This window comes from Magallana gigas, chromosome 1, assembly GCF_963853765.1.
Source record: "Magallana gigas chromosome 1, xbMagGiga1.1, whole genome shotgun sequence".
In the NCBI taxonomy this organism is placed as follows: Eukaryota; Metazoa; Mollusca; class Bivalvia; order Ostreida; family Ostreidae; genus Magallana; species Magallana gigas.
Window position 1 is genome coordinate 60373853 of NC_088853.1, and position 72089 is coordinate 60445941.

A 72089-nucleotide genomic window follows, 5' to 3' on the forward strand; every position below is an offset into this window, starting at 1 on the left:
ATGCCGGGAAAATTATCTTTGGAGCAGAGGACCCTATGCAATGTTCACCATCAACTTGGAGTTCCAATCACTGAGACGGCCCAGGCTCTAGGAGTAACAAGGTAAGCATTTTTGCAGTTTAAACCTAATTTGATTCAATTCTTAATAAACGTTCAAGTTCTGAAGTTTGTTAATTAAATTCCTCATTTGAGGAGGACAGTCTACAGGACCATCCAGCGGTACTCAGATACCAATTCTCATTCTGACTTGCCAAGATGTGGAAGGCCAAGATTGACTACAGCAAGACAAGACAGAATTCTGATCCGGCACAGCCTTGCAAACAGGAAAGATACCATTCCTATCCTGAAAACCTCTTGGAACCAAATTGGGGTTGATGCATCTGACAGCACTATTCGCCGCAGACTGCTTGAAGCTGGCCTTTCTGCTCGGGTAGCAAAGAAAAAACCTCTTCTAACTGACGTACATCGCCAGAAGAGACTTGACTTTGCAAGAGCTCATGCGGACTGGACTTGGGTGGACTGGTCCTCTGTTTTGTGGACTGATGAATCTCGCTTCACTCTATTCGAATCTGATGGCAGGGTCTACGTGAGACGAAGGCTACATGAGGAGTACAAGAACTGTTGCATAGTGCCAACTGTGAAGTTTGGTGGTGGTGGGGTAACTGTCTGGGGCGCTATGTCGTACAGAGGGACAGGTCTTATGAAAAGGATTGAAGGAAACCTCAATTCTCAGGGCTACATTGACATCCTTGAGAACTACGCAGTACCGTCTGCACATCTTTTGGGCTATGGTGACAATTACTTTTATATGGATGACAATGCACCATGTCATAGATCCAAAGTAGTGAAGGATTGGATGGCAAATAACAACCTGCGATCACTGATCTGGCCGCCACAAAGTCCTGATTTGAATCCTATTGAGAACCTGTGGCGTGATCTGGGCATTGCAAAGAAACACATCAGGACTCCAAACTGCACTGAGCTTTTTCAAGTGTTGAGCACTGCTTGGGACAATATTCCAGTCCAAAGATGTCAAGATTTGATAAGAAGTATGCCACGAAGAATGCAGGCAGTGATAGCAGCCCGTGGTGGATACACGAAATACTGAGACTAATTTACAATTTGAAAGACTGAGTTAAAAATTTGTTAATTTCCATTCTTTGTTTCATATTTTGATGTTAGAGCATTTACAAATTGTATTACCTTAAAATGTATATAAAAATGAAATGATATATTAATGATTAGTTCTGTTTTTATTACTTTATATTGAAAAAACATAAAATTTCACATGTGTATACTTATTTATGGTGGGCAGTGTATATAAGAAGGTAAAAAACAGGTAACAAAAAAATTTTGAATTAAGAACTTCGAGTTCTGAGTGGGAGTAAAACTGTTTGAGAGGTAGCAATGTTGTTATAGGGTGGGGCATTGTTGACAATACGTGTTTAGTTCCTGTTGTGCTTGCCCCAATGGTCACTCTGTAAAACATTTATGAATGTTTTTGGTAAAATTTCCTTATTGAAAATGTCTATTGCTACAGAAAAGGAATAACCCCTTAAAACACCCATTGCAAAGTGTCTGAAATTTAGAGTTGACTTATTTGTATTGTGGAGAGCACTTTATAGTTCACAACAAGTTGGGACCCAACAATATGTAATTCGAATTTATTGGACTTTATAATAGAAAATCAATGTGTAGTGTTATGATAGACATATACACTGAAAAAAATGTTAATATTGACATTAGGTATTAATTTTTGTCCCCACTTTTTGATAAGCGCTCTCATGCCTACAAATTTGGACGGATTTTCATTAAATTTATACCAAATGTTCATACCACTAATACCTTGGTCAAGTTCGAAAATCAGCATTGGTCGGTACTTTTTGTTGGAGTTATGGGACTTTGACCGCAATAATGACTCCGTTTTATCCAAAAATTAGCGCTCTCATGCCTACAAATTTTGACGGATTTTCATTAAATTTATACCAAATGTTCATACCACTAATACCTTTGTCAAGTTCGAAAATCAGCATTGGTCGATACTAGTATACTGCTTGACCGGCGGGGGAATTTTATTCTTGTCAATAGTGAAAAAGCATACCAAATCGATATTCAATGTCAGTTTTAATAAATAAGTTTATTTATGCTACTAGAGAGCACTGCCACCTTGGGAAAATATTAGAAAACTTCTTATTGGGAATGGCCCCATATCAGCCCCCCCCCCCCCCCATCCACACACACACACACACAAAATACTGTTTACTTTCCAAGTATTACTTTTGAAAAATGTTCGAAGCCAACGGCTCACATAAAATTATTTTCGCGCTTTTGAAAGTTTAGAAGTTTAATACCATGCCTCCCTCCCAACAAATATGTGTGGTTTATATGCGAGTGGTTTTTGCGAGTATAATTATTTATAAAAATTCAGTGAGCTGCACACACACACACACACACACACACACACACACACACACATATATATATATATATATATATATATATATATATATATATATATATATACACACCAGAGTATGTGTGTGTTATTTGTTGCTTTAACTTGCATTGGTTTTCAATTTATTATAATATGTGATTGCATAAAAGTCTGCACTGAATTTGCTTTGCTGTGATTGTTATAAATAATAAATCATGTGTTCATGCACCCAAACCATGGTCTCCTAAGATTAATTCTATATTCTTTATGGTAGTTTTGATTTTGAATCAAACTTAGTTGTAACTATTTTTCCAATGTTCACAATAATAATTTTGACCTTCTATGCATTTTTGGCCGTCTAAAGATACACTGCTCAAACTTGTTTATTTGTTTAGTTTTTATTATAATATGCATGTATAGTATTACATTGAAAAGGAATGTACCAAATAAGGAAAGGTGTAATTTTCTTTTTGTTGATATACTGATGATCATCCAATTATTTTACAGAGCTGACCCTTTGCTCACACTGACAATATTGTCATCCAAAATTCGGAAAACTGCAGTCACTCAATTTAATGTGATTAGGCATAATGTGTGGCAGAGTACCATTCGAAAACTGAAAAAAGATTTTGTGCCATTCGACGATCTCCTAATTAGATTTTCCGATTGTTTTGGAAATGGAAGAGGGCATTGATCAAGGTGGCCGAAAAAGAGAATTATTAGATCTCTTGATGGATCAAACCCCAACTCCTCACTTTTTGAAGTATCTTTAAAATCTAAATTCTTGTCATGGAACAAAAAAGGTTACTGATATCAATCATACTATATTAACTCAGTATAGCATACAAATTTAAAACATTTCCAATTCAGGAGATCATAAATTTTGGTTACACCTGGTGATATTAATGTGAATAAAAGTACATAATAAGACCACGTAGAATTAATATTTAGATTCTCGTTATACATGAACCAAATATACCGGTACTACTGAGTACATAAATCAAGCAATTATTCATACTGATATTTAAAATAAATAGTATAGCTACAAAATATCGTATTTTAATAGCATTTGACAATGATGACTATTACTACGCTGGAATAGTAATTGGATTATCTCTGTTCATGGAGGACCAGCACCTGGATGCTTTGACCCATCATTTGTCAAGGCACTCCTTCAAGGGCCGGCGTCTGTAAAGGTGACCATTGAGGATATGCCAAATGAGCAACTAAGATCAAAATTAGAAAAGGTTAGAATTTGATTTAAACTGTTAAGTAACAACTCAAAAATTGCCTGATCAAAGAAATTCATCTATGAAAAATTAGGTATGCACATGTTGTCCTACACTTACTGTAGTGCCATGTAGAGCTATATTGTTTAAATCATTGAAACTTAAACTCTTTACTCCAAAACCTTTAAAATTAGCCAGATTTAATCAAAAGCAAGTTTTGAAAACAAGCCATATATTTCTTTTATTGAAATTAAAGAGACAGTATTGTGCATCTTATTAAAAATCCGATTTGAAATTTTTTCTGATCGGTATTTTAGTACGACTACTCATAAATGAATAAACGTTCAGAAAATCACAAGTGTCTTCATTAAATCAATTTAATTATTTCATAATAATTATACCCCCGCTCCGAAGGAGAAGGGTATACTTCCTTCCTCTTTACTTGAAATCAAACATCACAAACAGTGTAGAATACGTGTACTTCATTGTTAGACATGTTTTGTTTTCTCTTTGCTAGAAACCAAACATCACAAACAGTGTTTACCTCATGCTTCTCTTCTCTTTACTTAAAACCAAACATCATAAACAGAGTAGAATACTTAATTGTTAGGCATACTTCTTTTCTTCTTACTGGAAATGAAAACTGTACGTAAAATTACGCCTCTATCTGTCTGTCTGTCTGTCTGTCTCTCTCTCTCTCTCACATAACGATCATAATAAGAGAATGTCTGGATCGACGACACTCATTAATCAAGAAACCCCTTCTGTAAGATAGAAGAGGGGGGGGGGGGTGTTGTACAGTTAGACAAAGTAGTTTGCAATTTAGTGGTTATCTTTTGTCTTGAACAGGTGTAGAAACCTCTAGGATATGCCGTTTTCTACCTAAGGTTTGCAAATCACTATACACAGGAAATAATATCGACTTTAAATATACACAAGAAAAGAAATGTGTACATAAATAGTTTGCATTGTATTTTTCAAGGACTCTTTGTGTACACATTTAAGATAAAACAGTATTGGGGACATTTTGTGTACACATTTTAGATAATACAGCATTTGGGACATTTTGTGTTCACATTTCACATGGCACAATAGGGGACATGCATTACATGAAGATGAGAGATAGCACCCCGAGTTGACGTTGATCATCAAAGTTATCACACTCCTACGGAAATAATCAAATCCATTTCATATACACAATTTATTCCTACTGTATAAACCTGCCACAGCATACTTACCAATATTATCACCTTCTTATGTGCATTCTTCCCTGTCATCATCTTGTTCGCCCCACTCTGTGCTACATATGTCCATATTCGTTATACTGTGTGCTACAAGTCAAAAAATAAATTACATGTAGTTGAGTAATCAACTTCATCACTATGTTCTACAATACACTGCAAACCAATCCTAATCTAATTTCTATACACACCTAAATCAACAGGTGTCTGTTTGTCATCCCTCCTGCCTTCACCAGTGGCCATCTCCTTTGAGAAAAAGGAGGAGGAGGAGGAGAGAGAGGAAGACGAGGAGTCATTCTTGCCAGATCTTCCTTGTCCTCGTCGTTGTTTCACTGAAATTCAATCATCAAGTTTAAAATCATTACACCTTATAAGCATATTGTGTATCAATTATGATATCAAATGACAAAACCTGTATTTATTTGTATCAATCAACAACGGGCCTTTTTTTGTACATATTTTGCATGGTACAATTGGCAACATTTTGTGTACACATTTTACAAGGTACAATTGGGGACATTTTGTGTACACATTTAACAAGGTACAATTGGGGACATGCATTACATGAAGATGACAGATAGCACCCTGAGTTGTCGTTGAACATCAATTTTATCGCACTCCTACGGAAGTAATCAAATCCATTTTATATGTACACTGTATTCCTACTGTCTAAACCTGCCACAGCATACTTAAGAAGCAATCATTCAACAAGGAGCATTTTGTGTGTACACCTTTTACATGGTACATTTTGGACTCGTTGTGTACACATTTAAGATAAAACAGTATTGGGGACATTTTGTGTACACATTTTAGATAAAACAGCATTTGGGACATTTTGTGTTCACATTTTACAGGGTACAATTGGGGACATTTTGTGTACACATTTCACATGGCACAATTGGGGACATGCATTACATGAAGATGAGAGATAGCACCCTGAGTTGACGTTGATCATCAAAGTAATCACACTCCTACGGAAATAATCAAATCCATTTCATATACACAATGTATTCCTATATCTTATGTCAGAAACTGTCCCTTGCTACCTTAGCGCGCATCAATGTTATGCACCGCGTTCTTGATATAATAATTATTCTTAAATGGTTTAACTTGCAAAACGTATTAAATTGACATTGAAAATACTTTGTGAAGCCAATTTTCGCTTCGCAAAATAGCTCTGAAATTTATACTCGAATCTGATTGGATGCAGGATAGGATAGGATAGAACTTCACTTTTATATTTCTATCATGTATCGTGCAACCTATCCTATCCTATCCTTGTCAACTTTCAGGATAGCAGCATTGTATTTACTGCAAAAAAAGTTCAAAACTGAGTTAATATATCATTATATAATAATACTGGCAATTTTCTTGTTAGGTATTTTACATCTATCAATTGCCGTTCATACATATTGTAAATAATCTATTATTTCCAATATTGGTCAAGAATAATGACGTATATCTCCGCTATTTTAAGACCCATCAACTTGAAATTCGGCATGAGTGTATCTCAGACATTACTTTTCCGAAAAATACATATTGCTAGTGTTTTAAAAATTAATTGATTTATTAGGCTTTTGAAGCGAGCTGGTAGTTTTTTATTTGGGTCAGAGTTCAACCCCTTTCTTTATTTATGGTTACATTGAAATTAATGTTAAAACGGGCTTGGTCCCTGTGATTTCTACATTCTCCTTTGACAATTTCCCTACAAATGAACACAATTTAAAGTCTACAAGGGTTTATATACAACACAGGTCTAGTCGGTAAAGACGCCAGTCCGGATGCGATAGTCCTCTTCACTATGGGGAGATACATCTAACACAAGGTAACCATAAGTTTTTCTCGTGCAGTCATTGTATGCTTCAATCAAAGTTTGAGATTTCCCGGTAAAATCCCCGTTTGCATAAACACTGAATTTGCGAAACATCTCTTGGATTTTTTTAACAAAACCAAGTAATGGGTATTTAAATTGATGGTCCTTGAATGTTTCCCTTGAAAATACATGTTTTGATTTAAGTATAATACACTCAACTTTTTATGATGCGCCCCCTGTGCAAACAGTTTTTCCATATCATTGTTGTTCATTCATTCGTTCATTAAATCGTCAATAACAATCAATTTATGATCACCGCTAAGTTCCTTTATGTCAGAGTCGGATGGTAAGCCTTTTTGAAAAGTCACAAACGGAAATCGACTTTCCATGACCTGAAAATCGTTCTGATAGACACCTTAACAGTATAATACTCTTCTAGGAGTTACGGGCTCAAACATTTCGGCCATATTTTGGATGCGTTTCCTCACAAAGGTTGTTTTACCCGAACCCGTTGTGCCCGAAATTGAAATTGGTGTACAACCATTAAACGGAAACATGTTGAAGATTTGATAATGACTGATAAGAGCTTCGTGTGACTGTATTTAAACACATAAAACATGAACAAACTTATTATGACAATACATTTATTAGTCCCCTACCGGTTTTCACCGGAGGGGACTATAGCTTTCCTCTGCGTCCGTCTGTCTGTCCCACTTCAGTTTTCCACACTTTATTTCCTTATGCGTTTGAGGAATAATATGAAATTTGCTGAACAGCTTTAAAATGTCAAACTACAGATCAAGTTTACACTTTTGTAGCATCTGGTTGACATATTTTCGAGAAAATTAATTTTTTATATTCCAATTTTTTAATGTTCGGCTTCGATATTCAGCATATCAGTGCATTGTTTTCACAATTTCCACAAACCGGTAGGGGACGTGTATTGCTTATGCAATACTCTTGGAATGCTTGTTAACTTACAACAACTAAATGTATCCAACTTCAATAAATTTAACAATTCATATATTGTCAATGTCTAGGCTTGGCTTGCACTCCGGGCACTCGAGCAAACCCATCTGATTGCTGTGGTCTGGTCGCGCATAACATGGTACAACACTGTCCAACTCCACTGGTAGCTGGAAATTGATTTCCCGAAGGTTGTTCTTCAGTCGATTCCACTCCGGTATTCTGAGGGAAAGTGGTGGGTTACATTTTTTTCTTGGCAGAGTTCCGCGCAAACTCGAATTTTTCAATGTTCACACACTTGTATGGTGATGTGATTGACACATGTACATTTGCGCCGAGGTGCAGTTGGTAGTCTACCCGTTCGTCCCTTTTTACTTCTTCCAGTTTTTGGTCGATTTGTTCGTCGTTATCACATAAGATACGCCACCTGGATTAGGTCATGGCCTGTCCTTTCTCAGTTGGTTGATCGTCGGCGAACAGTCTAACATCGATGATGGTTTCCTCTTCGCTGTTTTTGGATTCTAACATTCTCAACGTGCGTTCGCATCCTAATTCGAATTTAAAAGTTTATGAAAAGTCTTGGGTCATCATGTTTATTAACAGTTTACGATATGCTATTCGTACCTCGTCAAGTGAAGAGATGGTTTGCTTTCTTGTGAAAGCAGACCTTATATATCGTTTCTTGTTTACATGGAAAACTAGAAAACTGACCAGTCAAGATGTAAAGAACTGCAATATAAAAAAGGTGGTAAAAAAAAAATGAAAATTATAAGTAACAACTGTATTTTTAAAATTTCAAGATAATTCCTGAATGTCCAAAAACTCTAAATAGTAACCTTGTATCTGCATAAGACAGGGATAGCCTCATGTCTTAGAAAAAACTAAATTAAATGTGTATTTAAAAAAGATTTAAACAGGTGTTATATAAAATGCAAGCCTTTAGTGAATGCAAATACATTGTATCACCCAGGGTTGACCCTCAACTTCAGACAAAGGTGTTCATTAATCTTCATATGACAGATAGAGATAAGCCTCTAAATTTTCTGCAGCAGGCAAGATAATTAATCCCAGGGGATTATTGTTCTGCTTTCTACTCCTTTTCTTCTAAATTTACAATAAGATTTTTTTTTTAGAAATGACAGAATGGGATTATTATCTAATTACCTGTTAAAATTAACAGCATAAAGGCAGAAAAAAATAAAATAAATAATTAAAAAAATAAAATAATTGAAAAAGGATATCTTAATATATATCTTGATTTTAGAATTCAATAAAATTATCATAAATCATTGTGTACGGTATTTTAACCAAAATAAAGTATGAATATTATATTTTAAATCCAAATTTCAAAGAATGTACACAATACTAAACATCATTCAAAACTGACCTTAACTTCAAAACAAAGCTCATTTGCAGACACAGGCAGTGCAGTAATTATTCTCAATGTGACAGATAAAGCTTAGGATTTTCTTCCTGTGGAAGGTTAATTAATCCCATAGGACAAATATTGCACAGCCTTCCAAGTATACAATGGTAACATTCTCAGCAGTTATATGTCTTTGCCCATTCATTCTTATGCATAGTTAAGGAATCTACCCCACCCCCAGCTCCAAACCAGAAGACATAGAGAACCAAACTTAGCATCAAAATATGTATTTCTGTCTACTTCTATTTCTACCATACCAAATTTGAACTTGATTGGGCAACCCTAAAAAAAGTTATTAGAAAAAAACTGAAAATTTGTGTACGGAAGAGTGACAGACGGACAGACATACAGACGAGATGTAATTATAGTACATAACATGCAGTACATTTCATCATTAAGGTCTTCCGTTTCCAACGGAAGACCTTGTACTGATTCTGATGGTTCTTCTTCATTATAATTTTTCTTCTTCTAGACGTTTTTAAATCCTCAATAACTTTTTTGTTTGTCATCTGATTTCATTCAAATTTTCACGGTATATTGTAAATTGAATTAGGTTTCTAGAGCACAAAAAAATTGAAATCGCAACTTCCGGTTTTGAGTTATTCCCCTATTTCTAAAATTTTAGGGGCGTTAGTTTCCAGACAAAGGCTCCGAAATGGTCTGTAGCAAATAATTTATAGTTAAAAATCTTTATTATTGACACTTTGAATATTGTCCTCTGATTTTTGGATTTTAGTTTCTTCCAATTATTCGACTCGAATTAATCAATCGAAATCTATGTTTTAAAAATAGCGAAATTTTTCTCATGTTTTAGCTTCGTAACTTTTAAGTTTGAAATATTTCCTAAATACATATAGAACAAAAGTTGTGCATAATGTTAAGGGCTTTCATTTGACACCAATAAAAAAGGGCTGGCGCCTTAAATTAAGGGCCAGTAGCCCTCAAAAGATTGTGCTTAATAACTCAAAAACGGTTAGGATTTCGATATTGCTGTCGCTGTAAAAGTTGTTTGTTGGGATCTCATAAAGGTCGTTACAATGTTATTTTGTAAGTGATTTGTGTAGTATGAGTGTAAAAAGCTTTACATGTTAACATGTACCTGCTTTCATTTGGCAAGTTAACGAAAGTCTTTGCGCGTAAAACTGGCAAAAAGTTACCACAGAAAGTATGATGGTTTATACAGGAGGCTTTAATTCATGAGAAAAAAATTAGAACGCATGCTTTTTTTTATAGAAGTTAAAGTCATTGTTGTTTAGTTCTTTTAGTGCACAATCCTTAAAGACGAGAATCGAAAAACAAAACATTCTTTTTCTTTTCTAGTAAAACACAAAATACTTATTGAAAAAAATTCTGTGCATTAAATTTTAGTTATCATACTGCATGCATTTAAAATCCACCTTGAATCAGAGATGCGTATTATTACGTAAGCTATCCCTCGCCCACGGCCGAGAAAATCGGTCACCATGGTCGCGGCTGGACTACCTAGCGGTCAGCGGTTATCGAATACACGAGAGTTGCGTCTCTCATATATGAGTTAATCTAGCTGCGAACTGAAGAATTATTTCAGTTTTGATTACACATAAAGGTTTATTCTTCAATTGGATTAAACGATAGGGTGTCAATTAAGAAATTGTTCAGTTGATTAATAAAAGCAATGCCATTCTCAATCTAATGCAATATCAGACATATATATCAATTGTGGGTTTTAAGTAAAAAAAAAAAAGAATTTCTATTTGATAGAATTTAGTCATTAAATTGCAAACTTTTCAAATCTTCCTAGGTTCTGAGCTGTGCGTGTGTATGCGTTTATGTAATCTACCCTCGCCCCCGGCCGAGGAAATCATCCACGGCAGCACTACCTAGCGGTAAATGGTTATCTAATACACAAGATTCGCACCCGCACACTTACATGAATATGAACGTGTTTGAGTTTATATAGTCGTTAATACACTGTACACTGTTTTTATTTAATGTTATAAAAGTTTGTTCATTTTGTATTTAGTTAAATTAAACATTGGAGAGTAAATTAAAAAGTCGTTCTGAAAATTAATAAAAGCGATATTACTCCAAATCGGAAATACTCGTGAGACATATTTGAATGGTTGGTTTGTAAGTCTTAAATGTTTTAAAAACTGTACAAATAATGTTTTCAATCAACAACAAAAAAACAACAACACAAATATCAAAACCTTTAAATAATGATCATCCCTCGCACATGGCCGAGGAGATCCCGCGCAAGTGACCTCTACATGTACCTTATCACGCGTGCATGTTTGGTATTTTGTACGAACGCAACTATTTTTATTATGTTTTAAACTATTATATTGGTTTCGATAAATTTATTTTACTCGTACAGTTGATTAAGCATTGATTTATACGACAGCGTACAAGGTAATTTAAAAAATCAAATCAAATTATGATCAAAGCGCCATGTTTGCGGTAGGTGCTGACACGATAATAGAATGCCCTGAATTAAGGCATTAGGTGATTATTTTAAGGAATATTCACATGAGTTTTGAAACAAGTTTTGTTTAGATTCTATCGGTCACATATTAATAACTTCTGTAGTGTTTCTACATGGTCGTTAGTTTCATTGTGAAAACGAACTTATTTCTGTGTTGCCCTCCCACCGTCCCGCTGCCAAGTGCTCTCTTTTTTTTAAATTCCAGATCTGTCGAAAATCATTTGATAGCGACTTCTTATGTGTAACATTTTCTCCTGAGCGTGTTTCTCTTTCCCACCCGTTTTTTAATTCGGTCAGTCTTTGTAAATTTCAACTTTCTTTATTGCGTAAATTCAATCGCCACGTGCTACCGAAAATCTTGTGTCACTTTGAACAGCGCAAACAGCTCAGAACATATATAGCCCCAGCTTATTTATGGCTGCAGATCATCAATTGTTATGTAATTAATCAACAGTTCGAAGGGTGCTTTCTTCAAAGTGGTCAATTTTCAAACAACAAGACTTTGATTTTCACATTAAAGGATCTGAGAACGTGGCTATAATAAATTAACATGTCGAACACGCTAAACTTCTATTATATATAGTTATGAAAAGAATAATATATATATTATAATTAAAAGTTTTAAGTCAAATGTAATGTTTTCTTGGGATAAGATGTTATGAAATACGACTACATAATGCTATGCAGGTGGTCGCCATAGAAATCATCAAAGTATTGCAAGTTAGGACAGATAAGTTTACTTGACTTACAGACCCCAATATAGCGACATATCTGCCTCCAAAAAAAAATATGCGCTTCTCAAAGTTACACTTCTGTGAGATGGACATGTGTTCTTGGGGGTTTTCTTTATTGCTAATTATATGAAAATTGATTTAAAAAAAAAAGTTTTATTGAAGTTGTGTGGTATGAGGATGTCATGCAACTTAATTTACTTACAAGGTTAGCTACAGCCAGTGGAATACTAATTTTAGGTCAACAATCACTGGCGGATTTAAAATTTTCAAAGTATGCATGACTGTAGATGATTTGATAAATTTTACATAGAAAAGTTAGCATTTTGTGTTTCACTTTATTTATAATTATGCCTGACTCAATATTACACCTCATTGATAAATTAGCTGTGCTATGCTGACTGTAATTTTGCTGCTCTATAAACATCTATAAACATCTAATCCTAATGCATGTTGACAGGTTCTGTTAACAAACCAATTAAACTGTGTTTAAAACAAGCAGTGTTGGTCATTTCATTATGGTGGCTGCAACAAATTCCCCAGGGCCCTGAACTTGGGGCTTCGACTAAGAATCGACTGGAAATCTCAGCAGTTTTGTTTCAAGTGTAGACTGCGCTGTCATTTCCATATTGCGACGCAAGCAGAAATTTCTGAATAACTATATTTTTGGAATTTTTTTCTAGGTAAATATACTATTTTAATATAAGAATATTGAAGATTTGATGCATCAGATATTTCTAACAGCTAATAGGGGGTCGGATACCGGAACGTCATTACAATGTTGTAACTTTGATAACCTAGTTAATTTTGGGAGTTCATAAATGCCCAAAATTTTTTGTTTTTAATCCAATACATGTATTACGCAGTATAGTTAAGGCGGTCAATAGACTGTTTCACGATAAATTCCACGCATGCGCTTAACTACTTCCGCAGTGCAACTGCTATGTAGGTCACTATTTCTACTACGAAAGAACAAAAATTCACACGCATGAAATAAAGTATTTTTAAGTGAAAGTGTGTTTGTTTTTTATTTTAAAGTAATCATTGTATCCAGATCTCACTTTTTATGAGAAAAAATACAAGGTATTACGCTATTTAAACTTAAAATTAAGAGTCGAACTTCGTGCACTACGGGCACTTCCGTGTTTATATACTTCGTCGAAGATGGCTACCCGGGAGAATTCAAATGACCAAAAGAGGAAAAGAAAGGGTGCACTGACTGATTTGCCCATTAAGTTCCAGGCTACAACACTTGATGGTATTATTCCAGATATACCTGGTCATGAAAACCTCCCCCCATTGCAGTTAGCGTCTTATTCTGCCATCCCTCCCAATTCCCTGCCCAAGATCTCCTTTCAATAAATCTATCATCACATGATTTTACGACGTACAGTTGATGGGAAAGAAGTTTTTTTTTCATAAGAGCATTTGCAAGCTTGCTCCACAAATTTTTATCATATTTTAATATGACATATGTCAGTTTAGACAAGTTAAACATATTGTTTATCTTTTACAAATATCTGATCCTTAAAGAGGATACAATAACAATTTGTAGAATAGATGCGTGTATTATATATATGATATATTGCCTATTTGATAATCATTTTATCAAATCATTTATTCTAGATTGATGATTCTGTTGAATACATCAGAGGATTTTGTCTTGCTTCAATGAAAAAGGCAAAATACAAAGTGTATATTTGCATCGAGGACAAACAGAATTTGTGTTTTGCCTACTGTGAATGCCCAATTGGGTAGGGGCTTTTTACCATTCAGCTGTTCTCTCAGAAAATATTTAAATTCCATAAAAATATTTCATTTAATGCTTTCAAACCCTTTCAAATCAAGCACCCTGTAAAATACAGGCAATGCTGGAGTCTGGAGCAAATTTACTGGTGGATCATTTGAACAATGTGTATTTAATTTGATGAATAATTATTGGTTCCAGTATAACATTAATATTAATATTAATGAGATGGAAAAATATATAATTATATATTAATCAATAATTTATATTATCATTACAGATTAGCCCAATCTTGCAGCCATATTGGTGGCCTCCTCTTCCATTTGCACCATCTCCATTTACATGAGGGTTTGAAATCAGACAGTGCTACGTCGAAACAATGTATGTGGAATGTGCCGAGACCAATCAAGATGGACCCTAAGCCCCTCAAGGAGTGGAATTTTGCCAAACCAAAACTGCAAGAGAGTGGCGAGATTGAGCACAGGACCACGGATGGAAGAAAGTTGGATTTTGATCCGCGTCATCCAACACAGAGAGAGTTCAATATCTGGCACTCTCTTGAGCAGCTTAAATTGCTCAAGAGCATATTTCCCAATACTGGTCAGTTAACATACTCCAACATGATCTTGGTTTAAAATTTAATTTTGACTACATAATTAAGAAAAATACATTTATAACAACAACAGATAATTTCAATTCCCTGACATCTTATATGATGGACAATTTAAAAAAAAACTTAAACTAAAACTCCTCTGAAAACATAACATAATTTAATAAATATTAAATTCTTTTGAAAGGCATGGGTCACTTGTGAAATATTCCGGATGAAAGCCCAGAGTTTGAATCTGAAGTGGAGGTAGAGTCAACAGAGGCTCCGAGGAAAAAGGCGATGAAAGCTCTGATCCTGTCTGATGAGAACTGTAAGAAATGTTTTGTATACATGTAAACATAGAGTCAAAAAATGTAAAAGTAAAACTGAGAAGGATTATTCAATTACTTTTTTGTACATAGTGCCCATGACAATATCAATCAATGAAAGCCTCAGCTCGTACATTGAGGAGAAAACAAGAGGACAGAGGGCATGCAGCCTGTGGAGAGACCTGCACAAGGGGAGAATAACTAGTTCCTTATTTGGCGCAGTTCTAAGCTCTGGAACAAATCCTGTCTCCTTAGTGAACCAGATTGTGAATGGTTCTAATCTTGACAGGTACATTTTCATAAAACTTACAGGTATAAAAATCTTTAAGAAATACTTTAAGTTTATAATTCTGCTAAATAAAATCTCATACTAGGTACCAGACACTACCTCCACCAGTCCAGTGGGGAGTAGACAAGGAAGAGGAGGCTCTCAAGGACTACCTGACACTGCAAAATGCTGTGACTGATTTAACAACGGAGGCATCTGGACTCACCATCTACCCAACCAATGCCTTTTTAGGAGCATCTAGTGATGGTTGGGTGCATGATAAATCCATGCCCGAGGGGAACCAAACAGGGGTTCTTGAGATCAAATGTCCATACTCGATCTCTGGAAATATTATTACTGATAAAGAGGTAAAACAAACTGTGCAAGAGTCAACAACTTTTTTATCATCTTCAAAGCACATTTATTGAACAACTTTGTGAACTCTTTCAGGTACATGAGCTAGCAGGACAAGCTGGGTTCTGCTTGGAAATTACCAATGAAGGGCCTAGACTAAATAGAAGTCATAAATATTATGCCCAAATCCAAGGGGAAATGGCAATAATGGGATGTTCGTGGGGAGATTTTGTTGTATGGACCGCTGCCAGCCAAAGCAACTGCTTTGTTGAAAGAATTAACTTTGATGTTGAATTTTGTTCTGCCATGTTGCCAAAATTAGTTGACTTTTTTGTTAGTCACATTTCACCCTTTTACACTAAACATTAAATTTCTATTATGCTTTTTATCAAATTCATAAATGACTTAGTTTTTATTATAATGTTTATCAACATAAGCATAGAAAGTGTTTGACTATACATACCTAACTTTCAATCAAAGGTACATCAAGGTTTGTTATCCAACAGCAAACAGAAAACATCTGGGATGATAATGGCACTAAAGAAAGAGAAAGAACACCATCAAATATATGAAAATTTTTGACGCGACCAATAGCTCTTTCCACATGAATTCTTAATTTAGCAATTTCTTGAGTATTTAAAACTTCTTGAGTTGTAAACTGATTAGAAGAAGAACGAAAAGGTGGAATATTAAGAGTGCATCCCTTTTTCTCTAACATGTCTTTGATGGTAAAACCCTTGTCTGCCATCACTCCATCGCCCTCTTCTATGAGGTCTAATAGACAGGTGCGCTCAATCATCTGTCGGTCTGAAACTCTTCCACCAAAGCCCTCTGAAACAAATGAAATCACACCAGAAGGAGTGATTCCAACAAGAAATTTTAAAGTAGTGTGATGCTTGTAATTTGAAAATGACTGATTCTGATTAACCAGACTGCTGGATCTTTGAATAAAGATTTCAGTACAATCAAGTATAACTCTTAAATTAGGGAAAGATTTAAAACATGACGGCATATTTCTCTGAATAACATCCCTTGATGGAAAGGGGTTCAGCTCCTTAAGTTCCTTGTAGAGTAGGCAAACCCAGGTGGTGAAGTACTGAGAGAATGCACCCACGGACACACCAAACCGCTCTGCCATGTCCTGGACATACAATCCGACCTAAAGTTATATTTTTTAAAGTTCTATGACATACAAGTCAGGGTCTATGGTTTCTGTAAATGAATATGATAGTACATGATAAATACAGATTCATTGCCAGTAATTATGTGTTACCTTCAGTCTCATCATGGTTGCTAAGAATTGGTCGATTGGATCAAGAGCCATGCACCGCCTAGATCTAGTCCTCTCATCAGGGGCTGATGGACTTCCACGCCAGTATACCATCTTCTCGCATTTAGGTGCCAGGTAGCTAAAATTGTTCATTAGGAACATACAATATTTATATGTACTTGTACATAAAAAGGCCATAAATCATGAAATTCCAAATTGAGAATTTCAACTCTTTTTCTTATTCTTTCCAATGACCAAAAAAATAAGAATTAAAGAAAACATACTTAAACAGCCACAAAAACACAGCAAAGCTTGTAAGTCCTGTATAGAACTTAGTCATGGCATCATCATCTTTGATCTTTGAAACAGACCATTTGTTGTCCTGCATCCGTCTGAGTTCCAACTTTAATCTCATGTTCTCCTGTAAAAGAGGATCTGGGTCACACTGTACACCTGTAATTATAGAATAAAATCCACTAATTAATATACAACAGTACTTCAAACTTTGAACAAACTTTTTCCTATGGTAGAAGTGAATGAGTTGTTCTCCAATATCAATACCTATGTCTCTAGTCAATCTGACTCCTGTCTCTACATCATCTTCAATCTCTGTCATGGGTGCTGCAAGATCAGAAATCATCTCTTCCTCCTTATCTGTAAATGTAAATTTCATACAAAGGATGTCTGTATTATAATTAACATCATATAATGTGTAGAAATTAACTAGCTCATCCACTCAATGTTTTGCATATCTGATTTTCAAAGTTATTATTAAAAAGCACACAACCATGATAGTCAATATAAATGGCTCTCACCTTTGCTGTAAGAATGGGCAAACACAGAAAAGCTCAAACTCCTATTCTCCTGCTCTCTAGCTCTATCTTAAGACTCTTCAAATTCCTATTGAATATAAGTGTTTGCAGTCAATAAATGAAGAAATTGTTAATTCTAGATTTGTAATTCTGTAAAAATCTATATTATTTAATTAATATGAATATAATTAATTTTGAATCAATCGTTTAAAGTGCAAGTTTACATACATGTAACAACAACAAAAAAGATTATTAATACATGTATTATTTTTTTTGTTAATTAATATTTTTTGTTTTTTGGTTTATTTAATAGTACCTATTTTTTTTTCAAACTTACCTTCTGCAGATTTCTTCTTGATACTCTCTCTTCTCTCTAATGATCAACTGTTTTTTCCTTGTAAGAGAAGATGGTCGGGGCATAATTGGCATCATCCGGGTCATCACTATGCCATCCAAACTCAAAATGCTCTGAACAAATGCAGGAAAACTCATTAGGTGCAAAGTTTTTTCTGTTGATTGCCCTAATCCAGGCACGACGCTTTCGAACATCTTTGGGAAATCTGTAAAGTTTAACAAAATAAAAACATTTTTACAAATTGCATACACCAGTAGTTAGGGCTATAATTTGTGCAAACAATGACTAGAAGAATCTGTTTTCTACATTTTCAAAACATGACAAACAATAAAATAACAAATAAAGCAATCTTTTTTCTCTTTTTCTCAATGCATACAATGAGAAACACCGTTTGTCAAACTATGAAATTAATTTTTCACGAAGTAAATTAAAGTGTTAGCATGTTGCCGTGATTTCATGGTTTATCTTCAATGAACAGTCTAAAGAGTATGATAGAATCTTTGGGAGTTATATGAAAACATAATTTCTCTGAAAATAGCTTAATAAAAAAAAACCATAGCCAAAGACATATAGCCTAGTAAGCCCCTGTTAAGACTGGAATTGCGTATACATCATGTACTTAGTAGGTTCGCTTCGTCGGTCATTTTTAAAAATATCAATGAAAAGATATCTTTCGAGTCATCCCGATTTGTGCACTGAACAACACAACAAGCACGCACCATAGCTTTATGTTTGTTATGATTAAAACGAAAGAAGAGCGGTTTCAGTAAAAAGAAAGTTGCCCTGCGGAAGTGTTTGTGCGCATGCGCGAAAAGCAGTCCCGCAGTTATCGTGAAGGGGCTTATAAAATGTTTGTGATGAAAATACGTATACTTTAGTTAAACTGGCATGTTCTATTTAAAATCAATAACAGTCACTCAAATCAATATATTTCTAAAATATATATATGACAGTACAATATTTTATGTTCATTTTTTGTTCATAGTGGTCACGTGATATGGCAGTCGCATGGTACAAGCAGATGTATTTGTGGTTTTGAGGTCATTAAAAAAATTCAAAATTGCAAGGGCATAATCATGTCAAAATTCACAACTAAATTATGAAATAACTTGATGTTATATCGTAGATTTTGAAAAATGGTGCGACCTTTATAAGATAAGAATATTTGTTAGTAGAAACCGTAATTTATAATGCATATGTTGAATAATTTTGAAGGTCACAGGGTTAATTTCATTAAAAAATAATTAATTTGTAAGATTTTACAAGGATCGTAGAAGTTTTTAAGTTACATAGCATATATCAAATTCACATGTTAAAGTTTGTCGGATTCAGGTAAGTTTATGCCCTTGCAATTAAGTGATTTATTTAGGTACTCAGATTTTAGATATATACGATAGTTTATGCAAAACCGAGGTGGCTTCTTTATACGATGCATACTTTTAACAAAATAAAAATAAGACTATATAGGTAGCATTCTACTAATAATAATTTTAAGCAAATTATTCATTTATACTTTTTCGTTAATGTATGACATCTATTTTTCTTCGCTATAAAACTGCACGATAGCCTTCAATGATTTAACTTAATGCGTCATTTTGAAGCATATGACGTCATATTTTGTAGTACAGCGAGAACGACATCTCGCTTATTTTTCAGTGTGTGCGATATAACGGACATCAAAATTGTAAGTAATAGCATTTGTTGTTTTTAATTAAAAGATTAGTATAAGTTAATTTTACTAATAAATAGATTAATAAGTACTTTCGAGGTTTGTAATATACTGTGTCATAATGCACATTTCCCGTACTTTTTGTCTGAGCGGAGTTTATTGACAGCCTTAACTGTGCTGCGTAGGTATAAGTAACAATATGTGTCAAATTGTTATATATATATGTAATAGGCTTTTGTGTAAAGTGTACATAACTGAAAAAATACCCCTATTTGGAGCCTGATTTTACCTTCAAAATACACGAAAACCCAGGAGCTTTCGGGGGCTTTGCCCCCTGGGCCCCCACCCACGGGGGGCCTCAAGTCGGCCCCCAGACCCCCTGCCTCAATAATTTTATCAACGCCCCCCCCCCTTACTACAAATCATGTATCCGCCCCTGACAATGATTACCCAATCTATTAAAATACAAGATAAATAGAGAAGGCAAATATTGCTTGTGACATGTACGTAGTTTTTTTTATATATCTTTATGATAAAGCAGAGAAAAGCAAAAAAAAAAAAAAATAAAAACAAAATAAAAACCCCACAAAAAACAAACATGGAACTTGTATCAAATTAACTTCATGTACATGTTACCAAAAAATCCGACCGAATATGCGCCTTTGTCACATTTAATTAAATTAACTGAAAATAAAAACCGCAACACCATTATTTTCCGCTTGTTTTTATTGAAGTTTCTCCTTTTTAAAAAAAAAATACGTAAACTTTCTCCGAGAGAATAACTGTTGATCCGATAAAGGAGAAAAAACTGACTTAAAAATAGGGATTTTGAATATTATTGCATCGTAGGGAGAAGTAATATTCATTTCTGTAAATAATGTTATTAAATTTTACGTTACATAGCGGTATCTGTATATCAGGAGTAAAATTTAGACGCTCACCTATTCATAAATTCCCCCGATGATCTTAGATAGCTGATTATTATTTTAAATGTTCAAGTCTACTCGTATTATCAAATAATATTAGCCCTGAATAAATTTTCATAGATGCCATCAATTTTGGCTATTTACCAAATTTTGACAGCACGAAACAAATTCAAACTTGCACATAGTCTTCAAAAAATTTAGAAAGATTTATTTACAGAAGTTACGTGTTTTTTTATGCACGTTTTTACTTACATTTCCTTACATGAATCATGAGTACGTGTAATATATAACAATCCATGCTACCCTGAAAAATTTAACTCGCCATTAAACTTATCATTGTTTAAACCCCTGTCACACTGGAGCTGCGTCCTCACAGCGATCCCGCTGCGTAATTGAATAATGTAAAACGCCATGGTAAACGAACTAGAGTCTTCTACAGCGCCGTAGCAACTCAACGGCATCTTCGTTCGCCGCGGTGGGATATCCTAGCCTAGAACATTTTAGAACGCCATGCGACGGCGCGTACTTTGAACATGCACAAAGTACGCGCCGTGGCTCTGCGTTCCGATAAACACGCCGTAGAAGTGGAGTAAGGTCGCCATGAGAGCGCCGTAAAGTCTCCAACAGCGCATGTGCACGCAGTCAGCGCGCAGAGCACGCTGAGGATGCGCGGTAAAAATTCCTAGCACGTCATGAGCGCTCGGCGGATACCCAGCTAGAGGGCAGTCAATCGCCAAGTAGAACTCTGTGGAAACGTAGTTGGGAGCTCTGTAAGAACGCCTTTCTGAATTTTCCTTGCGAACCTACGGCGATTCCATTAATTTTACAACGCCGTGAACACGCACTGGGAACGCAACTTTGTGTGACAGGGCCTTAAAGAGTTTTCAAAACAATTACACAAACTGTGTTTGACAAATAGTTTTCCTAAAACATTTTCTTCCTGTCTTTATACAGGTTTTCATTCACAGCACGTTTTTATAACAAAAGCAGAAGTGAAATTTTAGTCATTAGTCATTATAATCGTTTGACACCTAATCACATAAATTTTCATCTCGCAGCATCAACGGAAGACCTACTCGTTGCTTTGCCACGAGCTCTGCTCTAGTTTGGTTATATTATTTTTACGCGCAGTGATTTCGCACTGGCTGTGGCGCTGTAACGTCGCACCGTGCACAAACTCTCGCGCAAGTTCATAGTGCTTAGGAATACAAGGTATACTGATATTTGAGAGCATGTTGGTTTTAAGTGTTTTTGTGTCCTATATCGTTGAATGAATTTACAGTTAATGTACTTCAGTCGTTGGATAAAAGAAAGAAACAAATTGTCTCATATTAGAGTTTGAGTCTGACATCATCATAATTATTTCATGCAGTCTATGATTTTCCTAAAAGCAATGGTGGTTTCAACCAATTGATAAAAGAGGCGTCTATATTTCAATCCTGTCTGTTTCGGTCACTAAGGTTCGAATGAATTTGGATATTACAAATTTACAAATATAGTAAACTATATTTTGAAACAATGTTTTAATTGAAAAATTGTTCAATGCAGTTGAGTCTGAATTCCGTGAGTTAGAAACCATTTTGTTCTCACAAGGAGTGGTATTTCTTGTCAGGAAGGTCTGTTGAAAGAAGCATATTTTTCCACGAAGTTTACAATAGGGCAGAGTTTTACAGACACATTGTATTAAAAAAAAATATGTTAAAACCCCTTATTTATGGGATTTTTTCCTATTACTGTAAAAAAGAATATTCGCACTTAAACGAGACTGTCTTGCTATAAGGTAATTGTTCCCGATCTGTTTAAGCCGTTAAGTACAGGAAAAAGTTGTTATCAAATCACTTATGACATTACAAGTATTGGCTCTAGCACAAAAATGATACTCCATAGCCATTTTCTAGGACTTTGCTTTAATGCCAATGTATACATGTTTTTATATTACCTGTATATATTTTATATAGCAACAAGAGTAAAATGGTCCAAACAGGAAGAAAAAGAAGTCAAGGAATATCTCTCTGACTGTTACATATCCAAAACATTTCCTGGTATGAAAATGTGCCTACGACTTATTGAAAGCAACAGAAAGGCCGCAGGAATATTATGGAAAAGAAAATGGGAGACCATTCAGAATTTTTTTTAGAATGACCTCAAAAGACTGAAGTAATAAAGATTTGAACTTTTTATAGAGTTTCATGTATGTCTTAATTTACATTTTGTTGATAGTATTAGTAATACGCGAGTGGCTCATAGAAAAGAACATCATGCATATGCATTGTTATAAATATCACTGCACGAAAAAACGCCTTTTATTATATTTAATTTGTTATAAAATGTTTACAAAAGATGAACTTGAATCTTTGATTACCTTTTAATTTCTAAAAGATGATCTTTTAGCTTTAATTTGAGAAAAGTTAACGAAAGGTCAACATTTTTCAACTTTTATATTTAAAAAAGGTGATTATTACCTTCTGTTTTCGAAAGATGAAAAAATATGAACTTTAATTAGCCGACATATTTAAAAAGATAATTTTTCACCTTGTGAATTTTTAGAAAGAATAATATATTAATACATGTTAATTTTTTTTTTTTTTTTTTAATTATTCCTTACTTGAAAACTTATAATTATCAATTGCACGTAAAGTGTCACATTTGTTAACTTCATCCTTTCTTCTTTAAATTTATCAACTGTTTAATATATTGGCATATTTTCCCATGTATTTATTTAATTATCTACATGCATTATCATCAAATAAGTAAATTAATGGCTCTAGATCTTTTCAATATTTATTTTAAGAAATAATGATATATATAATAACATGTTATCATGTACACACATGATATACCATTGTTGAACAATTAAATTGTGACTTAAATTGAAATTAAATACACATACCAGTACTTAATCAATTTAATTGTATAATTTATACAAATACAAACTCATTTGAATCCTTTTGACAACAAATTAAAAGTCAAAAAGGAAAGTCAATTATGACAAGGTAAACACATTTATAATAAATGTATGTACATTGTGTTGTCAAAAAAATCATCATAAAAATGATAATATAAATGATTTCAATAATTATGATAAAACAAAGCAGGGATATAATATTCAGTTCACACAATATATCTCTCTCTTGGGCAAACTACAATAACATCTTTTCCCAAAATACTTTCAGTAGCATACACAAATTTACTTTTTATTCTCTGAACAGGAATATACATTGATGAACTTTGCTGTTCAAATTGATTTCTATACCATATTTCCACTGGTTTTCCAAATGAAAATCTCAATGAATTTGGTAGACGTTTAAACCAAACAACTTTTGCTAAATAGTGACTTTTTAATTCACCATCAATCATGACTTTGTGCTCAAAAAATCTGACAATTTGACCTGGATGGGGTGTGAGATCACTATAAGTATGTACAAGTTCACCATCATCTCCACACCAGAATGCTAAAATAAAGGAGGAACGGACACTACGGCCGTGCTTTGAGCCTAAAACAGATCCATTTATGTACAACTCTTTTCCTACTTTCACAGAAGTACACAATTTCAATTGCTTATCACCATACAAAAATGAATACATATTTTGAAGTTCATTCAACTCAACATCAGTTAATATTTCACCCTTATACTTTTTGGTAAAGATACCATTGTTATTACTCCAGTCAACTGATTGTAAATTTATTTGAATTGAGGCTTTTTCTACATTACTTGTATGCTGTGCTGATTTTAATTGCTGATGTAAGGTTCCACGCACACTGTCAGAATGAAATTTAGTCAGGTCATTAAATAGACACAAAAAATCATCATCAAAATCTGACTGTTTTTCCCTGGCCCAACTCTCTTTCAAGTATTTTTTCATAATCTGGGTTTCAATACTTTTTCTGTTTGTTGGATAAGAACCAAGTATTCCGTTTTCTCTCTCAAAACTGAACAACCAAAACGAGTAGATTGGACCAAAGTCAAACAAACAATCTAACAAATGACCATGCAAATGCATATTTGGTGTTACAAAATCAACTCCATAAAGTTGTTCAAACTTTTTACAAAAACTAACCAATAATCCATCAGCTACTTTTACATTTCCTAATGAAATGTATCTAGAACACAACCGTCTACATGCTAATACATATTTTCTCCAGCATTCTAAATGTTCATCGGGTATGACATCTTTTAAAGCATAAACTGAGAACAGTAGAGTCCAATTTTTCCACTGATCAGCATTAAATGATCCATAAGAGGATGAAAACTTTTTAGGTAATTTGCCAATATCAGATGGACAGAAAATTTTCTCTATCTTCTCTTGAATAACTAAAAAATCACTATCTTTTAAGATCATTTTAGTTTTCCATACACTTATCATATGTTTAGCAGTCCCAAGGAAAAGATTGTGCATTGGGTCAATCGGTGTCATCCTTATTGGGTCAAAATAGTCTAAATCTAGCAGACATGACACTCTTACTCCATGCTTCTTTTCTAGGTTTTCTTTTTCAGATTTTAAAGAACATTTAGAAATTTTCCCACAAACTTCCCTGTGATGAAAATTTGTTCTTGGAGGCCAAGTGCTTCTGTCAAAACCACCAAATATCTTTTCTCCTAACACACCTGGAAACTTTTTTTCACATTTGTTACAGCCTAAGTTAGCCATGTGACCATAAAACCCACATAATTTCCTGCTTGCAGGAACATCACATCCTACACAAAGGAGAGCCAATCTGAACTTTTTAGTTTGGTTTTTGGATTTCCTAGATTTAATATGAAAACCATTATGCCAAGCATCATTTAGTTCGTCCACTAAAGGTTGAAGAAATGTATTTGTTGGTGGTTCTTTCTTCATATCAGGTATTATACCAATTAACATAATGTTTTCCCTTTTAAATCTTTCTTCTCTTGGTAAATTTAAAACTGATAAGTAAATAGCTCCTACAGAGTAATTGGTATGCTTAAAGGGCTGAAACCAGTCTACATTCAGCATTAAACCATAATTTCCTTCCTCTGTAAAAAAATTGTATTTTCTACCATTGAAATCTTTCCAGATATTTCCATCATAAACATCATGAAGAATATTTTGTTGGGTTTGTCTAGATCTCCACCTTTCACATTTATCCTCAAAATCTTCACGATTTACAAAAGTTTCAAGTGATGACTTTAATGATTTGTAACAATATGTTTTGAATGGTACAAATTTTGAAGCACCTGTTTCTCCTACATCTTTAAGTAAAGGTTCTTTACATGTTTTACGCATGTATGCAAGTCTATGGTTTGGAAAGCACATATGATTACAGAGTTTTGATTGTTGTCTACCTTCAACACTTAAAAAACAATCATTCAAGTCATACAATGTAAAACACTTTCTACATACAACATACTTTGAAAATTGTGACTTGCTGTTGGCTAAAACTTTTGACATTGTGTATAAATTCTGTGGGAAAATTTTTACTATTGTTTGAAGTGCTGCTGAAAAATTACTTAAAAAATTAAATACAGTTGAAAATAGTTTTAATAATGCTTCAACAGCTAAGTCTGACACATTGTATACCGATTGCCACAGTACTAAAAATGTACATACAACTCGTGTCAAAACATTAATGGATTCTGACTCGGATACCACAGCTTTTTTCGACTCTTCAACATCTAGATCTGTATCCATTGAAATGTCAATTTCATCAGAATCAGAATCACTGGTTTCTAAAATTTCACTTCCATTCTCAAAGTCTATGTCAAAAAATGTTTCAGCATCTTCCTCACTAATATTACAAAAAGTTTTGTGTTCAATATATTTTTTTTTGGAGTCATAGTTTTTATACACAACTTCTTCCTCATCTGAGAAAAGGGGAGATTCTTGATGAGCATCATCATCATCTGTATTGCTATCAGAACTTGTACATACATTGGAAGAAGAAAGATTGATCTTATCATTGCCACAGTTTTCCATATGTCGCCGAAAATGTCGGTCGGAAAACTCTAATTTACATGCTGTACAAAACTTTCGTGGTCGCTTTGCTGCAGATGCCATATTGTAACACATATACAGGCAAGCAAGAAAACAAATTAATTTTGCACAAAAAATAAAGATGTCTTGTATTAAAAAATTCCCAAAAATATCAAAGACAAATCCATAACATTCACATACATATTTAAACTGATGTTCACAACACACGAATGGAAAAAGCTCCTGATCACCAAATTGCTGAAATTACTTGACTGTTTTTTCATCTCCATTAGCGACTACCCTTTGAAATCTGTAAACATTAAAAAAATTTTTTATATATTCTGTAACATGCTCTGTATGAAGTAAAGAGATATTGTGGCAAATTCATTTTTTATTTACTGAATATTATGAAAACATAATTATATATAGTTCTTGTAAATACTTATATTTAAAATGATAATTGCTAATGAAAGAGATATACGTTTATACATTGTATAGAGTCAACACCTAATGATCTTTACATTTTTAGTTGCGTTACTTGCTTCTTTATAAAATATAAAGCATATAAAGCAAGTTAATGCCTAGTTCTTTTCATAATTTGTTAAATTACAAAATGTCCTTGGGGTTCAAGAAGAAACACATTTAACTAAAAAAATATGAATAAAAATGTGTTTATATGGTGGGTCACCTCTCCATATCTGCCTGGCTATAGGATAATTTCAAATGAAAACACCTCTCCACGGCAAAGAGGCATGAGGATCTCCAATGTTTACTTAAATGAACTGAATTTTTTTAATAACACTGTTTAATGTAGATAATTAGAAATTTGAGGGTCACCTCTCCATATCTGCCTGGCTATAGGATAATTTCAAATGAAAACACCTCTCCACAGCAAAGAGGCATGAGGATCTCCAATGTTTACTTAAATGAACTGAATTTTTTTAATAACACTGTTTAATGTAGATAATTAGAAATTTGAGGGTCACCTCTCCATATCTGCCTGGCTATAGGATAATTTCAAATGAAAACACCTCTCCACGGCAAAGAGGCATGAGGATCTCCAATGTTTACTTAAATGAACTGAATTTTTTTAATAACACTGTTTAATGTAGATAATTAGAAATTTGAGGGCCACCTCTCCATATCTGCCTGGCTATAGGATAATTTCAAATGAAAACACCTCTCCAAGGCAAACAAGCATGAGGATCTCCAATTTTTAGCTTAGTAATTTTTTCTACCACTATACTAGAACCTGTACTCTTTGAATTGGGATATTTTTGTTGACGATTTGCTATTTTGAGGAAAATAATTCAACAAATACATGACTTACTGCATGTTAAAGAAAAACTCAGTTTTATACATGTACATATTACTGGTTTTCATTTGCACATCACATGTGTTATCATAAAATGATATCGTGATTGACATGCATCAGCCTTAATAACTTCACAGCATGGTTACAGTTTGGAACAGGGGTATAAATATGATGTAATATTCAGTAATAATCATTAAATTCAGTTAAAGTATTTTCATACCTGAAGAGGGTGTATTATTACATTTTCATAGAATTCTCTCTTTGTTCAATAGCTGCAACTCGTTTTTTCAACACTGAATATTCCATAAAACGCACATACAATGGATCTGAGGTGAATGTTATAAAATTTTGATTATCTTTTGGTTTCACTGATGATGATGATGATGATGATGATGATGATGATGATGGTGGTGTTGATGGTGATGATTGTTGTGTTGATGATGATGATGATGAAGACAACCAAGAAATTGATGTTTTGTCTGGACAGGATGAAGCATTGCAGAGGCAAATGTGGTTTTTTTCTATACTTGCTTTCTTATGCAGTTTCTTCTTTTGTCTGTTTTCTTTCCTTTTCCTTTTTCTAAATTTCCTTTTGCTTTCTAAACTATGTTTACCCATCTTTTCCTTTGAAATAAAAATGTTTTACAAAGAAATTAATATACATCAGTTGATATAATTATACTGTTTACATGTATAATATATATATACACATTGCTTTCCATTCACAATAATTCATAGGACTCTCATTTTTTTTTTATCTGCAAAACCCAAGTACAAAATTCTGCAGGATTAAGTGATATTTACCGGTACATGTACATCCACTAAGTATCATTCCTTATAAATGTATATTTCTTACAAAATTGATTGTAATTTATAGCTCCGTAGAAGGGAACTACCACCAAGTATGATTCCCTATATATTTTCTTACAAAATTGATTGCAATTTTTAGCTCTGTAGAAACTGACAGGACTGAAATCTACTGTACACAACCCATATCTGATTGGTCTAAAGCTTCTGCAACCATGGACTGCACGAAATAATCGGGATGATGTCAGACTCAATTTCCCTTAGAAGACAAATTGGCTGGGTTTTTTTTATCTTACTTACTGATGTACATTAACAATAATTTAGGTACTTACTTTTTACGAACAATTTCTTAATGTGCAATGCAAGTACTTGCATCTAGCACTGATGATAGCAGGCGTGGCCTCTTTGACTGGAGTATATGTATACCTTTATAAAACAAACAACAAAAGATACATGTAATTAGTTTATACATCAAATTCATGATAACAAAATCCTATGCTCAGAGAAATGCTTCATGATATTTATCTTTATCTTTGATTTAAAATTTTATCAATTAAATGCCTTGAAAAATAATTTGTGTGTACACACAAATGACACAATGTCAGGCTAGAAGCAAATTTTTACCTGTGACCTCCAATAATGACACAACCATTCAAAAGGCAATTTCATAATCAACTTATGTTATATCCTAAATGACTTATATATAATTTTTACTGTGACAAATAATGCATGACATGCAATTATGGATAGTGTGATGCTCTAACCTGACTGTCTTTAATTTTAGTTTGTTTTACCCCTTTAATCAATGTAATTCAAACATATTTCATATCTTTTTCACCTTTGAATCAAGCATTTACCAAAAAACAGTGAGCTTAAAAAGACATCCTAGACTACATACCAATAAATCCTCGGAAATTGTCCTGCACTATGTTGATGCTAGCTCTTGGGCTTCCAAGCACATGTACCAATCACGGGGTTCTGCAGGGGGTTCCTGTGACTAATTGGGATTCCCGCGCATCCCCTTTTGCCGCGCATCCCCTTTAGCGCGGAATTTTTCCCTCTCAAGAAAAGTTGTCGCTGTCACTAAACCTAGAAAAAATGAGCTCTCCTCTCGATTCGCAAAGTGATAGAATCTTTAGTGATGACGAAGGTGAAGTAGGTTCCTGCACTGGTTCCTCACCAAAACAGAGAAACGGGACTTGTAGTACTCCATGCCAAATTGGAAAGACCCCAAAACGACGCCGAATTCTGCCCACCATGTTGGATTCATCGGGAGCAGAGGAAAGTGATGCAGAAAATTCTCAGACACAGGTAGGGTTGTTCTTATCCTCATAAATTTTTGAACGAATGCAGATATAGCACACTTTTGTACCTTATCGCTTTATTTTGATTATCAAAAAAAGCAATTTAAAGATAATAAACTTATAAGATAGATGATCTTCGCATAGCTTCCCCGCGTACAATAGGCTCATATATTGTTTACATTGTAGAGAAGGAAGTAAACAATATTAACATTAGTTTCGTATTTATGTGGAAACGTTACAAATATACACATACAGTAGCAAAATTATGCTGATTACTACAATTTTTTTAATTTAGAGGACTTATTTGTACTTTCACCTTTTCTTTACCTTTTGTTTATACAAAAATTAACAATACGAAATGGCTTTATTACAAATACTAGAGAGGTTCCGAAAAATCTATTTCTACTTTCACTTTTAATGTTTTGATTACAGGGAAATGACAGTTCGAGAGCAAGTAGTACTTCTTCTACACCGACTGGTCACCAGGTGCAATCAAGTAAAAGGGTCAAAGTGAATCAAACACCAGTCTGTGAGCCAAATAAATGTAAGTAACACAATAACCGACGTTTATCAGTTGGACGTACACTTGATATATTTTTTATAATCGATTAATTAATGTAAGTTGTAAATGTAACGTTACATTTTTACATGATGATTATTAATTGTGTAATTGTATTGGCATTTTTTTAGAAACACTCAGACCATCGTACCTTTCAGTCTCTTTAAATTTTAAAACAAATCAAAGATTGTGCTGAACGTTTATTGACATAGTTTTACATCTTGTTGCCCCTTGAATGTCCCCCTATTGGTCAGTTAAATAATAGAAAAAACAGCATGAGAAGTGCAAAATTATCAGTTGTGTAACATGTTTGTGAGTTTTGATCTAATCTCAATCATTATTTAATTATATATAGCTACAACAAGTTTGTTAGAGAAAATCCTTCTCCAACAAGATGAAATATTAAAACGAATCAAGGCGTTAGAGAAAAAAGAACAGGAGAAGGAAGAAACACGGGAAGAAAAAGTATACGTACCACCTAGTATACGAGTAAGTACATGTGCAAATTTTTAAACGATAAAGCAATGATTTAATTTTAATTTTATTTTATTTTTTTAATTTTTCTATTCGATTATTATATTTATATATATACACACACACCCACACACATGGTGTATTTAGAAATCTAGGACGAATCGCTGGCAATAATATAATATTTATCACATTTGTTGTTGCAGAATGCAATTAGGGATGGCTACAGCGATGGACTCAAACGGGGATATACTTGGATGTTTGACAAAAAGAAGTAAGAATAGAAACTATATAGAAACACATCCATTAATATTTGTTAAATGGCTGCTTTTATAGGTTAAAATTATGAAGAAATTAAAGTGAGACATTAGAAATTCACAGCAATTATAAATAACTAACTTTTGATATATCACATAATAAGTTTTAAAACTTTTAAAAAGTCAAATGATTGTTTTTATATTTATTATAAAGTAACAATTTCAGACAGCAAGATGATGAAAACATCGAAATGACCAACCATATTTTGATGTTTGTTAAGGGCTGGAGCTCTGATATTGAAGAGAGGGTCATCCACTGTAAGTTTTACTGTCACTTTCATGCACATAGTTTACATGTTTGTGTAATTTCTTTAATGTATAATTGAATCAAGAGCTGATAAATTAGGATTTTTTCCCACTTTCTGGAGAAAAATGGTGACATAGGTTTTTCTTCTTCCAAACAAATATAGCATGCATCCTAATCGCAGTATCTACCTGATAGTTTTCACTCAGTCTGTTTGTTTTCATTTGCTACTCCTTTAAGAATTATCTGCTTTCTCAAATACAAAAAAATCATCACAATTGTAAAGTTCTCATTTAAATACACTCCACCCCAAGTAAGTGTACATGTCATCTGCAAACTCCATGCATCTGATAGGTGATTCATTACAAGGTTTGCATGTGCACACCTGATTTTTATTTTTTTTTTCTTAGGTGGCATAAAGAGATACTTTATTTCTAAACGGCAGGAGTCAGTCCTCAAATCAAAAAATAAATTGCAGGAGCAAAAGCAGAAGAGAGTTATTTATGAAAGAAAGAAGGAGGTAACATTAACATATTCATATTTACTTAAGGTGGTATGGGACACCTTTCTATTGTGACATACCTCCAATCGAAATAAACTATAAAATGAAGTACATGTATAATTTTATTTTAAAGTTTTCTTTACCAAATTTGTTATCCAACAGTGTAACGCAATGGGTTCAAGCATTAGCTACGTATCTGTAAGTCATGAGGTTTGAATTCCGCAATGACTTTTATACTTTTAATCAAATTTAACGTACCTTAATGTTTTCAAAATAATTTAAATCATTTTTTTTTTTGTCAGACACTGTAAATTTTAAAAATTCTAAAATGGTAAAAGCATTTTGATGATAATGTACTTTTATCCACATTAATATCAGCAGGTGTCTCATACCACCTCAATTATTCATTCTTGATCTGCATCACTGCAATGTACTGTATTTAATTAATTAAAACATTTAATTTCAATCCTCTACAGAAAGCAAAGAGGAGAAAAAATGCACTGGAACACCTTGCAAGTAGGGGGTGGGAAAATGAGATGAGAAGGGCCCAAGTAAGAAACATCTTAAAGGTGGAGTTTACTTCCAGTGATGAGGAGTGTGATGGTGGATTCATCTCCCATCCACTCTCGTGGCAGAGCGATAAACTTGCCAAGGTGAAATCCCACCTAGATAAAACTTTTCTGGAGATTTGCTCGGTAAAAAGTAGGAGGATGCTACAATCTAGGAGTGTTGGGGCAATTAATATTAAGCCAACTCCTACGTGTCCAGAGGTGTGTCCTTGGATGATAAAAAAAGATTAAGTTGTTTCATTTTTTTAAAGGTATATATTGTGGCATTTTTTATGATCAAAATCTTGTAAAAAAAGTTTCATTTTACTTCATTGAACCATCAAATGAATTTCAACGATATCAAATATTCATTTTATTATTTATCCTCGTGGAAATATTACAAATTCTTTGCATAACTCTGTCTTCAGCTAGTTCAATTATATGTATCACCCTTTGTCTGAATTTTATGTGGACTGTTACTTAAGCATTCAATGCTTATATATATATGTTTGTATGAAATATTTTTGTATCATTCTCTTTGTCAAGGATATTAATAATATGTTGAATGGCCATATAATATCTTATTTAGTTTGCTTCTTTGTTGAAAAATCTCGAATACTCAGATATCTCGAAGTTTTTAAACAGTCCCATCTAGTTCGAGATGACTGAAGTTTGACCGTATATACCTTTAAAGAATTGCATGCCATTGATGTTAAGACTTAATGAGATTTATGCACTCAGTAATTTGATACCAACTTGAAAATCATGCAATTAAATATTTTTTAAAATTATACATGTATGTGGAAATATACATGTGCATTAAATTGTATGAAATGAAAAACTCAATTTAAGATCACACATTATCTTTAACTGTTCTATTTACATGTATCTGGTATGTACAGATACATGAATGTATATAGATTTATTTTATTTGCTAATTTTTTTATAAAATACATTGTACATGCATGCATAAAAACATTTTCATTTTTTTTTTCAATGACAATTTTCCAAAAGTTGTAAGAAGACAATATGCATGTTCATTGAAAGAAAAATTAATTGTATAAGTTTACATATACATATGTATATAACTATATATATATATGTAGTGATGAATTCGAAGGATTTTTATTGACTCTAGTACATGTATCTGTATTATATATAACTGTATGTAGTGTTGAAGGTTTTTTTATTCACTCAAGTTGCTGTATTATTAATATTAGCAAACAGTTTCTACCAAATGGTATCGATAGTATATTTTTGTCAAAATTGAATATTCGATTTATGAAACTAGAGGGTCATTTTAGCTTCTTTTTTTGCCTCTTAACAAATTTCTGAATCATTTATTTAACCTAATTTGTAAAATTAATTTGTTGGGTTTTAGCTGTAAGCAATCATAGAAAAATTCAACTAGTATGTACTGTGATTAGAGAAGAACATGTACTGGTATATATAGATTTTGTAAGTTTCAAGATTGTTATAAAGACCACCTGTAATGTTGATCACCTCTTCAATGATTTCTTTTAACAAGTTTCATCAATATGCTTACATTGATTACCATATTTGTATTAAAATTATTCATGTTGTGTATTCTTGCCATTTGAAACCTAGATGTAAACATGCAATCTAATCTCTAGTCATTATAAATGTTATTATGATATAATTGGTTTTTTTTTTAAAGAATAAATTTGTTGTTTAATCAATTGATATTTTTTATTAATATATTCATTTTAAAATTGTATTTAGCATTACATTAATTGACTAATATAGTTTGTCATTATGAGAAAGGAATTTAAAACTTAATGTAAATTGTGAACCAAAACTGACTGAAGGTAATATTTTCACTGGTCGAAAGGCAGAAAAGGGTAGAAAATACTCCAAGTACAAGATTCACGATGACAAACTGCTGTCAAACATAAGATTATATAAAAGGATAAAAGATAAAATAAAAAGGTAACAAAAGACGACCTTTTTTTAAATAGAAAGGTAATCAATAGACATAAAAAGGTATAAAAGATGAATTAAAGATTGTTAAAGGTGATATTTTGTAATATATCACAAGGCAGATTGGGAGTATAGGCAATGCATATTAGATAACAAAAGGTTTTAAAAGTTGACAGAAGTAAATCTTTCAAAATAAGAAAGATGATAAAAGTCCAAACTGCATTAGTTGAAAAGGTGTTGAAAGATTGTTTTTCTTGAGTTAAAAGGTAATAAATGATAGCATTTCTATTTTTAAAAGATTTATAAAAGTGGGCCTTTTGGATATCTTTTTTATGCTCAAAAGTTGAACAAAATATTAACTTTTATACCTTTCCACAAAATATAAAAGATATTTAAAAGGTGTAAAAAGGTAAACAAAAGTTAGCCATTTGGTTATCTTTTGGATAAACAAAAGGCGATTTTTCGTGCAGTGTATATTGAAATTGTTGATCATGTTAAGATTTTCAAAGGGGTTCTGTAATAAAATATAAAAATATTTACCATTTAATGCTTTGTTATTCAATATGGTTAATAAATATATAATTATATATTATAACTTTGGTCCCAGGACAATTATTTGGACTTACAGGTTTAGAGTTTGATATAGGTTTATATCCCATATATAAACAATTGTTAAGGATCATTTTGAGAATTGTTAAGACTTTGGTCACAGGACAATTATTTGGACTTGCATGTTTAGAGTTTGATGTAGGTATATATCCCATATATAAACAATTGTTAAGGATCGTCTTGAGAACTGCAATACCCAACTTGTGATACGACTATAAATTCATCCTAAGGGACTAATGATTATAAAAATATGAATATTCAGGGGGAAAATGGATTTTATTTGTACAGTATCGACATGTTATAGTGCACATTGTCCAGATGGTTTGTAAAATGACTCAATTAAGCTGTTTTTATCATACCTATTGTTCCTCAGGTGAGCGATGTGGCCCATGGGCCTCTTGTTTATTTTAGTTTGTTTTTTTTAAATGCCTAATAATCATAATTACCATATAATAATCATATTAAAAAAGTTCTCTACTTTTTGCTTTATTTGGAATTTTATCACCAGGAGTATTTCATTGAGGCAGGTTCCAGACAAACATTTTTCTTTTGGTCCTAGCTTTGTAGTGGGATATATGTCTGTTTCATAAGAAATGATTTTATACGTTTTTCGTTTTGACAGGCTGATGGTAGATCACTGAGGATTCTCTTCCAAGGTGCAGGGGAAACGAGAAAGAAAGCAGCAGTGCCAAACAGCGACCAGAACAATTGGTGGGAAATAACGAAGAAAATAAATCGAGCTGTGGATCACAGTCAGTTCTCGTCTTGAGCAACGTACAAGAACTTCGGTCAGCATGTAAGAAGGCCAGACATGTGAAACTTTCAAGATCCAAAATGGATGTGTGGTGTACACCCTTTGTGAAAGAAGTTCAATGCTGCCAAAAACTTAGTAACATGGTTACATAGTCCTGCTTGGTGTGGTAAATCTCGAAGCATGGCTCTTTGCACAATGCCACATTGCATTGGCTACATTCGTACGATGTCTGCCGTCCTGGCCTTTTCTCCCTTCAGCTTGTCTGCACGCTTTGCTGCATACAATACAGAGTCTGCAGACAGTCTTGGTTGCAACTATTTTTCTTAAAAAGTGGCGACCACTAACCGTCTCCAGGGACGTGGAACTCTTTAAATAATATTTTTAAAGTTACTTTGTGACCAAAGCACATCTTTTGTAACTTAAATAAATGGCCAAGTATGTATGATAAAGGTATCATACAGTTACCAATAAAATTATTATTATTATATTGTTTGTGCATTTCAATGCATTAAACATTACCACCAGAGTTGCTGAGAAGCTCATGGATCAGTCTTCGACGAAACAGCCTGTGGTTTAGGGGAGTCTGATCTTCACAGTTGTCCATGTAAAGGACATATGCATTTGAAACTATGAGTGTCAAAATGTGAAAAAAGACTTTTTACCAGCATTTCAAAGTTTTGACAGTCAGCTTTGAAGCCGATACAACCATATCAAGCCTGTCCACTGCTCCAATGTTGCTGTTATACTGTGGTTTCATCAATATTCGTTGAATACCAATTTTCGTGGATTTCGTTGTTTAGTTGATCCACGAAATTAAATGTTCATCGAAGTGCAATTTCTATTAATATTTCGTATTGAAGGGTCATTGGCCACGAATTTACCTCTCCTTGAAACTGATTTTTAATTTTTCCACGAAAATTGATACCCTTGAATATTAATAAAACCACAGTATCTGTGAACCACAAGTGGCTTCACTTCCTCCTCATTTCTGTGATTTCTCTTTCCTGTGGTCACCAAGGTTGATTTTTCTACATTGCTTATTAGGTAAACAGGTTTAGCATCCTGGTATTTAGTAACACTAAGGGGGCCATTTGAAAGCACTTTCACCTCCCCTCTGTTCTCAAGATGGATCTGAAATTTATTTTATCCTTAAAAGGTTGCACGAACGTCAGTTAAAATATTCTTAGTTAAAACCGTAACTAGCTGTTAATTTTTTAATGGCAAGTTACATAACTAAGAGTTAATTTTGGGTTGCTCGAAATATGTTAAGTGTCTATTAGCTAACTAGGATTGAACAGAGCGAACTTAGTTAACTCATCGTTAAAGCCGTCTGCACGAGCGTTTACCCTACCGTCTGACAGTGACAATGGCGACTAAGCGAGACAGAAGCAGTAATTGGTCACTGTCATAAATCAGTATTTTGACTGAATATTTTGAGAAAAATGAAGATGTTTTGAAGGCAAAGCAAAGCAATTTAATTACTAATTCGCGGAAGATTGCAAAATGGGCAGAGGTGACCGAAATAATAAATGCAGTGGGTATTCAGCGGCGCACGGTTGACCGGGTAAAATTCAAGTGGGGTAACTTACAGCAAAGTGCCAAGAAAAGTTTCAGCGTTGCACGGAAACAGGCTAAACTCACTGGCGGAGGCCCTCCACCAAAGCCCCCAACCGCGGCTGAAGAGAAAATCATCGATATGATGAAAGATCGACCTAATTTCAGCGGCAATGTTGGGGGTTTCGAGTCCTCAATGCCCGTCACAACAGATATGACACAATGTGGGTTTTTGACCGATAACATAATACAAATCATTGAAATAAAACAATTATCAATTTTACTGGAAAATGTTACCGATGACTGAGATTGTATGGTTTGTTTACGTCTGACAAACACCTCACAATTGATGACGTCAATTATGGGTACACATTGAAATTACAGGGGATTCCCTGAATGCAGACATGCTTAAAACTTGTGATTAATACATATACCCTTACTTACCTTATATTACGTACTTGTACAAGGATGATACTTATATACTGTAACATGTTTCTTTCACCACAATGATATTCAAAGCTATCGTGTCCACATTCTCTTTTCTGTGCAAAAACACCTAACGTTATAACAAGCAATAACATAATCTATGCCTTGTTATTTAAAGTTTGGATTTCACAAATGTCAGTCCAACATATCCTTCATTAAATCACCTAAAAACTATAATACTTTCTATACATACATTACGTTTCTTTAACATACAAAGGTTGATACTCACATCACGCACCATTCAATAAAACCATCTGGGTTACCCCCCCCCCCCCCCCCCCCCCCCTCTACTTCATTTAAGAAAATGACGTCAATATTTGGTTGCAAAATAGGTTGTTTTTATATTTAATACATTATGCATTATTCTTTTTTCAGCCTTCATTTAAAGTAAAAACACACGTATCATCGTTTTTGAAAGACGTGTGTGTGTGGGGGGAACTAATCCAAAAAATCTTGAAAACCAAACAAAAAAAGGAAAAAAGATTACTTTACAAAATCCTGAAAACCCATATCCGTGGAAGGGGGGGGGGGGGGGGGAAGGTTACCTTTATCTTCAATTTTGCTGTGTATTTCTTTATTATCATTTCAATATTTTACATGGTCCCATAAAAATGGGGGGGGGGGGGGGGGACTCCATGTTAATTCAGTTTTTTTGTATGAAAATTTAAGAAAAATCTTTGCTGCGCAAAAATGTAGCGCCCCCCCCCCCCCCTCCCCGATGCTAGGTGCCTGCAAAATCTTTTATCAGTTTTTTTTCAATTTATTTATCAATTTTATCAATCGGTAACTGTGTTTGAAAATTAATCACTTACAGTCACGTACAATCAACTTAAAAAAGTGTAAAAAGTTAAATAAAGTGTTTTATATTTTGTATAATATTAAGGGTTATGTCTGATTATATTATGAACAGTTTTTTCCTTACTCTGAAAGTTGTAGCATTACTCTATTATTATAATTTTATAAACTTCTTTCTGTAGTAGTTTTAGAAGATGCTGAGTTAGATGCTTCCGGTACCTCTTCCTCTGTGGAATACGAAGAAAGTCCGCAGGCAACTGAAACCGAAGCTGTGGAAGCCGTTCCTGAAGTCGAAAATTTCGAGTGTGTTTCACGATTTTTTTATTTACTATTTTTCATTTCACATTATTGGAATTTTTTGTTGAAAAAATATATTGCTTGGCACAAAGAATCAAAACGTTCTTCATTAATTGATTGTAAAAGATGAATTGTGCAGATTTGACAAAATTAAACCCCTTATATAAAATACATACAAATGATTATAGTTGATGGAAAAAAATGATTTTTTAATGTTTTGATATATATTATGATATTTTCTTATGATATCGTACGTTTAAAAAAAATTGAAACATTTTTAGTGTTTGCTCCATCTGTTTCCTTTTTGTATTTAATAGCAATACCAATCAAATTGTAATACTTCCTTCTATGCACAATGCGGAAAAGGAATCAGAGTTGGGGACCAAGGCCTGCACTTTAAATGAACCCTCAGTATCGGATTCTCGACCCAAGAAACGAAAGAAAATTTCAATTGATGAATTGCAAAGAATGCAGTATGAGGTAACAAAATAAATCAAATTCTTGCATAAAATATTAAAGGAATCAACAATTTTATTGGTGGATTCAAAGAATATCAAAATAGTTTCCTACACAGATAAATACCGGCATGTTCTAAGCAGGTTTAATAATGATTTCATTTATTTAAGGTTTTATGTTGTCAAAAGACACACATCGAACTCAAGAATGTGAAGATTCAGAAGGACATTGAGCGGTCAGAACTTAAAACTAAAAACTTAAGGCTGCGGAATGCCAGGTATACCAATGAAATTGAGCTCTTAAAACAAAATCTTGCGCAAAATAAAAATGCCTTGCTTGCATTGCAAGCTTTATCTGATGAGTAAAAAAAATATGAATTAAAAAAAGTACACAGGTAATGTGTTAAAATGTAATTGTTTGTAGGTTTTTATTTTTATTTGTTACGTTAGAAATATGTTCTTGTTATGACGTTCCTGACTGCCCTGTCATCCTCCGGTCCTTGATAATTTTATTGCCCAGCGGCATTATCCTGTTGAGGATTACCATCCTCCATCTCTTCCTTTAAACTCAGTGCAATGTTGTGTAGAATTGCACAAGCGCCAATGATTCTACAGACTTTCGCGGGCTTCATTCTTATCTCATTATGCAACACATGAAATCTTCGTTTCCACCAACCAAACACCCTCTTGATCGTGTTGCGCGTGCGACAATGGGCCGAGTTATAGCCCTCCTGAGAGGCGTTCGATGGATGAAGATACGGTGTTAGCAGAAATCTTGAACAAGCATACCCGCTGTCACCTAGCAAATACCCATCGTCTACACCTCGATTATGATTTTCGAGGTATGCGCTGACTTCTGACGCCCGAAAAATGTGGCTGTCATGCGTACTACCAGGCCAGTGGGCATCAACATTATTGAATTTCCCTAAAGGAGAAAAAACACAATCTAATATCTTACAAAGTCATATCATAATATACTGACTTTTTCCATATAATATTGTTTCCTTAAAAACAGTTCAGAATTAAGCTTCAGTAATTATTGGAAATATATACTAGACTATAATCAAAATATTAAATTTTAAAGTGAATTACTATTCTACACACATCTTGTTGTCTTAAATTTTCGTTAAATAAGAATTTATTTATGACAAAATGAATATAAATTACATGCAGTGTACACTCAAATTAACACACCGTCATGAGAGCAGATTGCTTGCACATTTATGGAGTGCCATCCTTTCCTGTACACGTAAGTTGGTTTGTTGTCTGATGGTGCTTGTATTCTCACATGTGTACCATCGATACACCCAAAGACACCCGGGAACCCACCACGCAAATAGAAGTTCTCCTTTGATTTTTTAATTTCCTCTTGCGTAGGCCATTTTAAAAAATTGGTCTTTCTTGGTAAGCAGTGCATTTGTTACGTTTTTCACGGCTCGGCTCACCGTACTTTTATCATAGCCCATGGTGTCCCCTATCACTTCCATAAAACTCCCAGAAGCAAAGAAAGAAACGAAGTGCAAGCATCACCTGTAAGATGATCATGGTAATATTTCTTCACACAGAATAAAAATATGCTTTTGTAGAAAAAACTTTACAAACTCCAAAATTTAAGATCGATGTGTTAAGTTTCCGCACATTACATTGTTAGACTAGTCATAACAACAAATTTAATTTTTAAATAAATTTGTGGAAAGACACTACCAATTATATATCTGAAATTTTACCGCAGATCTTTTTATTATTGTCAGTCGAGAAATACGATTTTTAAAAATAATTTTTAGAGACGAATGGACTGCATAATCCGTGATATATTACGCATATTGGGGAAAATTAAACAAGAAAAAAGTGTGTTACAGCTCATTTTTTTTAAAATTTAAAATCAATTGAAAGGGGGGGGGGGGGGGGGGAGGCATGCCCTAAGTGTCTGTGATTTAAGAGGACTCGATGGTCGTGGCCAGTTAAAGAAGAACTCTATAAAAAATATAGGGAAATACACCACTTTAAAATGTGAATTATACGGATAATTTCTTTACACAACAATAGTCAAAATCTGTAAATTTAGGTAAATTTTGATAGTTCTTAATTTGTTGACCGCCCAGCCACCGTTACATTTCATTGTGTGTAGATTTTATTTATTTTTTTCGTTTCGTACTCAACTAAAGCTAGTAGAATGCAATACTATGGTTGATAAACAATCATAAGAAATCAGTTATTAAAAATATATAGAACACAACATGATTCATATGAGGTTTTCCGTCTGTAGTTCGAAAAGCCCAATTTTCATATAAGAAAAAAATTAGCGTACTTATTCAAGTACATCTAAGAAACTACTCGAACAGTTTGCCATGCGAACTTACATATCGTGGAGGAGTTTAACATGATTACTAATCGTTAATATCAATTCCCGTTCATACTTCATTATTTTGATTTTTAATGATCGGCATAACACATGTACATAAACATTACTTATCACGTTTTTATATCAATATTTTATACAACTTTTTTTCCAGGAGATTTCAGAATATTACAAAAAATTTATAGTAAAAATGCACAGGCGTTATATGTATTTTTCTAGTAGTAAAAATGAACACCCTCTATCTATCAGGTAAATGGTATAAATTTCTACCTTATATTTACATGGTTTTGAAATTTTGAGAAAACGTATAATATCAGGATCCCGTGAAAAAAATAAAGGGCAGAAAAAAGTAAAACAAAATAGCATACATACATGCAAATACATCCTATATATATATATATATATATATATATATATATATATATATATATATATATATATATATATATATATATATATATATATATGTTTAGAAGAAATGTACTATACACATATTGCATTACTTGTAGCTCTCTAAAACAATTTTTAAGACATACAGTTTGTACTTTTTTAATTCAATGAGAGAAAGAGAGAGAGGGGAGAGGGTATTTCGTAAACATGTAACATGTTATGAGAAAGAAATAGATATACCCGTATGACATACCTGCGTTTCAACGGCAATTGACTGGCTTCTTTTAGTAGCTCTTTGTAGGTCATCACGCAGCGGTTTGCGATAAATATAATTGATTCTCGTTTGAAACGAAACCTGGATCGGAGTTGATCGTCACTTAAATCGTTCATCTCTATTCTCTGCCTGTATACACTCTTTTCTTCCAGCAAACAAATTACCAAACAACAACAAGTTCGCCATTTTGATTTTAATGCTCAGTTAAATATTTAAAGTACCTATGTGACCTGCGTTAAATCTGTAAGTTAAATTAGATACATAACTAACCTTTAACAGCTTGTTCACTTTTTAGCAACCCGTTTAACTCGCCGTTAATTTTAACGTCACGTTAACGGCTAGTTAAATTTAACTGACGTTCGTGCAACCGAATCCTGCACTTTATGAATTATTGTAGATAGAGGTGAGGTCAGTATTCAGAATAGTAAATCATTATGATTGATATAATACAGTCAAACTTCGTTATCTCTAACTAGATAGGACTGTTTCAAAATTTCGAGATATCAATTTGAAAGTACTTCAAGATATTGAGAGTAGAATACTTAAAAAAATAAGTAGTTGGGACTTACAAATCACTTCGACAAATCCATTGTATTCGAGATATCAGTGCTTGAGATAAGTTTAACTGTAACTATGTTAATGTTTATGGAGTCTTGAAACTGAGCCGAGGAGGTTTTGATATTAGGTATCATAAGCTGCATATTGTACATCATAATTTTAAGTGATGAATTATATATATTTAAAAGAATAAACAGATATATTTTTTTTTAAGGTCATAAATTTCAATTGTAAATTGAAGATCAATTCAAGAGTCCTTGATACATTCTACTTTTCCTATGCATGACTGGAAAGTGATTACAATTCATGTATTTTAAAACTGCGTATCAATAAATAAAGGGTCCTCCCAACACCTGGGAGAAGTTCTGAATGCAAACTCATTCTTCTAAATTATTTAAGGTACTCCACTACACCAAGACTTCTACTTTTTAAGACACTACATACATCACAAGATGGCGATTTAAATGTTTTGTTAAACTGTTTGTATCAATCGATCCAGATGTATATCGGCATAGCTCAGTTGTAAAGTATCAGACTTGTGAACCGCAGGTCATGAGTTCAAATCCACCTTGGGCTTTTGTTTATGTTTCATAAATGAAATTTTTGAAAATACCATTTTTTTTTAATATCTAACATTGCACACATTTCACCTATTTGATATATACTTCTTATCCATCATGCTTTCTATCATAATCAAGTAACTTCCTGCTAATTTGAGAAACTATTTCAGGGTGTAGTGAGGCACCTTAAAGATATGGATTTTTAGCATGTCTTTAATTTCAAAAGACCAAAATATCTTTCAATTTAAAATTTTACCACTCTTCCTGAAAATAAAAGTCCCTTCAGTATTCAATCTCAGGACCTGCGGGTTGGTGGACAAAAGCTAAACCCGCAATAGAGACACCAAATTTTAGTGATATAAATGTTTCTCAATGGGTGTAAATGGCCATGTTGAGACAATTACTGTTATAAAAAGTAGAAGTCACAGTGTGTCGAGGATCCTTAAACTATATTTTCGGTTTATTTTTTAACCATATCAGATCAATAGAGCCTAAAAAAAATGTTTAAGAGGAAATGAGTCTATACAATATATGAAAGTAGAATGCTACAATGACTAGTTGAACATAGCTTGGGGACCTTTTTAATCTCTTGAGGTATCCCACGACGATTAGGACGAACTGTGCCAGTGGCACCAACTCCAAGACACCATAGATCCATGAATAGCTGTGGACTCGAATAATAGTTGTCGCAGTACAGAATGTGTCCACAAGCATAATGGTTCCGTTAAAGTGACATAACTAAGTCGTAAGTCGCACCTTTGTCACTGGGGGTACTGAAGTTTTCCATGTGTACAACTTAAATTTCAAACAATACCCATTTTCAGCATCACAAAGTATGTAAGCTGTAAGCCCATACTTGTCTGGCTTATCTGGACTGTACACCCGGAAGTGTAGATTTCCTCTCCAAGGAACCATAAATTTTAATGGGGCTGATACACTGTGTTAATCCTTGGAAGAATCAAGTGAGGAAAAATATATATATGATATCAGCATCTAATGTATACAGGGAAATATTTCGCCCTTTTTTTTTTGCCCTTTTCACCTTTGTTGTCAGCAAATTTAAAACTGGATGAATTCTGATGTCTCATAATATCAGAATATCTCTCTTTAAACACAACTGTGTATGGACGAACTCAATACGAGGGAAACTGTTTCCAAGTGTAGTAGGGCAAAAAATTACAAGGGGGAAAAATAACCCTGCATTCAGTATTTCAGCAACCGTATTGCTTTGATTTAACCATTTTTATCTACCAGTACGGCAAAAATATATAAATGTTTATGATTATCTATTTATTATACAAATAATAGTGGTAACAGAAATTTTGGACAAAATAAAGAACTGGTCTGGACAAATATAGAGACAGATAGACAAGGTCATTCTTAAAAATCCCAAATTTCATTTCTGGTTGGTATAATAAATAATGTTTTGTATCATCAGACTTTTTACATGCAAAACATTCTTTTACCTGTCCAAAACCTTTTGTTACAAGGGACCAAGTTTAAAGAGAGGATCATAGCCCTTATTTCCACGGGGCACAAATTCTGAATTGTCATTTAGATGCAAGAAAGTCATCAATGACAAAAACCTGTCCCTTGGCATGACGCTTGGAAAAAATGATATTGTAGTGAGCGGATCGGTTGTCCAGTACTCCTTGATGTCTAGCTGATGGACAAGTCCCATCAGCATGAGGAATGACATAAATTGCTTCATTTCTGAGGGATTTGTTTCATGCCATTCATGAAACATACTGCATGGTTACAATTGAGCAGATCTCAAGAACTGTTGTGCATAAGATTGGTCTGTTGTGCAAGAAATTCAAAATCATCGTCATTAAAAATAGTTCAAAATATTGTTGAGGTGACCCTTTGTTGTGAATTGTTTGTTTCAATCCAGGAGTTTTTGTATAGTCAAGGGATGGGGGTTCCCTGTCTCCTGCCACCCAATTGTCTGCATCTATAAAGTTTTCTATTGGCCTACTCACTGTAATGTCATCTACATCAAAACCCTCAAATTCAAAATCACTGTCCTCATCTGCTGCAAACTCATTCAAAAAGTCTTTGAATTTTCTAGTTAAAAATCGAAATTTCTAGTTAATTCAGTTAATTAAATTATCTTCTGCTCAGCACGTTCAGAAGATAAGTATTTACGTATGCATAGCAACATTATAGTAGCAACACTTTCAACATTTTTGCTGTGTTCATACTAAATTTAACAAATATTGTCATAAATAACAGCTTTTCAATTAAAATAGTACAAAAAATAATGAAAAAGATCTGAGAGTTCTAATTAAACCTTTATTTTAAAACATTGGTAACATGTAAATAAATTGAGTTTTCTCCCTGATGTCTCGCGCGATAATGTTTATGATTATCCTGAAGGCACATGTCCTACTTACAGTAAAATGAAACAATCACATGTACACACAGTATTCCAAAACAATAAATCACTTTGAAGTTATCTTTTTTAGCGAGGATATTGCGAATGAACACTGATAATCGATAGAGAAACCGGCAGCTTTCGTTTTCACCGGAAGAAATACGCAAGGTTAAGTTCAATGTAAGTAAGGTCCATGTTTTTGCTTTTCTTCTTTTAAACCCCCACCCCCCCCCCCCCCCCCCCCCGCAAACGAAGTTTGGGGGGGGGGTATATAGGAATCACCTTGTCCGTCTGTCTGTCCATCTGTCTGTGCAATCGTGTCCGGTCCATATCTTTCTTATGGAGAAACATTGGAAGTTTTCACTTCACCCAAAGATAGCTTATGACCTAAGGGTGTGTCATGACCTTGACCCAAGGTCATTTGGGCAAGGTCACTGGCCAAAAAAAATACAAAATTGGTGTCCGGTCCATATCTTTCTTATGGAGAGGTATTGGAAGTTCTTACTTCACACAAAGATTGCTTATGACCTAAGGGTGTGTCATTACCTTGACCCAAGGTCATTTAAGCAAGGTGAAGGTCACTGGCAGAAAAAATACAAAAGTTCGTGTCCAGTTCATATCTTTCTTATGGATTGTTCTTGGAAGTTCTTACTTCATACAAAGATTGCTTATGATCTATGGGTGGGTCATGACCTTGACCCAAGGTCATTCGGGCAAGGTCAAGGTCACTGGCAGAAAAAGTGCAAAAATGTGTGTCCGGTCCATATCTTTCTTATGGAGAAACATTGGAAGTTCTTAATTTACACAAAAATTGCTTATGACCTAAGGGTGTGTCATGACCTTGATCAAAGGTCATTTGGGCAAGGTCAAGGTTGTTGGGAAAAATAGTGCAAAATTTGTGTCCGGTCATTTTCTTTCTTATGGAGAAGCATTAAATGTTCTCACTTCACACAAATATTGCTTATGACGAAAGGGTGTGTCATGACCTTGACCAAAGGTTTTCTGGGGAAAGGTCAAAGTCACTGGCAGAAATAGTGCAAAATTTGTGTCCGGTCATTATCTTTCTTATGGAGAAGCATTGAATGTTCTCACTTCACACAAATATTGCTTATGACGAAAGGGTGTGTCATGACCTTGACCAAAGGTCATTTGGGGAAAGGTCAAAGTCACTGGCAGAAATAGTGCAAAATTTGTGTCCGGTCATTATCTTTCTTATGGAGAAGCATTGAATGTTCTTACTTCACACAAATATTGCTTACATTGTATGACCAACAGTTTTAAAAATAATAGAGCAGTTGTTATTTATAGAAAATGGACGGTGATAGATTCATCCAATATTGTCTATATGTGGAAAAATACACGCATTATGATTTTTATTTTAGCGGGGGATATCTCACAGTACCTCTAGTTTTTATTGTACATTAACTAAATTAATCTTATACATTTTTATCAAAAAAATATTTTCTCTTAATTATATATGTTATTGAATTTGTTTTCTTTGATACAAGTTAAGATTGACCGATTGTTTTCAAGATTAACAATGGCGCGGAATTTTCCTATTCCCAACTTTTAACGTATATCCTTTAAAAAATTAGGCTTATATCTTCATATTTAAACAAAAATCATTTATTATCTCTAATTTTATTCATTCACAAGCAAAACACTCAATCGTTGTTTTTTTTTATTTGAGGTTACAGAGACGAAGTTCTGATTATTTTTTTATCAAACCCAACATGTTGGGTTACCACACGAGAACGTCGACTATTCCAAACCCAATATGTTGGGTCGCCGCACACAAAGGGTTAAAAACTAAATGCCTGGTTATGATGTCCATAAGGCACTCTACCAAAATTGTGAAATTCATGACCTCTGGGTCAGGAGTTCAGGCTCTAGGGTTTGGCCAATATGGCCATATTGTAAAAATGTTTTAAATCTTAAAAAAATATTCTTCTCTACTCCCACACATGTGGGCAAAAACAAACTGAACACATGGTTATGATGTCAACTCACTCCTCTACCTAAATTGTGAAATTCATGGCCCCTAGGTCAGGGGTTCAGGACATGAAGTGGGAGGGGGGCAACATGGCAATATAGTGTTAATGCATATCATGTTCAAAAATTTTCTTCTCTTTTCTCCCGCATCTGTATGAAAAACAGACTTATAATTATGTTTACCAGGAAGTCCTCTTCTGAAATTGTAATTTTCATGTCCCCTGGAATATGGGTTTTGACTCTAGGGCAGGGCTAAAATAGATGTATAGGTGTCAATGCATATAATGTTTAAAATTATCTTCTTTACTCCCACTCACCTGAAAGGAAAACTGAATTCATGATTTTGTAGACCAGATCTTTAAGTTTTCGCCAAAATGATAGGTTTCATAGTTCTTTTTGAAAGAGCTGAGGCAAGGAGGTGGTCGTCATTACCAAGTTATAATTTTTCTACTCCAGAATGAAACCTTATTAATTAAATGCATATATGAGACTCCTCGACAAGTTTGTACATGGGTTATATGCTACTCAGGTGAGCGTTAAGGCCAACTGGTCTCTTGTTTGTCTATGCAACGCAGCTTTGTTCAGAGATAGCCTGTGGTTGCACAAAATCATTTATGAAAATGTTGGTTTAATACTGTAAACGTATTACATTTGACTGTGTATTCTATTCTAGCTTTTTTTGGGCGAAAAACGGCGTCCACTAAATCAAATACATCGCCAGATATAAAATATATAAGTAGATAAACAGGTACATTCAGACCTGTGCTAAATCAAATCCACGCTAACTTGTTGAAAAATCATATTCCTCCAAATATCGTACACGCTAAATATAATACATTTAGAGTATAAAAAAAATTAAATGTTTAAGTGAGATAAATATAATTTTGTTTCTTTGTATTGTAATCATTTTTAACAAACAAAAAGTATTTTAAATCATCTGCCTATAAGAACAAAGTTTTTCATTAATTACTAAAGTGTTACACAATTGTTGTTTTTTAAAATTTGATTTACTCTAAGTTTCAATAAATTAATATTTTTTTTCTGTCCAAAAATTTTGCTTTAGGATCCAGTTATAATGAGATGCACATTGTATTGTATTGTACACATTTTCGTCTATATATCTCGGCAGATTTTTGATGTAATGCAAACACTTTAGATCTTTTCTATTTAAATATTAACATGGGAAGCACAAAACAAATGATTCGCAACTGTTCTTTTGACGCACCATTTTTTTTGGTAGGTTATTGGTTTGAAGGAGCATCAGCTGAAATGATTGTGTAATCATTTAGGACACACAAGCAAAGTGCACGAGACTCATTATAGAGCCACTTCTGGTCTCATTGAAAGGGTATAAATAGCAAAACTTCTACTTTTACAGGAGATTAATATAGCTGGACAATTTGCTGGTCAAGACTTGTCAGAAATTCAGTTCGAAGGTTGGTTATTTTCTCAAGAATTTACTTCTAGAGGGTTATTATTTTTTTCTCACCCTTCAACACTTGCAAATGAATTTGCCTAGTTTTGACTTTATCCAAATACAGTCTTCTCAGAATGTTCTCGACCTGTTCTGCACACAAAATGACAATTGTTTCAAAATTGGGGGTACCAGTAGTGTACTTGTACTGCTTGTGTAAGATCTCAGAATGGTTGTCTATATACACTTGTTGTTTTTAAGGTTTTCTTATTTTAGATATTCTGGTAAAAGATGACGGAAAAGCAACAGATGATGGTAAGTTAATACAAATGCTAGTATAATATAACATCCAATAGAAGCTTTATTTCATCCCTCTCCCCCTCCTATAATGAAAGTAGTTCAACTCTAAAAAATGATCAAACTATGAAACTGAAACACCGACCCTTTCAGCTCCTGCAGTGCAGTGGCATTCCCTTTTACATAATATTTAGCAGCAGAGGAGGAAGCAGGTTTTCTTGAACCTCTTGATGTTTCCTGCATAAGAGTTGTCATATGCCTGAGTCCCTTACTGCTAAAACTCAGTGGTTTTTTTCGTTTATTTTTTCTCCTTGTTTTTTGTTTGTTTTTACCCTACCTGAAATCACTTGGCACCTCTAACAATATTTCTTAAATAATCTGGAGATGCTGTCTTTTCCTTACGCTCCTAGTCTGAAAAAAATTGGTTGCTTATGCAATACTATCAGTGCTTATTATTTCTCAAGTACTACTACATATAAGCCAAGTAATTTACAATTTTTTTAATGAAAACCACAGGTCAATTTAAAGACAGCCTAAATAAACCATTTCTAACCAAAATTTTCGAAAAGACTTTATGACTTTGAATGTTTAGTGTACGCTTTGGATGGTACTGATGGGTGTCTTGTAAGAGCGAAGTTTTTCAGATCTCAAAAAAAGAATGAGACCCCTCATGATGTGGAGGTTTTTATAATTAACATCATTAAATATATACAGTTTCAAATTTAAGTAAGCATATCTGTATATTTTAAACAGTAACAGTGGGAAAAAAACTGCTTTATAAGTTTCTGTCATTTCTAACTAGCAAAAATACAATTATTTTTTCAAACTTTGACAATAATATATATGATATGATTCACAGGTAGTAATAAAGAAGGGGCCAGTATTTGGAAGGGAAGACAGCAAATGCTCCTGTGCCATTGGTACCTCGGGATCATGTGGACACATTGTGGGCCTTCTTTATTCTTCAGCCCACATGAAAGCGTCCACCCTTAAGGCGGTTCCTACAGATATTGCCAAGACATCCTTGCCTCAAACTTGGCATATTCCGAGAGGTATATACAATTTATTATTACCTAGATCTGCACCCCTCCCCCTTTCAAAAACAATTGTTGAAATAATTAAAAAATGATATATAAATAAAATTATATATACAAGTATATACCTACATGTAACATGCACTATCTTAATATGGATATAAATATTTTAAATCAATTTGTGTAAGATTTGATAATGTACATGTATATACTATTTATTCACAATTTTAGGGGAGAAGATCGGCGGAAGTGCCTCCACTGATGTCACAGTAATGGGATATTCTCCCAGCAACACCAGGAAACCAACCAAGGGAATAAAGTCTACATTGTATAATCCCGTCAACACCGAGTGCCTACCACTGGAGGAACTGTGTTCTACCCTTTCAAACATTGATAAATCTTGCCTTTTTTTGTCAGTGGTAGATCCAGAACACCAACAGAAAGATGTCGACACAAAGTTTGGAAATTTCCCAAAGGGATCTTCTTTAGCAACACAACAGAAACTTCACAGTGACTACATGCTGAACATCATGGATGCTGAAGACTTTCCACCTTTACCGGTGAGGAATGTCATGCGTAATAGTGTTTCTGTAGTGTTAGTCCACAGTCGAACATTGAAACTGCAGTCGCTCTCAATCTCTGAGGTCCAGGCCAGCGAGATAGAAGAAGCCACCCGACTACAATCAGAGGACCCAAAGTGGCACAAGATTCGTCAGGATCGTATAACTGCTTCGGTAGCAGGTGACATCGTCCGCAGAAGAAAAGGTAAATATATTAGCATGATACAATAAAACGAACTTTAAAAATAATTGGCAATTTATTGTGCAATGGTTAAATATGTATGAAGAAAAAAATAACATCTCTGTATCTTTTCCATCAAAATGCTAATATTATCTATGTATGCGGTATAATAATGCTGAACTGTACACTGCAATTACTTTTCATAGATCCTGAACCACTTGTTGCTAGACTAAAGACAAGCCGCAAGGTACTGACATCTGCCATGAAACATGGGTTAGCATGCGAAGCTACTGCTGCTCTAGCTTATGTTCAGGTAAATAATGTACCAACAACACTAAATTCATAAAATATTTTTCTTTACCAATTTTGTGTTAACCTTTCATAATCATAATTTGTTTTCATTAAAGGGAATGGATGAGGAGGTAAACATATATCCATGTGGTGTTGTGATTAGCCCATGGTCACCTTGGTTAGCGGCCACCCCAGACAGGAAAGTGTTCTGCCCTTCCCTGGATCCTCCTCATGGTTTGCTTGAAATCAAGTGTCCAGTCAATTCATTAGCTGATTGTGTTTACCTGTCTAAGGATGAAAATGGTTACCATCTGAAAGAAACACACAAATACTTCCACCAGATTATGACACAGTTAGGAGTAACTGGGCTGAAGTGGTGTCACTTCTTTGTGTGGACACCTGAGGAGTCACATTTGAAACTGCTCCGTTTTGATGCTGACATCTGGCAGGAAATGAAGGAAAAAATGGATCTGTTCTTTTTTAATCATTTTTTAATTTGAATGCATGAACATGAAATAAATTTCAATTCTTTTCACCATCAATAAGTACATTTTTGGTACAGTCAGTGTTTTAATAATTGTTATTAACTATGTATTTTCAAAAACTCTGAAAAAATTACTACTTATTCATAAAAGAAACTTATTAATGGTGGATTGATTTTGCAATTCAATGCTTAATAAATCTTTTCTTTGTTAATGAAAAAGGGTAACCACACACATTTCAAAGAAAATACTGGATTTCCATAGCCAGAGTACATTTTAATGCATATTTCATTCAGAATTGTGATGTATCTATCAAAAATTTGATAAATCTCTGTAGACAATTTAAGAATTTATGCCCACTTTTTAACCAAAGGCCCTCTGAAGAGTGTCAGCAAGTTTGCAACAGTCCAAATCTGATTTATTGTCTCAACCATGCTAAGTGGAATAACACCATCAAAAATATGAAACTCTTTGACACGACGAATATGGCGCTCAATGTGTATTCTAAGCTTAGCTATAGCTTGAGTCTCCTCAACCTCTTGCAGAATAAATTGCACCTGACTTAATAGAAAAGGTGGGGTATTGATACTTATCCCAGTCCCCTCTAAAACTGTGTTCAGTACAAACCCCATGTCTGCCATAATGGAGTCCCCCTGGTCAAGTAAATTTAACAGACCACTAAGCTTAGTAATCTCTACATCAGATATGCAGCCAGTGTAGAGACTTGAAACAAAGGTAAGAGCACCATGAGGTGCTATTCCAACCAGTCCCTTCCATGTGTGCGTACTTTTGTATGAGGAATAAAATTTAGAACCAAGCACTAAGGAGGAGGGTTTCTCAGTTTTGATTTCCGTACAATCGATTATAACTCGTGTTGTGGTGTACAGAGTCCTAAAGCAATCCGGCCTTTTCCTATCAACCTGTTCTCGAGATGGCCAAATATTAATACTGCCAAGAGCAAAATACAAAAAATTTGCCCAGGTAATGATTTTTCTGCTTACTGTTGAAACATGACAATTAAATCGAACAGCAAGATCTTGCGCCATCATACCACATTTGCGGCGGCACAAAAACATGAAGAATTCATCAATAAGAAGCATATTTCTTTGCCTACCAGTCAGATTTGGGTTAGCGATAGCTGACATTTTAAAATAATGACTTGTCATGGAGGTAGCTGCTGGCTTAATAATTCAAAAACAGTGGTAAAAACTGAAAATGTCATAAAACCAGTGTAGAACATAATCATTGAATCATCTTTAGAAAATCTCTCAACCCCAAATCTTTCTATGGCAAGCCTCTGCTGAAGTCTTTCAATGTTTTCATTCCGTTCTTTGATCATACTTTCTAGCATCTGGATTCTCTCTTTGTCTGAAGTTACAGCCACATTAGCTTCTGCCAATGGACAGCTAAAAATTCAAATGTTGAAAATACTAAATCTAACTTTCTAATATTATGTGATACTTACATTACAGGCATTTTTCATATCTTGGACTGATGTTCCAGCATCAGCCCTTCAGAGAATGAGTCGTCCAGCGACCATCACATTTGGTGATAAGTAAATCATCAAAAATGTTATATTACAGTTGCAAACTGATTTTCTATTTCACAGCTTGACAACTGAATATTATTTTGACAATGATTTAAAACTAATGATCCAGCATCATTGCATTCTGACCAGCAGAACACCTAAAAAACTTAACCTTAATATTCAATTTATCAGCATATTACAAATTGATCAAATTGAATATTTGCACAGTTCAGTTCATTAAATCATAACTTATCCTTGATATGAAAGATTTAATATTTTCCATTTATACCTCTGTATAAATTTTGTACATATAATATTACAAAATATACTTGCTATTGATCTCATAGCCAGTAAATAGGTATATAATTATAATATCCCACACAGAAAGATGGATATTATAAAATGTATTATAATTAATTTACTCAATGAGTTACCTGTTTACATGGGGTAACCAATTAGATGAACCTAGCTCTTCGTCATTGTCGGTTGCATCATCATAAGTTTCTGGAGGAGTGGAGTTTTAATGATCGGTCTCCTTTGGGTTGACTCCTTGCTCCAGTTAAATAACGATGGAACACTGCTTGGTCTGAGAGTTTTGCTCACTGGAGTCCATTTAAAATCTTCTTTTTTGAAGTGTCTCGAACAAACAACAGCTTCTTATGAAATCTAAGTTTAATAAATAATGTAATACTGTAGGGGTTCAAAAAATTGAGACAAAATGTTATACTCTTCGTCCTGCCCAGTCTGATTATCCATTCCCTTTTCATTCCTTTCAGTTGTAGATGTTATAATTTGTAAACATTAGATATTATATATGGGTCTACTTCCTAGAAATATCCATAAAATATTCAGAATGTTTGTTGTGGTTTATTTTTTTTATAATAGTAACATTGTTTTATCTAGAAAAAATAGTCCAACCGTGTTGAGGCTACGCTAGAACATTTTATCTATGTTTAATCATGTGACAAGAGTAACGCTACATGTACTGGATTCACTACATGCATGCAGGTTCCGGTTAAATCTATTTTATAAAGATGTTACTCGTATCTTTATGTGCATATCAGGATAGATACGAGGCAAGTTGGACATCAAATCACGATAAGCTGGTGTAAATATGTGTGACCTAGATTGTACAGTGTTGTAAACAAAGTTATTTCACCATTAAACCTTACGTTAAAAAGTGGCCCTGGATCCCTTCTGATAGCATGAATCCATGATTTTCGGAGTTCATCATTGATGGGGATTTTGTGGAACGATAACTCCGGGTTTAAACGACCGTTGCCAGTACACTGAGGCACGCAACAATGTCGATCGTTCTTCCCTTGCGTTGCAGCCGCCATTGTTGTGCTTTAATCGATCAACCGACCTTAGCCTCGTTTTGAAATCAAACGCGGGGCTTATGAATATTCTTTGAGAATGGAGTATAGTTATAATTTTTGCATATTTTTCTGGTTTGTTACCTGAACTTCTAATGTTCATTAAGAATTGGAAAAGTTACAAATATGTATGATACAAATTAATATAATGATAAAATCTACATGTCAATAATATCAAAAGAGTGGACATGAGCTCCAGATACCTTTGCTTGTACCTTGAATGGCAGCTTTGTGATAAGGTATTCTTCGAGGTCAGCAGTTCCTTCTAGAAATTCCTCTTTCCTAAGGCCCAGACCAAAGAAAGTTCGAACTTAATGTGATTCAATCCCGTCATTTCATCCCTTGCACAAATCTCCACCTCTTCATCTTAAATAGCAAGGGCATCAACGGTTCTAAATTACAAAAGAAAAAACTTACAATAATTATCCGTACGTGTAAGACTATCGAAACCTTTCTTCTGCTAACCATGGTCAGCACAAACAGTCATACCGGATCTGGATGTGGGCATGTATTTCAAATTTCTCTTCGATGTAATAGTTGACGGGATGGCAGACCTTAATTTTCTCGTTTGAAATAAGAAAACCTGTAATAGATAGCAGATTTGTTGTAAAATTTGATATCAAAATGATTTGATGACAATATTACGGTTGTATGTTTGATAGTTGTATAATGTGGTAGAAAACAAATAAATTCATAGGTTTTTAGCTCACCTGAGCTGAAAGCTCAAGTGAGCTATTCTGATCACATTTTGTCCGTTGTCCGTCTGTAAACTTTTTACATTTTGAACTTCTTCTCTAAAACCGCTTATCCAATTTCAACCAAATTTGGCACAAAGCATCCTTATGGGAGGGCGAATATAAATTGCAGAAATAAAAGTCCGATCTGTATTCAAAGCGGAAAAAACTTGAAACTGTAGAAAAAGGTAGGGTGCATTTTTAAAAATCTTCTTCTCAAGAACTAATAATTCAATTCAACGTAGTTTACCACAAATTATCCTTAAGGGAAGGAAAATATAAATTGCAAAAATTAAGTGCTAATTCTGATTCAAATCTGAGTTATTACGAAAAAATTAATAAAGGAAAGGCGTGTTTCAATCAGTTTAATAGGTTCGGGCTCGGCATACGGTAAAATGGGTAGGCAAGACTTGGCCTGAGCAAAACAAAAGATTGTCAGGTAATAATCTGCCAATCTCATTAAAATTTCGGGATATTAGATGGACCAGTATATTTGTATTCGCTGTAAATATTGCTTCAAAATAATGCGTATTTGGAATTGACGATTGCCGATCTGCCCCGGCTTTTATTTTGCCACGGCCCGGGTTTGCATACCCATTTTACCAAGACTCGTATTCCATACTTCTTAAACGATGTTCTTTGTTTAAATCAGCCATGACATTATACGAAAAAAGGTCGATCTGATTATCATGAATTTGCCTGCTATGCAACCGTTCGCGTATGAAGGGAAATTTTGAAACATGCAAAATATATTGGTGCCGATTTCGTGAAGTAAATTAAGGCTAAATATTTCAATGCGTTGACAGTTTTCACACATGACGTTGGTGTTAGCTTGTTCTGATTTTCGTTTCGTTTTCATTATTTATGCTTTGTAACCTGGGAACTATCGTCTGTATTTCGTGATTTTTACGTATCAAATCAAACAGAGACTATGGTAAATCAAACAGTTAACTATTTACCTGCGCAAATTAAGCAAAATCTGATGTAGGGGTACTGAAATACAATTCATTCTATCGGTAATTCGGCATTATCTTTTGCGTAATGGTACATTAATGCAATAAGTTTTGTTATGATGCTCGGCATTTTCTCGAGTTTATTCAGTTTAAATAGAGTTTGATATCGCTGACGGAAATATGTAGGTATATACATGTATATATATGATTCATATCGAAAAAATAAATTGTGTTCTTTATTTTTTATAGTGCATGTTTCTTGTGTTTAATTGTTTACAATTTCTATTTACTAACCATATTTGAGTGTTAAGCTTCGAATTATAAGCAAGATACAGAGATTTGCTCACAATTCTATGTTTGTACACAGATCTTAAAACCTAAAGATTAAAAAAGTAAAAAAATTGTCAATATTTATTACGAAAATTTTCAAAGTCTGTTCTTCCAGAAACCAACTTATTGAATTGTAAACTTAACCTTTTTAACTCACCTGAGGGTGGGGCTACAATGGGGGGGGGGGGGGCGGGGGGGGTCCGAAATTTATCAAATGAATATATAGAGTAAATCTTTAAAAATCTTCTTCTCAGAAACTAATCGCCCAGGAAAGCTGAAACTTGTGTTGAAGCATCCTCAGGTTATGTAGATACAAAGTTGTGAAAATCATGACCCCCGGAGGTAGGGTGGGGCCACAATGGGGGGTTGAAGTTTAACATGAATATAAAAAGTAAATCTTTAAAAAAAATTTTCTCAGTAACTGATCGGCCAGAAAAGCTGAGACTTGCGTGGAAGCATCCTCAGGTAGTGTAGATTCAAAGTTGTGAAAATCATGACCCCCGGGGGTAGGGTGGGGCAACAATGGGGGATCAAAGTTTTACATAGGAATATATACAGTAAATCTTTAAAAATCTTCTTCTCAGAAACTAATCCGCCGGCAAAGCTGGAACTTGTGTGGAAGCATCCTCAGGTAGTGTAGATTCAAAGTTGTGAAAATAATAACCCCTGGGGGTAGGTTGGGGACACAATGGGGGGTCGAAGTTTAACATATGATTATATAGAGTAAATCTTTAAAAATCTTCTTCTCAGAAACCAGCCAGGAAAACTGAAACTTGTGTGGAAGCATCCTCAGGTAGTGTAGATTCAAATTTGGGAAAATCATGACCCCTGGGGGTAGGTTGGGGACACAATGGGGGGGGGGGGGGGTCAAAGTTTAACAAAGGAATATATAGGGTAAATCTTAAAAAATCTTCTCAGACACTAATCAGCCAGACGAGTCTTTATAATTGTTAAGACTTTGGCCCCAGGACAATTCGTTGGCCTCACGAGAAGGTTCAGAGTTTGATGTATGTTTATATCCCATATATAAACTATTGTGAGGGATCTTTTTGAGAACTGCAATACTCAACATATGATATGACTATAAAATCATCCTGTTAGAAAAGGGACTAATGATTATAAACATAAGAATATCCAGAGGAAAATGGATTTTATTTATACAGGATCTACATGTATTATTGTACATTGTCCAGATAGTTTGTATTATGACTCCATTGAGCTGAATTTATCATACTTATTGTTCCTCAGGTGAGCGATGTGGCCAATGGGCCTCTTGTTTAGTTTGTTACACATTTAATTGCTTTATGGTTCTGATTTTAACCATACCAAAAAAAACTAGCAAGTAAATTATATGAAATGAAGAAAGAGAAGAAATACCCCCTCTTAGGCCCTAAATCAATCCAACATTTATTGAAATGTTTTACGTACGCTGTAAAATCAAACAATGACACAAGTGTCTTAAAGAAAAATTTGGAAATCATTCCATCCCATGTCTTTGGAGATCACAATGAGGTAATAGGTAGAAGGGGTTGGGGGGTGGGAGTGATGCGGGGGTTATTTCCATTTGATTTTTTTATAGATCTGCTCCTAGCCTCATAATATCCGTTAGCAATTAGGGTCTTCCGTCTTCAGCGGAATACCCTTCTATTACTCTATTGTTTCTTTTTCACTTTTCTTATTCTTTTTTTTTTCTTACCGATTTTGTGCAGACGATTTCTCGGAGATGGCTGGGTCGATTTAGCTCAAATTTTCAATATTAACGTGTTTTTATCTGAAGCTGATACTTTTTTTTATTCTTGAAAATACACTTTCGGTCAGAAGTTGTCCGTTTACGATTTTAAAAAGTCAATTTTGTCCGTCAGGATTCTCAAAAACGAGTAAGGATAAGTGGCTGAAATTTTCAGAAATGATAGATCTACCTTTTTTCTGGTGCACCTCGGTCAAATGAATGTCCGCCGTCACTTCCGGTTGTCATCGGAAGGAAAGTTGAAAAAATAAATTTTTCGACTTTTTTATTTTATAATATTATTTTTTGAAATTGTTACACCTTATAGTGACCCTCTTACTGATTAAGAATATGTAATTTGTTTTAAAATCGATCCAGGCATTCTCGAGAAATTAAGCGTCAAATTTCTGAAGCGAGAGTCCGAGTATCTCAGTCGATAGAGTCGTGGACATGGCCAAGGCGACCCGGGTTCAAGCCCCGAGTGCCGCAAATTCTTTTTAGGGTCTTCCGTCTTCAGCGGAAGACCCTTCTATTATTGTAATGTTTCTTTTTCAGGTTTTTTTTTTTTCTTTTTCTTTTCTTTACAATTTTTGTGCAGAAGATTTCTCGGAGAAGGGTGGTCCAATTTTGGTCAAATTTTCAGAATCGATCTATTATTATATAAACTTGATACGCTTTTTTTTATTTTGTAAAAATCACTTCCGGTTCGGACTTATCCGCCATTTTGTCATTTTTTAAAAAGTTCTTGTCCACGTATCTCCTCAAAAACGAGCAAAGATAGAAAGCTGAAATTTTCAGGAATGATAGAGGACATGAACGTCTAGCCTCACGAGGAAAATCATTGTCCGGAAATTCCGAGTACGGAAGCTAGCTGGGGTCAAATTATAGGACACGTTTTTGACGAAAACGTCTTGTCCACGCATCTCCTCAAAAACGTCCAAAGATATAAAGCTGAAATTTTCAGGAATGATAGAGGACATGAACGTCTAGCCTCACGAGGAAAATCATTGTCCGGAAATTCCGAGTACGGAAGCTAGCTGGGGTCAAAATATAGGACACGTTTTTGACGAAAACGTCTTGTCCACGCATCTCCTCAAAAACGTCCAAAGATAGAAAGCTGAAATTTTCAGGAATGATAGAGGACATGATCGTCTAGCCTCCCGAGGAAAATCATTGCCCGGAAATTCCGAGTACGGAAGCTAGCCTGGGTCAAGATATAGAACACACTTTCGATGAGTTTTCATTGTCCACACATCTATTTTAAAGCGAGAAAAAGATAGAAAGCTAAAAATTTCAGGAATGATAGAGGACATGATAGTCTAGCATCACGAGAAAAATCATTGTCTGGAAATTCCGAGTAGGGAAGCTAAATTTTAAAACTCATATTAAATGTGTTATAATGACCTCAAACTAATTTTAAAACATAATATCTAAGTTGCACTTTAATTCTACGTCTAATAAAATCTTTTTCCAATTGATGGGATGAAATTTAAATTTTTTGAAAATTTTAAATTTAATTAAATCGTAATAAAATGACCTCAGACTAATTTTAAAACATAATATTTAAGTTGCACTTACAATTTTGTGTCCAATGAAATTTTTCTCGAATTAATTGGATGAAATTTAATTTTTTTAAAAAATTAAAATTTAATTAAATCGTGTTTAAATGACATCAGACTAATTTTAAAACATGAAATCTAAGTTGCGCTTACAATTCTGCGTCTGATGACATCTTTTTCGAATTGATTGGATAAATTATAAATTTTTAAAAAATTTTAAATTTAATTAAATCTTAATAAATTGACCTGAGACTAATTTTTAAATGTAATATTGAAGTTGTGCTTACAATTCTGCCTCTAATGACATCTTTCTCGAATTGATTGGATGATTTTTAAATTTTTTGAAAATTTTAAATTTAATTAAATCGTGTTTAAATGACCTCAGACTAATTTCAAAACATAATATTTAGGTTACACTTACAATTCTGAGTGTGATGACATCTTTTTCGAATTGATTGGATGAATTTTAAATTTTTAAAAAATTTTAAACTCATTTAAATTGCATTAAAATGACCTCAGACTAATTAAAAAACATAATATCTAAGTTGCGCTTACAATTCTGCATCTGACGACATCTTTCTCGAATTAATTGAATGAATTTAAAAATTTTTAAAAATTTTAAACTCATTTAAATCGCGTTAAAATGACCTCAGCCTAATTTTAAAACATCGTATCTAAGTTGTGCTTACAATTCTGCGTCTAATGACATTTTTGTCGAAATGATTGGATGATTTTTAAATTTTTCAAAAATTTTAATTTCATTTCAATCGCGTAAAAATGACCTCAGACTAATTTTTAAACATAATATCTAAGTTGCACTTTGAATTCTGCGTCAAATGACATCTTTGTCGAACTGATTGGATGATTTTTAAATTTTTAAAAAAATTTAAATTTAATCAAATTGTGTTTAAATGACATCAGAATAATTTTCAAACATGATATCTAAGTTGCTCTTACAATTCTGCGTCTAATGACATCTTTGTCGAATTGATTGGATGATTTTTAAATTTTTTGAAAATTTTAAATTTAATTAAATCGTGTTTAAATGACATCAGACTAATTTTTTAACATAATATCTAAGTTGCGCTTTGAATTCTGCGTCCAATGACATCTTTTTCGAATTGATTGGATGAATTTAAAAAAATTTTAAAAATTTAAATTTAATTTAATCGTGTTTAAATGAGATCATAAAAATTTTTGAACATGATATCTAAGTTGCGCTCACAATTTTGCGTCTAAAGACATCTTTTTTTAATTGATTGGATGATTTTTTAATTTTTTGAAAATTTTAAATCTAAGTAAATCGTGTTAAAATGACCTTAGACTAATTTTAAAACATAATATTCAGGTGACGCTTACAATTCTGCGTCTGGTGACATCTTTTTCGAATTGATTGGATGAATTTAAAATTTTTCAAAATTTTTAAACTCATGTAAATCGCGTTAAAATTACCTCTGACTAATTTCAAAACATAATATCTAATTTGCGCTTAAAATTTTGCGTCTAATGACATCTTTTTCGAAATGATTGAATGATTTTAAAATTTTTAAAAGAAATTAAATTTAATTGAATCGTGTTTAAATGACATCAGAATAATTTTTAAACATGGTGTCTAAGTTGCGCTTACAATTCTGCGTCAAATGACATCTTTGTCGAACTGATTGGATGATTTTTAAATTTTTTGAAAATTTTAAATTGAATTAAATCGTGTTTAAATGACATCAGACTAACTCTTAAACATAATATTAAGGTTGCGCTTTAAATTCTGCGTCTAAAGACATCTTTCTCGAATTGATGGGATGAATTTAAATTTTTTTTTTTAAATTAAAATTTAATTAAATTGTGTTTAAATGACATCAGAATAATTTTCAAACATGATATCTAAGTTGCGCTTACAATTCTACGTCTAATGACATCTTTGTCGAATTGATTGGATGATTTTTAATTTTTTTGAAAATTTTAAATTTAATTAAATCGTGTATAAATGACATCAGACTAATTTCAATACATAATATCTAAGTTGCGCTTTGAATTCTGCGTCCAATGACATCTTTCTCGAATTGATTGGATGAATTAAGCGTCAAAGTTCTGAAGCGAGAGTCCGAGTAGCTCAGTCGATATAGTCGTGGACATTGTCAAGGCGACCCGGGTTCAAGCCTCGAGTGCCGCAATTTTTTTTTTTACTATTTTACGCTTAAATGTACGTTTTTATCTTTGAATTGATAAGTTTGATCTAATCTATTCAAAAATTGGACGGGAGACCCACTCGTTGCTCGCAACGAGATCGAATCTAGTTTTTTACTATTATTCGTTTAGATCTACGGTTTTATCTTTGAATTGATAAGTTTTATCTAATCTATTCAAAAATCGGACGGAAGACCCACTCGTTGCTCGCAACAAGATCGTGTCTAGTTATAAATATAATCATAAGTTTATATTTTCCAATTTCATATTTATATAAACTGACAATCTTTTTCACTGAAAGCCCGAAGAAAAAATTCTTTTTTTTTCTTTCCGATTTTGTGCAGACGATTTCTCGGAGATGGCTGGGTCGATTTCGCTCAAATTTTCGATATTAACGTGTTTTTATCTAAAGCTGATTCTTTTTTTTTTTTTTTTTGAAAATACACTTCCGGTCAGAAGTTATCGTCCGTTTACGATTTTAAAAAGTCAACTTTGTCTGTCAGTATTCTCAAAAACGAGTAAGGATAAGTGGCTGAAATTTTCAGAAATGATAGATCTACCTTTTTTCTGGTGCACCTCGGTCAACTGAATGTCCGCCGTCACTTCCGGTTGTCATCGGAAGGAAAGTTGAAAAATTAAATTTTTCGACTTTTTTATTTTATAATATTATTTTTTGAAATTGTTACACCTTATAGTGACCCTCTTACTGATTAAGAATATGTAATTTGTTTTAAAATCGATCCAGGCATTCTCGAGAAATTAAGCGTCAAATTTCTGAAGCAAGAGTCCGAGTACCTCAGTCGATAGAGTCGTGGACATGGCCAAGGCGACCCGGGTTCAAGCCCCGAGTGCCGCAAATTTTTTTTTTACTATTATTCGTTTAGATCTACGGTTTTATCTTTGAATTGATAAGTTTTATCTAATCTATTCAAAAATCGGACGGAAGACCCACTCGTTGCTCGCAACAAGATCGTGTCTAGTTATAAATATAATCATAAGTTTATATTTTCCCATTTCATATTTATATAAACTGACAATCTTTTCCACTGAAAGCCCGAAGAAAAAATTCTTTTTTTTTCTTTCCGATTTTGTGCAGACGATTTCTCGGAGATGGCTGGGTCGATTTCGCTCAAATTTTCGATATTAACGTGTTTTTATCTAAAGCCGATTCTTTTTTTTTTTTTTTGAAAATACACTTCCGGTCAGAAGTTATCGTCCGTTTACGATTTTAAAAAGTCAATTTTGTCTGTCAGGATTCTCAAAAGCGAGTAAGGATAAATGGCTGAAATTTTCAGAAATGATAGATCTACCTTTTTTCTGGTGCACCTCGGTCAAATGAATGTCCGCCTTCACTTCCGGTTGTCACCGGAAGGAAATTTGAAAAATAAAATTTTTCGACTTTTTTATTTTATAATATTATTTTTTGAAATTTTTACAACTTATAGTGACCCTCTTACTGATTAAGAATATGTAATTTGTTTTAAAATCGATCCAGGCATTCTCGAGAAATTAAGCGTCAAATTTCTGAAGCGAGAGTCCGAGTAGCTCAGTCGATAGAGTCGTGGACATGGCCAAGGCGACCCGGGTTCAAGCCCCGAGTGCCGCAAATTCTTTTTTTTTATACTATTATTCGTTTAGATCTACGGTTTTATCTTTGAATTGATAAGTTTGATCTAATCTATTCAAAAATCGGACGGAAGACCCACTCGTTGTCTAGATCTAGTCTAGTTATAAATATAATCATAAGTTTATATTTCCCCATTTCATATTTATATAAACTGACAATCGTTTTCACTGAAAGCCCGAAGAAAAATCGGGGGGGGGGGGGGGGTGTTGCGTAGGCATCAGAGTAGGCATTGCTAAGGGAAAAAGGTTATCAGGGGACACATCAGTGGTGTCTTTGTTTTACATGTCAGCCAACTTATTTTAAAGGGAGAAATCCCCCTTCCAAAGTTACATATTCATCAGCTGTTCTGCATGTAGGCATTGCTTACCCCTATCCCCTTTTTTCCGGGGTGGGGAATGTTTTTTTCCTGCTCTGAGGAATGTGGGACTAAATTTTAAAACATTATGAATGTGTACATGTATTTTTGAATTGACCAATTTAAAAGAATTACTGTTCACAGTTTAGTGTTTATTCACCATTCAAGGACCCTCAGGGGGCATATACATAAAAAATATTAATGATTGTAACAAATTATGAATAAAATAAAAGCCCAGAATGTCCAGGTTCATATTACAAGCAACCATATGCAAAATGATTTGATCATCAATACAGTGAAATATATGTGTGAGATTTACATGGGTAAGGTGGGAACATAGTAAAGTATCGGCAAAGTGTTAAATAGGATTATATATTGACTTTACACACGTATCTACTGATTGTGAGTGGGGTTTAGTTACTTTACCAAACCTTGACAGATAATACTTTATACATGCAATGTTATTCTCTCGCGGTATGTTACATGTAATTTCACCTTTTTAAAATTGCAAAACATTTGCCCACTTTATATCACCAAAAAACATTTGTTATTTTCATTTAAGATTTTGTACCTCTTTTTCAATGTTTTAGCAAAAGAGGACAGAATTTACTCCACAACAAGTAAAGATGTTGGAGGAGGCATATGAACATGGTTTGAGGAAGGGAAAGACCTGGTTGAGTGGTCGCCAGGAATTGGCAGGGAAATTAAATTTAACAGATGTGCAAGTCAAGGTAGTTTTTTTTCATACGTTAAATGTTTTCTTTTAAATAATAATCACATTATTGCTTAAATTGATTAAATGCTCTAGGTTCATCTATATTGTTTTCAAATCAATGTCCACCAAACTCAAAGCCAAAGGCTTGACTGGGGTTTTCTGAAGGTTGTCTGTTATTGTTGTTATAAACTTGTCACAATCTAACTTAGTTCTCAAGAACCATCGAGTCAGTTTTTAATGAAAAATAACAAAAAGCATTTTATCTCGTATTAGCTAATGACGTCATGTTACTGCAAACTTGAGCTGAGCTGACATGATGGGAGAGTGTAAAAAATATTACATTCATGTCTTGTGACATGTAAAAAGTATTTTCAGAGTTGTTGAAAACCGTTAGGCCTGTCGGCAAGGCCGCTTCAAATGTTTCTTGACCAATAACTTTATGGAAATCATCGGTCCAAATAACCGATTGAAAAAATCGGACATAATGCCTAGCCTAATTTTATCAGTCGGGATCTGAATACAAATGTGAAGGTCATATAAACAGTAATGGTGGCAATGTCGATCGAGTTTGTAGAAAAGGAAAGCCACGAAAACGGGCCAATTAAATATATATTTTACTAGAATACCAATGGTCCTTGAGAGTTCAAAGCTATGATATAGTATTTCATTATTATTTCATCCACACCCGGTCAGTTCATCAGCCATATTAGAACTATGAAACACAACAGGGGTCTACGTTTTTCAAGATTTTTAAACAAAAGTTGATATGTTGCAGTAATTAGAGTGTAGTAAAGACAGAGAGTGTATGTGAGAGAGTTGAAAATGAAATGTCAACTCAGAAAATAAAAAAAAGAATTATGAAAGTAAGGGTTAAATGAATAGACTGATAATAAGAGGCACATGACATGGATATTTATAACGTATAAAATCATTTCTTTGATGCATATTTTTCTTTATTTACAATAATACATGTTTCTGGTCTGACAGAACATTGTCTAATCTGACAGAACCTTTCATTGTGTCGGACCATATGTCTGACAGTGATAAAAAAAAACTTCAACAGCTCTGTGTAACAGGAATGGGAGAAATAATGACAGACCAGACCAGAATTTGAACTGGGCCCCCTGAATCTCTAGTCAAGTGGTCTACCAACTGGGCTATCTGACGCTGGTAATGGAATTCCGGTTTGTTCCATCTCCCATCCCGGTTTATCTGTATATTACCTCAACTTGATGTTGAATTAAGGTGTCTGGATTGTTAATAAGGTTCAGTGTAATTTTGAATATCCAACTAGATCACTACAGTGTAGCAAAGAAGTGTTCTAGTTGGAGCAAATCAAAGATCTATTGTGAATTATATTAAGGTTCTGCTCCCACAAAAGAAATGTAATCAGCAGCTGATCTACAAATTTTCTTTAAAATGCTCACAATGAATATTAGTTTGAAAATAAAATTGCATCATTAGTAAATGAAATTAATTATCTTAAAAAAACCGAAAAAAAATGATAGTTGTTGCTAATCATTAGTAAATGAAATTAATTCTCTTAAAAAAACCGAAAAAAAGTGATAGTTGTTGCTAATGATTTAAGAAATTTGAATGACAGCTAGGAATAATAGTTAAGAACTTTAGCCTTATAGAAGAAATAACTTAACAGGCTGTAGGGTTCATATATATAGGTACTAAAATAATATTTAAAAAAATTCAAATTCAAAATTTCAACCTTACTTTCCCAATCTTAAACTTTAACATAAAAACAGTTCGATATTCAGCATGAACTTTTTTTGACAGTGTTTAGTCAATTCTAACCCTGCTCTATCGAGATTTAAAACTTTAATTTTGAAATATTATTTAAACAAAAGTTGTTTATCTGTAAATTTAAAAAGACTTTTTTAAAATAATTCTTGCATTATGTTTGCATGATGCCTCTGAGACCTTTTCACTTTTTTTTTAATGAAAGAGTACACAGGCAGGTTTTGATGTAGTTAAATGTGTTAATTAACCTTTTTCTCAATATATTAGATATTTGTTAGTATTATTATCCGTACTTCAATCCAGTTTCTTTTATTTACTTAAATGCCTTCATATGTACTAAATAACTTCTTAATTTCATAAATTTTCATTAAGTACAATAACTAGTAATATTAATATTATTATTGTTTTTTGGGAGTTGATTTTTATCAACTCTCTTATGCAATTACTCAGGCAAATGTATGTAATGTATGCTGAAGCATTGTTTTTCAAGGAAACTTATCTATAAACACTTTGAAATAGTCAGGTTTTATATAATACGAACGATTTAGATATTTTTGTAGTATCGTGTATTCCATCGCCAGAGTTTAATATAGTTTCGTTCAACCAAACGCTTGGCTTTCTCCGTAAATCTCCGACAAACAGAGAGGCTCTCTTCCTTGTCGGAGATTAACGCAGAGAGCTGAGCGTCTGGATGAACGGGACTGGAGTTAAATATCAATAGTGCTTGGATCCATACACTTTTTAAAATTGTTTCGCTTACTTTTACATACTTTAAAATCTATCTTTAAATATTTATATCGGGTTTCTCTAAATTCCTGTCTGAAAAGTCTTATTAAAATTCATATAACAAAAAAGTGCGTAATTTTAATATAGACTAGAAACTAATTGCCACGCAAGATTAGTTGATTTTAAAATAAATGATTATCGATAAAATCAACTCCCAATCAATCAATCAATCATACTTTATTTCCTCTGTTAAGAGATATGACAACATACAACTAGCATACGATTATATACAATTTATATATGCGCGCACACACACACACACGCACACATACGTGTATGACGTGGCAACTGAACACCTTAACTTCCCACATGCAAATGGACACTTCTTGAAAAATGGAGTTAAAGGGAAGAAATGTTCATTTTTTCACTAGAAATAACAACTAATAATGGTATTAGACCTAATATGTATCAAAAAAGGTTTATTTAAATCCTTGATTTTCCACATACCAAATGAACACTTAACTCAAACACAACCAAGCGAACACTTTCATTTACACACTATCCATTTAACACTTCTAAAGCACACAGTCAACTGAGCACGTCTGGCACACACAGTCATTTCAACACGTATAATACACACAGCCAACTATGCACATTTTGCACACACAGTATCAACTGAACACTTCTAAAGCACACAGTCAACTCAGCACGTCTGGCACACACAGTCATTTCAACACGTACAACACAGACAGCAAACCAAACACATTTAGCACACACAGTCTCAACTGAACCCTTCTAAAGCACACAGTCAACTAAGCACGCCTGACACACACTGACATATGAACACATTTAGCACACACAGTCAACTAATCACTTTCTTTCGAAGACCTATGATATTACAGGTATCTGCGGCTGAAATCCATCTTTGTAAAAAATATATTTTCTGACCTTGACCTTTTGACTTAAAAAACAATAGGGGTCTTCTTATAATTTCAATGAAATGCTTAGAGAATCTTTAATATACTTCCTGGAAATGATTGTTCATACAAACAGAATGACAGTCGAATGGAAAGAAAAATGAATAAAACCATTGAAATTGCAATGTTGCAGCATGCTGTCAAAAAAGGTAACGTTATGGGGTATATAAAATCCTCTAAACAGCTTGACAGGGTGGGGTGTTTGACTATGAACAATGCCTTTTCATATATACTGTAGATACCTAAACTTTCTATTTTATACTTTAGGGGAGTTATGCTTAATAATGCTCATGCCAAAAAAAAGTAACTTACAGCACAGGTAACATATATTTATTTATAATTATTATGCAATTTTGGGACATTCAAATGATGCATACATTTCCACAACAAAATTTAATTTTTGAATGACGAAGTTCTGAGGTACAAAGCAATACATTTCATGCATATACTGTGTACAATATATAGTCTATATACTTTGACTTCGCTTTACACCAATTCCTCAGTTATGTCCACTCTGGGAGCTAACAATAAAGGTCAAACTCTGAATCTTGATCTTTGATTTTTTTTAATATTACATGCATTTGCAAAGAAAATTATAAGAATCTTCGTATTACAGTCCTTAATTTTTTAAATATCATGAGATATTCCATTATACAACTTTTTTATACATGTAATTATACTTAACAAAAAAAATTATACCATAGGTAAAAATTGTACATTTTGTCTCTCTCTCTCTCTGCATCAAATTATCTATTTTTTCAAATTAGTTCAATGAACATTTATAAATCTTATATATCTTCAACATCAAAACTTGTAATATTAACATGTACATTATTGACTCTTTATTCCACTGCAATCCAAGCACCATTTTATTTAATCAAAGCATTAGCATATAAATCAGACAAAGAATGAGGTTTGATAACATTTAAAATAGTGATGTAAAATAATACAGTAAAACTCGTTTAGTACGAACACGGATATAGCGAATTCTTGGATATAGCGAAGTCTTTTTGAGTCCCCGGTAAAATTCCTAACAAATCTTTGCAAATTTTTACGGTTAGAACGAATTCGGATATAACGAATTTACGGATATAGCGAACTGATTTTGAGTCCCGTAGAGGTGAATTATAACGAAATTTAACACTTTTATAACGAATGTCTTTACAGTTTAAAAAAGTTGGCACAACCGTTTAACATAATAGTTTGAATGAATTTATTTTCATATAATTTGTTCGAATTGCAATTATTAAAGGTATCAAAGTAATGTATTTTCATTCTAAACCTCAATTAGCAAAATTTATAGTCTTGTCTAAGAAAACATGTATATAGTGAGCTCGCTATAGTTATTATTACGAATTCGTTATACGGATATAGCGAATTACGGATATAACGAAGTAAATCCTTCGGTCCCTAGGACTTCGCTATAACCGAGTTTTACTGTACATACATGTAACATAAATGAGGAAAGTTAACATTTTTACATGTATATTTACATGTAATGTGAGATAATTATAAACCCATTCAAAAGTGGTATTAAGAGACATCCCACAAAATTTTATTAATCTCCAAAACAATATAGTTACTTTGCTAGTTTTCCCATGTATCATCTAATGGAAATCTAATAAGAAAATGTTAATCAAGTTAATCCATCAATTTCAGTTCTAACGTAAAAAGAGACACAGGTTGACAATATACTCTGGTACCTTAACTTTCATCAATATAAACAGCTTCTATACAAACATGTATTTTGCTCGGAAAGGGAAAAAACATTTCTGATAATTCCCCAATGACAAATTTTCACATTGAAAGTGCTGATCAATTTATCAACCTTCCCAAAATAACAAGCAATGGGAATAAATTTCTATGTCTCAGCATATGTCTTAAATAGTGTCTAATATCTCACTGATATCTGAATTTACAAAAAAAATATGTCTAAAAATGATGCTAAAATGTCAGAAGTGCAGTACCTTATTGTGACATTTTGAAAATGAACATTTTTTTAAAGACCTGTGAAAAAATAATAATAGTTTATGTTGAAAATAAAGACTTCCCAGATGATATTCAAAGTATTATGCTTAAAATGAAGACTGTAGGAACTTTTTTTGACCAAGCTATGGTTATACCTTGTCAGGTGTTCAACAGAAACAAGTGTCCCATGGGCCACATCGCTCAAGGGGGGTTGGGGGTGTTATGATTTGAATTAACTTGAATCTACACTAACTAAGAAGTGGTTCTTGAGAAAAACATGATACCAAATTTTTACTATTTCTTAAGTATCTCCTCTTGAAAGAGGGTGTGGCCCTTCACTTGAACAAAATTGAATCCCCTTTACAAAGGATGCTTTGTGGCAAGTTTGGCTGAAATTGGCCCTGTGGTTCTAAAGAAGAAGTTGAAAATGTGAAAAGTTTAAACAGACAGACACTGGACAAAATGTGATCAGAAAAGCTCACTAGAGCTTTCAGCTCAGGTGAGTTAAAAATGTAGTGTGGCCAAAAAACATCAATTTTAAAAATCTGAAAGACATTCAAATCAAAAAAGAATTTGTAAGTGTAAACCAACTTGATTTTTTTATTTTAGAAAATAAAGACACAAAGAACATTTTTACCAAATAGATTTATCAATTAGAGGGTTTGTGTGTGTTTCAGATATATATCTGTACAGTCAATATTTTTTACTTCCCCCTATGATACCTGTTTTCTCTTCTTAGAAGAAATCATATTTTTCTCAGCAAATTTTATTTTACTCCAGTGAAATTTTTTCAAAGATGGCTCTTTTTGTTGAGCATTCAAACAATCTATTTGACCTGGAGTTTTGTTTCTTCTAATGAACGAACTGAACTCTTTCTCTAACGCCCTCTTCTCCTCGGCTGTCCATACATGTCTTTCAACTACAATGATAGAACCAGCATGACATCAAAGTAAAGAAAGATAAATTAATGAAACTGTCTTCATACTTTTATGTCTTGATTTGTTAAGTCACTAGATAATTTAAATTCATAGGCCTTATAGGCCTATCGCATTGAATGCAGGGCATATTAAGTTGCCATTACACCTCAAATTTTTGATTGGTGGCTTCAATTTCTTTAGAAGTCGCCAATTTGGCGACTATTTTAAACTGACTTGACTATCACCAAATTCTGGAACTACAAACATTTTCACCATTTTTTTGTACCTGAAGAGGTGAAAAGAAGTTAAAAAGCTGTACATATATTGAGTTTTCTTTGTCCCCTTTATTAGTTTTTTCAGTCACACAAATGCAAATGAA

General features: G+C 33.6%; 5 protein-coding genes and 1 long non-coding RNA gene across 8 annotated transcripts in view; 3 read left to right on the forward strand and 3 right to left on the reverse strand.

Moving 5' to 3' along the window:
- The first annotated feature begins 14460 nt into the window (after positions 1 to 14460).
- LOC117692478 (uncharacterized) lies at positions 14461 to 17005 on the forward strand. Its single transcript, XM_066087085.1, has 5 exons — positions 14461 to 14650; positions 14887 to 14970; positions 15062 to 15257; positions 15343 to 15604; positions 15687 to 17005. Exons 1-5 carry the CDS (start codon positions 14461 to 14463, stop codon positions 15957 to 15959), a joined length of 1005 nt encoding a protein of 334 aa, XP_065943157.1. The 3' UTR covers positions 15960 to 17005.
- LOC117680363 (uncharacterized) lies at positions 14677 to 18312 on the reverse strand. Of its 2 annotated transcripts, XR_010711794.1 has the most exons (8): positions 18010 to 18312; positions 17676 to 17760; positions 17422 to 17514; positions 17145 to 17313; positions 16864 to 16999; positions 16054 to 16749; positions 15463 to 15578; positions 14677 to 14968 (listed from the first exon to the last, which is right to left on the reverse strand). XR_010711794.1 is itself a non-coding variant. In XM_066078431.1 (7 exons), exons 3-6 carry the CDS (start codon positions 17498 to 17500, stop codon positions 16054 to 16056), a joined length of 1080 nt encoding a protein of 359 aa, XP_065934503.1. In that variant the 5' UTR covers positions 17501 to 17514; positions 17676 to 17760; positions 18010 to 18307; the 3' UTR covers positions 14677 to 14968. The 2 variants fall into 2 exon arrangements, 1 of the variants encoding a protein (XP_065934503.1); XM_066078431.1 differs by lacking the exon at positions 15463 to 15578 and having other exon boundaries at positions 18010 to 18307.
- Positions 18313 to 23457: 5145 nt separating this feature from the next.
- Positions 23458 to 29712, reverse strand: LOC109617406 (uncharacterized). Of its 2 annotated transcripts, none has more exons than XR_010711820.1 (4): positions 29577 to 29712; positions 29011 to 29104; positions 28403 to 28495; positions 23458 to 26866 (listed from the first exon to the last, which is right to left on the reverse strand). It is a non-coding gene; the product is annotated as an uncharacterized lncRNA (long non-coding RNA). The 2 variants fall into 2 exon arrangements; XR_010711827.1 differs by having other exon boundaries at positions 28092 to 28495.
- A 64-nt stretch (positions 29713 to 29776) lies between these two features.
- LOC117685119 (uncharacterized) lies at positions 29777 to 32973 on the forward strand. Its single transcript, XM_034459399.2, has 7 exons — positions 29777 to 29989; positions 30415 to 30526; positions 30897 to 31030; positions 31219 to 31286; positions 31496 to 31587; positions 31984 to 32093; positions 32552 to 32973. Exons 1-7 carry the CDS (start codon positions 29777 to 29779, stop codon positions 32873 to 32875), a joined length of 1053 nt encoding a protein of 350 aa, XP_034315290.2. The 3' UTR covers positions 32876 to 32973.
- Positions 32974 to 49203: 16230 nt separating this feature from the next.
- On the forward strand, positions 49204 to 52327 carry LOC117685225 (uncharacterized). Its single transcript, XM_034459536.2, has 8 exons — positions 49204 to 49260; positions 49403 to 49460; positions 49715 to 49753; positions 50328 to 50416; positions 50595 to 50787; positions 51001 to 51534; positions 51717 to 51823; positions 51918 to 52327. Exons 1-8 carry the CDS (start codon positions 49204 to 49206, stop codon positions 52299 to 52301), a joined length of 1461 nt encoding a protein of 486 aa, XP_034315427.2. The 3' UTR covers positions 52302 to 52327.
- An 18799-nt stretch (positions 52328 to 71126) lies between these two features.
- The window catches only part of LOC105334983 (uncharacterized), a 4089-nt gene continuing 3126 nt past the window's right edge, over positions 71127 to 72089 (reverse strand). Inside the window, exon 4 of the mRNA XM_066080001.1 lies at positions 71127 to 71712. Coding sequence (XP_065936073.1) covers positions 71507 to 71712 — 206 coding nt within the window. The 3' untranslated portion in view covers positions 71127 to 71506. The remainder of the gene's footprint in view (positions 71713 to 72089) is intronic.

Excerpts from the sequence above, each read along its gene's own strand:
- LOC117692478 (XM_066087085.1), top strand. The coding sequence starts at position 14,461 with ATGGACCCTAAGCCCCTCAAGGAGTGGAATTTTGCCAAACCAAAACTG. Across the intron at positions 14,651-14,886 it reads GAGCATATTTCCCAATACTG|AGTTTGAATCTGAAGTGGAG; the intron begins GTCAGTTAACAT and ends ATGAAAGCCCAG. Across the intron at positions 15,258-15,342 it reads AATGGTTCTAATCTTGACAG|GTACCAGACACTACCTCCAC; the intron begins GTACATTTTCAT and ends ATCTCATACTAG.
- LOC117680363 (XM_066078431.1), bottom strand. The coding sequence starts at position 17,500 with ATGATTTCTGATCTTGCAGCACCCATGACAGAGATTGAAGATGATGTA. Across the intron at positions 17,314-17,421 it reads CAGATTGACTAGAGACATAG|GTGTACAGTGTGACCCAGAT; the intron begins GTATTGATATTG and ends CTATAATTACAG. Across the intron at positions 16,750-16,863 it reads CAACCATGATGAGACTGAAG|GTCGGATTGTATGTCCAGGA; the intron begins GTAACACATAAT and ends ATATAACTTTAG.
- LOC117685119 (XM_034459399.2), top strand. The coding sequence starts at position 29,777 with ATGAGCTCTCCTCTCGATTCGCAAAGTGATAGAATCTTTAGTGATGAC. Across the intron at positions 29,990-30,414 it reads CAGAAAATTCTCAGACACAG|GGAAATGACAGTTCGAGAGC; the intron begins GTAGGGTTGTTC and ends TTTTGATTACAG. Across the intron at positions 31,287-31,495 it reads TGGATGTTTGACAAAAAGAA|ACAGCAAGATGATGAAAACA; the intron begins GTAAGAATAGAA and ends TAACAATTTCAG.
- LOC117685225 (XM_034459536.2), top strand. The coding sequence starts at position 49,204 with ATGGGAAGCACAAAACAAATGATTCGCAACTGTTCTTTTGACGCACCA. Across the intron at positions 49,754-50,327 it reads CGGAAAAGCAACAGATGATG|TGTACGCTTTGGATGGTACT; the intron begins GTAAGTTAATAC and ends TTGAATGTTTAG. Across the intron at positions 51,824-51,917 it reads CTGCTCTAGCTTATGTTCAG|GGAATGGATGAGGAGGTAAA; the intron begins GTAAATAATGTA and ends TTTTCATTAAAG.